We start from the raw sequence: 72,089 nt of genomic DNA, 5'->3' as shown, positions 1-72,089 counted from the left end.
ATTTTTAGGTAAATATTCGCGAGGAATAATTTCGATCTCTCGTCCGCGGTACATCGATCCTCCAGCTTCTTCCGAAAATTAATTTAATGTCGCGTAATAAACGTCCGATTTACGCTCAATAAAAACGGCATTGAGCGTATTTCCTCGACCCGCGTTTCTTATTTGAGGAGAATTTGTTTCTTCGAATTTATATCGACGACATGCACGAGACGAGAAAAGATAGACATTTTTACAAATGTGACGATGGCAATTTAAATTCTAATTCTGCTTCTGTTTGTAACAAAGTAGAATTAAAAGCAACTGATGTTTTCTTTTTTTATAGTTCACATATATATATATATATATATATATATAGAACTCGACAATTTTGGTCGACTGGTTTAATGCAGAAGCAACAGGCGCTGTTTCGTTCGTTCGTTCCCTGATACTACTCGTCAAACTCGAATACAAAACTAGATCTGATCCACTCGGGTTCTCTATTTAAATAGAAGCGAAGAATTTGTAAAGGTTTGAACGTGCAATACGACAGGCCAGAATAGGGGGGAGGGGGGAAGTCGTTCCGACATAATATATTAAATAACGCGAATTAGTTACCACGAAACTATTTTTTATCAATGTGAACGTGTAATTATTACATAAAAAAAAAAATTAATAATTTTAATTTAATTTCATCGAAGCATTGAAAGTATTTATAATAGAAAGGAACGATAGATATGTAAGAAAAATGATGTAACATTTTTCTTTTTTTCTTTTTCTTTTTTTTTTTTTTTTTTGGTGCATGGTTCTCCAATGTGTAAACGATCGTCGTCTCGTCTCGGAAACGTCTCATCGGTTTTGTACCCGTAGTAACGGGGACAAAGAAAAGATGAATTAAACATAACTCGGTACAACCGATCGGATGATCATACTTTATACATTACTAACCGCGCGACAATGCATCTGCTCAGTTTTTTTTTTTTTTTTATTTTATTTTATTTTAGCCTCGAATACGCGTCTATACTCGTATAATATTCTTCATTACGATAATTCTCGTCTATATAAGATCTAATATGTTCATGGTGGATTCAAATGTATTAACAGCTGGGAAAAGGGACTTATAGCCGAGGGATTACATCGATTAATTAAATCGAAAGAGCGAGACCGAGAAGAAGATTATAACGATATACCGTTAAGAAGAATACAGAGTTTTCTGTTTAACACAAATTCTAATTTTCTTCGAATATTAAAAAATAATAAGACGATCCGTAAAATTATAATGAAAATCCGTCTCGTAATATCATTTAAATTTAAATTTGCACGATCCTCAGATTTTTTAATTCTCGTGCGAAAATTCCGTGCAAATTTGAGAAGATTTCAACGCGGTTCGCGCGACTCGAACGCGTACGGCGTACGCCGAAGTCCTCCTCGAGCCGCGTCGCTCCTCCCGTCATCTGTGAAGAATTCTTTTCTTCGCGAGTTTCCTCGTCGTTCAATTTCAATCCTAGGCGTCGGTGTCGAAATGATCGATCGCGCGTATTCTTTGGACAGTGGCGTCGAAGCGTGACACGTGGAACAATCGCTGTAATCTCCATCGTGGCGGAGGAGGAGGTGGGGAGGAACGATTTGGAAAGCATCTCGGGATGTTGACGGATTTCGGGTGGCCGTTCGAATTCTCCAGAGAGACTTGTAGGACGAGAGAGGCGAAGTCGGCAGGTTTTGGCAGGCGGGCAGGCAGGCAGGCAGGCAGGCAGGCAGGCAGGCAGCGCAGGCAAAGAGAGGGTGGCTTGGACTTCGGTTCGGATGGCGGGTATTGATCCTAGCGAACCTAGCAGCGGGGTGGCTGGGACCCCGCCTCAAGGATGAAGGGTGTCTCCCCTTCTCTATCTCTCTCTCTCTCGTCCCCTTTCGCTCGAGCCTCGAACAGTCGGCCGGTGTTTAAAGCGGGACAAGGATAGGAAGAGGCTCACGCGAGTGGGGTAGTTGCCCCTTAAGAGAGAGGGGTGAACCACCTAGAACGCGCCCGTGTACCAAAGATACCATCCCTTAGGCCGGCGTAATAAGCGCGCGGCCGAAGTGGTTGGAAAAACGGGAGACCGAGAGCCAACCTGGAAAAACGATGGAAAAATATCTTGAGAAGCCAGGTGAGCCCATCGAAGAAGCCCTCCTTCTCCCCGCTAAATAATAACGCGCCGTGTCGCCCTCTTTTCTTTTTCTCTCCTTATCTTCCCCCCTCCTCCCCCCTCCCTCCGCTTCTCACTCTGCTTCAACGGAGAACCACCACGGAGCGACCATCGCTTCTCTTCTTCGCCACGCCACGCCAATCCGAACTGTAAAATTTTCTCGCTAACCGCACGTGCTTTTCGATATATATATATATGTATATATATATATATGTATATATATATGTGTATGTATGTATGTATATAGTATACGTATGGGAATTGGAGATGGACGATTCCTTGCTTCGTTTAGGAAGCGAGGGAATATCACATTTTTCCCACTCGTGTGTCTTTATCGATAAGTTGCACGCTGGCTTACCAGCCGATCGTCGTGACGTCACACTTTTTTCTATGGTAACGCAGATATATTTTCTTGCGTGCAAATGCTTCGACCAATGAGTCACACCGACTTCAATGGCGTACTTCCTCGGCCGAGTATTCGCCTTGTGTATTATGCCTCATCGATCGTTCGATCATCGCTCGAAAACGCGGTTAAAAATATCCTTCGCTTACGATAATGTTCTTTATAATTATTTTTTTGGGTTAATATGTTATTCTTTTGGAAATTATTCGGTAAATCGAACGAAATTTTCGATATATATATTCGAACAAGTTCGATCGAGATAATGAGAAGATTCTTCGATGTAAAAGTCCGTTTCTCTTCGTTGCTCTTTGTTACAAATATATATTATTTGCATCATTGTGCAAATAGAAGGATCCTCTCCTTCTAAACATCTTGTATTTACGAAAAAAGAGTTAAAGAATGAGAGAGAGAGAGAGAGAGAGGAGAGAGAAGTTATCGAAGGGAGGATAAAAAGATAGTAGCAAACTGGTCACCGGTACCATCTCACGGCCGCCCTCGGGCAGAAACTTTTCGATCCTCTGCTCGGTGCTCGGTGAATGCGCCGCAGTACGCATGCTCCGCTCTTCCGTACTGGCAGACTCATGTGCGAAGATGGGTTACCACTAGGCACATCAAGTTCCGATTACGGTTTCTGGCGACACAATATACATTCCCATGGTCGTGAAATTATTATGACGACAAGGCGGAACGTAATTTCGCTTTCGTTTCAATCGATCGAAACTTGGATCGAGAAAACGCATTTTTGCCTTGTTTGAAATCGAAGTATTGATTCGAATATATATATATATGTATTTTTTTTTTGAGGATTCGAGAACATTTTAAGAATAAATATTACGAACTTTACTTAATTAGTCCCCCTTTTGAAATAACAAATATTAAAATAAATTAATAATTTATAAATAATTAATTAAAGTGTAACTTGCATATGTTAACCAAGGAAAGAAAGAAAAAAAAAAGAAAAAGAACGATTACACGTAACATGGTGATAGAATTGATTTTCATACGTAAACGCGTCGAATCGAGAACGCAGCCGCGGCTAGAGAAGCAGAACGGCGACGAAGGTTACAGTGACGACGACGTTTGAACGGCGCAGCCTATCACGGAATATTTCCGTTTCTAGCAGATAACGGTTGGGACAGATTAAAAAAGAAAAGGCGGTTGAGATCGAAAAAAGGCCGGTAGTTCGGTTTGTGTGGGCAATCTATGGCCGAGGGCAGAAACCTCGTCCATCCTACGAAAAGGTATTTTTCGACCTGTATCTACGAGTTGTCTCGTGTTGAAACGGCGAAAGAGAGCCCCGCGCAGCTGCGCATCCTTCTTGGTCGTTCTCCAGGCGGCCGTGTCTGGTGGCCCCAGAGTTGGAGACGCCTCGGCTTATTTCCCTCCTGTGCCAGCTGTGCGAAGCGCCCGCACACAGCCTGCCTCTCGCTAAGACGAGACCGTCGACGTGACGAGGATGGACAAAGACGAGGATAGACGTATCGGGTTCTAACGTCGGACGGAGAGAGAGAGAGGGAACGACCGTTCTAGCCTACCGACAGAGAACGAAAAGCGAAACGTGCTCTAGTAGCCGAAACGGAGAGAAAGACGAATAGCTGTGTGTCGCGATGGAGAGGAAAGAGACGCGCGGCTGTTTCTCTCTTTCTCCCACCCTCCCTCCCTCCCTTTCTTCCTTCCTCGCTCTACCTACGTTGGATCAAGAAAGAAGAGGAGACTTGGACAACGAGGGAGAAAGAGAAAGGTTACCCTCGATCGTTTGATGGTGGGGTCAGGTTGCCACGGAGGTTCGGAGGGGAGAGTGAGACCACCGGAAATCGGTCTGTCCTTATTTGAGAGACCGCGTGAACCACACGGAGGTCTGGGCTTTCGTGCCTGCTTCCACTCTTTTCGATGGCTTCTCTCTTCGATGGCTCCACGCGGTCGAAACAAGCGAACAAACACCGACCACGCATCCAGGCAAAAACTTTTCGAGAGAAATCTTCTTCAAGATGTTGGTCCGTTGGAAATCGTTGAAAAGACCTGGTATATACCTATGGACGGATTTCCCGCGGATGCCAGTTTTTCGAGAAAATCGTTGAATCGTTGGATGGCCGGAGGGGAGAAAGAGGTGTGCGAAAGCGTGGGGGAGATACCTCCTAACCAGAGCGTTCGTCGCGCTGGTTATACGATATCGCAAAAGGGGGAAAAGATCCTCGTCGAGAAGCGATGGGAAGCTGTAGCATTGCAGAAGTACGTTTGTCTTGGAACTGGAGCATCTCTATACTACGTCGGCTTGTCGAAGACCTTCTCTGATATCGATGACGATACGGCAGATTATTTTTACTGCGTGCTAAAAATAACAAGGAATAACTTTTGATTTTTTTTCTATCATCGTAGATTCGTAACGAAATTACGTTATCTTTATTAAACTTTCATAAAGATAAAATTACGAAATCGAGAAATTCTAATAATATCGTTAGAATTAATAGCGGGAATAGTTGAAAAAGAAGCTTTGGAAGCGTAAAGGAAGGAAAATTGGATCGATGCAAACACGTGATAACAACTATAAAATATTTACACTTGCATTTTATCTAACTAAGGTAAATCTGTCTATCGTCCAGAGAACGAACCAATATATAATATGACGATTCCAAGACCATTAATCCAACGTATACGCAGAAGGGCGTTCATTATCTTTGGTACGCGTGTCTTCATTATCAAACCAAAATGGTCGATATGGCGAACCGAGTATCGTTGAAATAGATTGTTAATTCGTTTGTCTCGCTCTTGAGGATCCTCCTCGAACTAGTTCTTTATCAGCGATAATTAACGTCCGCGACGTGAAAATCTAGATTTCGCAACGTGAAATGCAACTTTGAATTTTTTTTTCTTTCGATCGATTATTAATTGATATTTATCGTTCATTTTTTTTTTCAATTTAAATAATAATTATGATACTTTGGTAAGGAAAATTTTTACTTTTAAAAAGAAAATCAGTTTTTTCGATCTCTCATCCAAGATTCGATTCGTCCATGGCATTTAATTATTATTTAATAATTAATTATTTAATTATTAGCCGCGTTCGTTCGTAAACGATACTAAAATAGGTATAACTAGGCAACTATCTAAGTAATTTCCGGAGAAACGAAGCCTTGGAAGCGTTTAAGGTGTTGCAGAGGCGAGGGATAACGTGTGCCAACATCCCCCGCTCGATGCCAGATCTCCTTCCCTATTTTTTTTCATCCCCCCTTTTTTTTTTTCTCAAGAAGGTTGACCCTCACGATCCTCGAGAAGTAATACATCTTCTCGAAACTGTTCGAGAGAAACAGTTTATTCCAACTTTATTTCCGCGTTTCCTTCTTTCCGTCGTCGCATTACTCGATCACGAAGGATCGATTCGGATGATTTGATAGGGGACACCGATCCCCGGTGTCCATCGGTTCACGGAATTTTCTTGTATCCAGACAATTAACCGGACTTATTGATCGTGCAGTGCAATACAGTTTCGGTTCGGTTGCGATCGAACGGGGTCAAGTTCTCCTTCCTTTGTGCCACATAAGATGCCATGAGAACCTGATTAGCGGCAATAAAAGAGAAATAATAGTGTATTCACGCAACGAAATTCAATCGAAATAGAATATACGCGTGGAAATGGATTACGATTCGTAACGTTTTTTCGAAAAAAAAAAAAAATGTTTCGAAACGTATTTCGAAATATTTTTTAAAGTCGGGCGATTTGGTACAAGTTTGTTCAATTTTCCATTTGTTGTTACAATTTTTATCTTTCGTTCTGATTCCATTTCTAGTCACGGAAAATTAAATTCCGTAATGCATGGAGGGCTCTTTATTCTCCGTTACTTTCATTTGCCTACGAAAAATGGTGTCTTCCGTCTTGTTCGCCAAGGCGTTAAATTTATCGGTTTTCTTTTCGAATTTGTACGAATTTACGGAATTTTCATTTTTAAATTTTTAAGTTTCTTATCGAAATTAATTTAAAAAATTAATGTAAAAAATTGTAGATATTGTTACGCATCTTTATATTATGTGCAATGTCCGTAGGAATTATTTATATTTTCGAGGAAAGTGTATTATCGCGAGTGTGACAAACGTAGAATCACGTGATAACGTATGCAAAGAAGCGATTACGCGTTCGAAAAGTCGGATGGATCGAAGATTCCATCGTTGCTGCGATCGAACTTCTTTCGTTTCGAGTATTTTTAGAGGCGCCCTCTTATACGGACGTTACGTATTACCATCAAAGCCTTTTCGCAACGGCGCGAAACACGTTATGCAATTTTCCTTCCCTGGTTTCTCCAACGAGATGTAACAATTTATCCAGTATCCAGTGCCAAAAAGAACGATATATACATCTTTCTTCAGCTCGGTCGCGACGCTTCCTCGGGATCGAATACGAAGAGACAAGATTTACGAAATATTCTCTTAACGCGTGTTCTCTTCGCTCGATGCACAATAGTCGGGATTCAACGTGCATTCTTGCAGACAAAGCGAGAAGCTGTTCACAGAGCCGAAGAGAAAAAGAGCGCGTAACCTAACGCCCCTGCGAGGACCAGGTCGAGGAAGCGCAAGTTGGTCGAGGGATGGCGAGGAGAGAGAGAGAGAGCGAGAGCGAGAGCGAGCGAGAGCGAGAGCGAGAGAGAGAGAGAGAGGAAATCGGTAGCAGTTGGCTATACCGGATAACAGAGGCAAGGAGGACCGCGTGGTTCGAGGGGTGGCGAACCCCTGAAGGACCCTAGTCGGTAGCGGTGACCTCCTCCCTCTTTTTCCCTGTCTCCCTGGTCTCTGTTCCTTTCCAACCCTGCCCCCTCCACGGCACTCGTCATCCCTGCCGCGACGGCACCGGAGCACGATCATTGGTTCACCGGTTTCACGCAGACACGAGGAGGCACACGCAGCTGCCACTGGCTGTCTCTTGTTCCACGGCCGGACCCGATCGGCCAGTCCGAAGGAGAAGCAGCGCGCGTGCAGTAGTTAGCACGTTGTCTGTCACGCGTGATATATACCTAACACGAGTTCTTTATTATACGATCGGTTATATCCACGGATCAACGGTTCTATTTCTTTCTCGACGTGCCATTATCCTCGGCGGGGAGTTACAACCAACCGTTTCCGTTCTTTCCGGTCGGTTACAAGAAGAGACGCGGTTGCCCCTTTGGTGTGTTTCCTCTCGTGGCTACCACGAGTCGTACTTACACACGCGTTCGGCGATTTTCGTATACGCTCGTCGACGATCGTCGTTGAGCCACCGTCATCCGTCGCCATCTTGACGGTCCGCCCACCAATCAACGTCACGATCACGTAGCGCTGATCGTCACGAACGGAGAAAGGTACACGAGGCGACACCTTTCGCCGGCAACGCGGACCCGTCTCTCCCACGTGTCGCGGAAAAAGACGTATGCGACACACGCGTTCCCGATCGTCGTCTTGTCGCTGTTGCCCTTTCTCTAATTTACAACCCCCACCCTCGTGTAGTGGACGGTCGATTTATACGAGGCGCGCGACCGCGTGTGCGTGTGACGTTTTGAATTTGACTCGCGAGGAAGTGGTGGCGTCTATCGGGAGGCCTACGCACACATCGTTTTTCGGTACTCCGCCGTCTCTGCTCCCTTTCCCCCTCCACGCTTCTCGCGTCTGCTTGTCTCTTTCGCTCTTTGCTCCCTGGCCCCCCTTCTACGTCGCCGGCCACAGTTCGCAGGGCGTCGCACGCAGGGCGGTACCGATGCCCTTTCGACCTCCCGCGGTCATCCAGAGTACGCAAGAGTGCTTCCGTCGCGTGACTGTCTCGTTCTCGATTCTCACGTTCTAACGACATCGTTCCCCGAGACATTTGTATGTTTGAACCTCTTCTGTTTGCAACGGTCGTCCTTTGAGAACACGTTCGTTCTCCTTTTGTCGCACTATACACGCACACACGTACTAATACACGTGTCGTTTTGCATAGAGAAAAAGATCGAGAGGATCGGATCAGGGGAAGGGGATTTCGAACAATTTGAACATTTAACATTTCCATTTTTGCCGCGCTTCCCTGTGTTGTGTGGGTCCGCGTACACCCACGTGCGTCTGTTTTGAGTATCCAAGTGTCACCGGTTCCTGGCAAAGCAACCGACTCACTCGGCAAAACGCATCTAGTCACGCGTTCTCTCACCAAAGCGAAACGAAAGGAACTCGTCGAAAACTTGCCCTTCATCGACATTCGAGGATCGAGAAAAGAAAATTTACTGGAAATAAGAAGAAGAAAAAAAATATATATATCCCAATATACATTGGGATTACAAGACTGTTTACCGACACGTATATCAATCGGTAGAAACAAAGAATCGTTACCAAACGTTACCCATTTACTTTATCCAAAGATTACCAATTCTCGTGCTTCGTGTCAATTATGAACAACATTGGTGTACAAATTGTGAAATTGTGAGAATAATAAATTCGTGATATGACAATGATAGAATTTCCACCAGTGTCATTGAAGATGTCATAGAGACTTTATCGCTTTTATTATATGTTGGTTAAGTGTGCGTGAGCCGGTGTGCGTGTACCATTCGATACGAAGGAGACAACGGATTAAGAGGTTAGGATGCCGCAGTGCGCTGTGGCTACGTGCCGCAATAGTCATCGCCGGACCCGCGGCCGTCGTATCCGCTACCATCGATTCCCCCAGATACCGGAAGTACGCTCACGATGGGTGCGCGCGTGCGGTCGCGTGCCCCTCTCGAATGGCGAGATACCGTTCAACATACAAACTGCACGTATATGCTCCCTCCACTTTACCAACGACTCTTACGAGAAGGATATGGAGCACCTTGTGCTCGGTCTTCCTGTGCGCAGTAGGCTGCGTCGTGGTGCTGTACCGACGATCGGCGTGCCGGTGAACGTGCAGCCGGTCACCAAGATGCTGGTCGAGGACGCGAAGCGCTCCCTCCTCAAGGTCACCCATGCTAAAATGTTAACCGACCAGAAAGTGATCGGCAACATCGGTTTGGCCGACAGTAAGTACCAACACCATCAGCCGGCCACGGAAAGGCGGCAGCAGCAGCAGCACCAGCAGCAGCACCAGCACCACCAACACCAACACCAACAACGTGCCAAGAGTGGCAATCAAGTGTACCAGGAGCAAAAGATGGCGGGCATCGACGTACTGCTTGCCCTCGGACTCAAACCCGCGCCACGGTGAGTCGTTTTCACTCGGTCTCGACGATTACGTTCTCGGATAAGGAATTCGAGGACAAATCTGGTACCGGAAGTGATAAGATATTCTCTCATCTGTTTACATTATTTCCGTTTTTTCAAATTCTAATCGAAATTTAAACAATTTTCTTAATTTTGATTTATCATTTTTCGATTGTTTTTGTAATGGAAATATGAGGAAATGTTCGAAATTAATAGGAAATTAATCTTATCGATAAACGTTAACGTGACAAACGTCCGTGAAAACGTACGTAATTATAATGTAAGCGCGCGCGGCAACCACGAAGACCTTCAGCGCGACCTCTTCTGGTAGAAACGACGCATTGATCCACAATCGCGGATCACTCGAAACTCTCGCCGTTTTCTCTCTGTATATGAGAGCAACAAGAAACTATACGTGTCATGGAGAAACTCGAGAATTTTAATTTTCACGATTTCTTCTCCGAACTTTAGCCACAAGGTGACGCTTCAAGACCGTGCATTATCTCAATCAAAAGAAAAAAAGAAAAAAGGATATTTACATAAGATTCAATGGCGATATAATGGCATTTCTTTTAATTAATAGGATAATAATTTTTCACAATTTTTAAATTTCATGATTTTTTAGTTTTATTTCAATTCTGAAAGATAATATTTAAGTTAATGCTGCATAATGAGTAATAAGATAGTTATATAATTTTTTACGTGCACAAAATAGCTATTACATGATTACAGTTAGGAAGGTCTCGTTAATTTTTCTGCAGTAACGTGATTCAATCGTAAGCCTATTTACTGCTAGGGAGTGCGATGCATGGAATGGCTGAAAATTACAGTTCACTTTCTATGAAATTATATTGGAAGAATTCAAAAATCTTAAGACGAAATAATTTATTTATTTATTTTTAACATAGATTGATTTATTAAAAAATTATTATTGTTATATCTTAAATTATAATTTCATAAATAATGAGATAGAGATTTTTAGAAAAATTAGAAAATTAAGAATCTATATAATCTATGTGCGAACAAAGTATAAAAATACGAATTTTATTCGGGCATAAATGGCAAAATCTGCGTAGGTAAGCGAGAGACGAGCTGGAGAACGCGTCAAAGACACGAGGACATCTCTCTACGTAATATCATGGACAATGCCATTCCGCATTGACCAATGAAATTTTACATCTTTATCTTTTCTCCGACGCACGTGCAGATAGTGCAGATAATTCTTCAACATCTGTCTTCGTTTTAAGCTCTTCTTAGATATTTTACCCCTTCCAGTTTAATCACATTTTTACGCTATGATCCTTCTCGTTTTTTTTTTTTTTTTTTTTTCTTTGTTTTTTACATTGCACTCGGTCCATTTTGATAAAAATACTTTTATTATTTACAAGTCGATAACGTGTATCTGAATTTCGTTTTACGCATATTATTTTTTTCTTTTTTTCAATATTTTTGCTTCATTAAAAAGATAAGATCATTGTATAAAATACTTTTTTTTTGATTTCAACATATTTTGACGCTTTCTTTTGTAGAGAGAGGGGGGGAGGGAGAGAGAGAGAGCTAATCTAAAAGTTGAAAAAGAAAAGAGCGATCTGAAAAAACAAAAGAATGATCGGTCTTATCGATGCTCAGAATCGTTATCTCTTTGGTTATGATCCAAAATAATGATACGTGCAGATATATTATAAACCTCGTCTACAATGTTTTGTATTATTCCTCATCTTAACTTTGTTCACACACCGAAGCACATATATATCAATTGCTCTAGAAACCTATTCTTAAAACTTATATCGCTAAGAACTATGTACTGCTCTCTCCCTTCATCGTAATATCATCATATATTTTTTTCATTGATTAATTTCAAAATCGTTAATTTCTTCGCAACTTGATAATAAATCGATTTACTACGTTCAAAATAAACGTTTTAACCAAACTCTTTGTAATATAATTCGAAATCCAATATTCACGTAAAATATTAATCTTACGAAAAAAATTTCATCGTAAAAATTTCGTGATAATCGATAAAAGCTCGTGGATTCCGATAGTCGACGTTTAAAAAGTGAAAAGCATCGTTTGGATGGATGACCCGATGAAATCGCGCTTATACCGTTAAAAAGTTTGGCCAGATGGAAACAGCGAAAAAATGATCGGCGACAACCCGACCATCTTTGGTGCACAAACAGTCGATCAGGGTCGTCTCCGCGACGGCGATTTGACCTACGAGCGACCTCGGACCGAGAATCGACCGTCCTCCTTTCGTCATTCCACTTCGTGATATATTGTCGTTTCTCGTAGAATGCCGCGTGATCTTATGTGGAAAAGGCGCAGAACCGGGCACAAGTTTCACAGGCTATCTTCGTCGATTCGCCTGTATGTCCTTGAGCGTGCAAAATTTGCCTGAAGAGAACCATTTACATCATAGTCCTCCAACGAAACACGTGACTGGTTTCGGGAATTCCAACGCCAGCGAAGCAATTTTTATTACCGTCCGTCCTATTAAATACAACTGTTCTCTCCCCTATCTCGAAATCGAGTATTATTATTATTGCGAGTATTATTGCAATTTCAAATAAAAATGTTAAAATTCCGAGTTAATAGTTTTAGGTCGTGATCGTTATCTATCCGCAAATATATATTTTCGAGACAAACGTTCATTTTATTATCTTTCAGAAGTAGCAAAACGTTATGGGACGATGTGGCTTGGTCCACGTATATATTGTATACATTTTTTTTTTAGCGTTTGAAATAAGGCTTTCTTTTTCTTGCAATGGAATTTGAAATAATAATTTTTTTGCGTGGAAATAACGATGCACACACAAGTAATCTAAACAATTGAGAGTTGATATTACAATTTTTGCCAAGTACAATAAGTTACGTAATATTTTGAAAACTCGATGATTGATGGTATTATAGGTCGCTAGATGTTTTTTTTTTTAATCTATATCTATCGCTTTATCATGCATCAACGATTATCATCTGAGACCAATAGAAGACGACGATTCAAATTTTTTGCTCGTGTCATTTATTATCGAAAACAAGAAGAAAAATACTATGAAAATTCAATGATATGCCAACTATTGGTTGCACGATGACAGAACTTTGGACTAATCTAGACCTGACTTAATCTAATTCAACCTCTGACCGATGCAGCAACGTTCGAGAAAGGCCTTCGCGGTCAGGGACGAGACGACCGGCTCGTTTCTGGCAAATGCACCTAGCCTTGTCGATCGACTATCTCCTGAAATTCGAACCGTTCCGTCGTTTTTCGTATCAGTATCTCGCGGTAACCTGTTCAATAAATCGTTTCAGTTATTAAGAAAATTCAAAGTTAAAAAAATTCATTCATTAAATCTATATTTATATGTATAAACTTATATATACATATATATATATATATATATTCATCTTCCACTAAGTTATTTTTATATAACAATTGGATTCTATTTTAAAACAATTTCAACAAGAAATTCAAAATAATTCCTTCACATATTCGTTTTCTTTTATATTCGCTTTCTCTACTGACCATTTTTCCAAAAATAACGGCTCATTAGTCGTTCATAAAGAAGAACGATGTTCTTTTAAGGGCAATAATGAGTTCCTTCTAAAGGGAAGGAGAGATTCAAGTTCGACTTGGTCCCAAGAAATGTTTCGCGTAACCTCGACGGACGCGCGTGGTTCACCAACGCGCTCGAGAACGTCCTTCGCGCTCAGGGACACCTCGAGCAGGCGAGAACGCTCCTCCGATCGTCTGCGTCCGCGAATTAGGTCGAGAGGAACGCGAGCGGGGCGGGAGAGCACGTTCTCTCGTAACCGTTCGATGTCAATAATAATAGCGCAAGTCTCACTGGTATAAAGATTTCCTTCTTTGTTTTTTTTTTTTTTTTTTTTTTTTTTTACCCTTCTAGCATTTCGTGCGCCCTTGTGCTATCTCATATTTTCTCAAATATAGAAAGTTACGGATTAATATTTATCGATTTTAAAGAATCGTTTACTCGTAAAAATTCGTTTCGCAATAAAATTTATGATGGAGTGAAGATATTTAAGATATAATTGGCAGTGTTAAATTTTCTAAAATATTTCTTTGATTCAGTGATTTAATATTTATATATCTATCATTCTTATTATAGCTTAAAAATTTTAGATTCTGTGTTCTTATATTTATAGCATTTATAGCAAACGACATGTTTGAATTTTGATTTTTTCTAACAATCGAGAAAGAAAGTAGAATTAAATTTGAATTATCTTTTTTTTATTATTTTATTTTAGCTTGATTTACTTGACCACGAATTTATAAAATGTAACAAGCAACGATCAATTCGACAGAAAGATCAAAATTATTCTTTTTCTTCTTCATTTTTTGCTCTTGTGAAAGTCGTTGCGATGTGCTCTAACGAGAAAAAAGAGTCTCCCTCATAACCATTCGGTGTCAATAATAATAGCAACTTCAACGGTGCAGAGTTTCCTTCTTCGTATTCTTCCCCCACTTACATCGACAAAGTTGACCTTTCTGGCGTGACTTTCCGTAGATTGTATGTTGCTTTTGTTGACCTATACTCTATCCTTATTGTTCCAATTTAACAAATTTTAAATATATTTATACCAATTTTAGATTAGATATTTTAAATTAACACATGAAGTTTTTATTATATTATAATAAATTATCAAATTGAAATTAATATGATATTATGATATTTTTAGTTAAAATGTTTTAACGAATATTGTGATATGATATTAGAATGCTTCCGATATGATCAAATTTTCATTTCATACATATTTCATCTATGTATACTTCCTTTCATAAGAGCAGATTACTAACTAACGAATGTACGTCATCTTTGATGATTTATTTCTTCGTGTATTACATACATATAAAATTTGTTTACCGTATACATCAACAAGTGGAATTAATAATATCGTTATAATTACAGCTAATAAAAAACGTAATTACAAGGAAGTTCTTCCATTATTTATTATTATATATAATATAATCTAGAAATTTCTTACCTAGCATTCATGGTACTAATATGTTACAGATTATTTTATTATACTATAAATAAGTGTAATGTATACTATAAATAAGTTTAAATAATCATATTTATAATTATTATTATTATTTTAATTTCATAATTATTCTTTAAATGTGCAAAAGTGTAGAAAAAAAATTCTATTTTGAGTAGAAATATCGTGTTTTAATCGTACACGCGAACAATGTTTGAATAGGACTATAACAGCAACAACAACCTCGAATAAAACAGAGGAGGTAGTAGAGGACAGTAGGAGGAGACGGAGGACGAAAGCGCGCGCTCGCTCGCGAAGAAGAAGTAGGACGCCGCTGCAAGGTTCCCTGGCAAGCGCTTAACCTAACCTAACCTAGCCCAATCTAGGCGCGGACGCACACGCGCGCGCTTCTATCTACTTGCCCCCCTCAAGTCACCGCATTAACCGCGGCAACCCCACCTAAGCTGGTCGACCTGCTGCACTCCGCTCTCTCCCTCGTACCACCTCTTTTTCTCCTTCGTTATATCTGTACGTTTCTACAACGAACTGTCTTTGTCGTTTGGACTTCTATTCGTAACCGACGGTATTCGCGTTACTCGCGCGACTTATAGTCGGTTAGACGTCCTTCGTCTAACCGTAAATGCGCGAAAACAGACTCCACGTTCGAGGAGTATGTATATACGCTAGCGGTTCTCGCACGGTCATAGAACTTTTGTCCGTGAAACGTGGTAGTAGTGGCTTTAGAAGCTGCTTCGACTCGGAGAAAGCGATGAAAAGGGTTACGCGGCTCCAGTTGCTGCTTTACCAATCGCGGTAATCGTGCTCGATTTTTGCTAGTTCCGCGTCCCGCAATATAAATTTTTTCTCTGCCGAAAGATTTTTTTCTTTCTTTTTTACGATAGACGAATGACCTTTCATGACCTTTGCCGTTTTACCACCCGTTATAAAGAAATCATCGATGTGTTGCGACAGTGAGTGGCGAGTGGCGAGTGTTCGAGTAAAGACGCGAAACACGGACAATTGGTTGCGATCGGCTCCGATCGACTACGTCCGGCTGTTTCCGGGGAAGAGGGGCCAGAGAAAGAAAGGATCGTCGTGACCGGCGAGCGGGAACGTTCGGTGAAAAGTGCAAGTGGAGTGTGAACGGTGCATGCGACGTGTGTTTATACCACTTAGTTCCTGTGTCAACGGATTTTAATAGCAAGAGCTCATTTTTTTGCGAGTATATATCGCTCGAAATCTCGTAAAGCTATTCTTTCGAGGATTACTTTTGGGATCATGTAACAGTCTGCTACTCAAGTTTTGCGATACCCGCGTTTAACGTACGTAGATTAACATTTTGTATATAAAAATTTAATTTATATGTAAGTTAGAAGATATAAATCTCTATACTAATTTTTATGATTTCATAAAGTTTGATGAAATATCAGTTGACAATTCTGAAATTTTTAGAATCTTTATGCTTTTGTGTTTTGTCTCGTGCTAGAAAAACAAATTATGAAACAATTGCAACACTATCGATTGTTTTCTTTTCTTCGAGATCCTAATTGTGAAAGTTGTTATCTCGTGACCGATATAGGAACCAGTTATATACAGCTCGTGTTTCATCTTGATTCATGACAGTGATTATCATACTGGTTTAAAGAAAATAGTTGGACGGAGTTATTTAATGAAAATTTTGATCATGTTTTAACGATGTCACCATTTTATTCCTGTGAAAAAGAGTGAAGTGATATTATATATAGTTTTTTATACTTGCTATATTCATTGTAAAATTGTGTATTTTGTTAAACTTTGAGTGCAAACAGCTTATGATTATATAGTTTCAACATCGCGTTTACGTAAAAAAGTTTCCTTAACCTCAATACTTTTGGTAAATCTGTAACATCGATAGTATTCTCTCTATAACCTCGATTACGTGATCGATATTAATCTCGTCATTATTCTTCTTTGTGCTTATTATGTATAAAAAAAAATAGACGAGAGAACGATAACTACTGATATTTTATGAGTTCATTACATTAAATTAACATTTAAATTAATGCCAACTTGTATCAATATGGTTTTTATTTCTTGTTTCATGGCGATACAACTTTTTCCAGTTTTAATGCTTGCTCATTCGTTTAGAATATTTCAATTACTGTTTACCGGCCGGTTTCACTTTCTCCTTTGCTTTCGCTATCGCTAGAACTAAACAATTCTATGCTCTATTCCTGTTTCATGAAGCCAAGGAAAGCGTGAAAAATATAACGTCTCCATGAAATACGAATCCTTCAATTAGTGCAGTATAATATAGTTTTTCTATTAATATATACAATTTATAGTTTATAGTTTTTCTATTAATATTTTAAACGAATTCTTGATAATTGTTTAGAAAACTTTAAAATATTATTCAAGATAGTGTACTTAATGTTGGTAACCATAACAGTAATGCTATGATTATAATGACACGAAGTAAGTAAAGTGTGAAAGTTTTTTGATATGAATTGATTGAATATTTAGAAGTGAGTTTTTTAAAATGTTTTCGATACGATATTTCAAATGGAAATTATATGCTTCAATTCGGAAGAATTATACTCTATTATTTCATAAGTATTTTGTGAAAAGATTTTATACTTTAAAATCTGTTTAAGTATATTTATTCATATTAATAAGATTTGATTTTTGAAATAAATTTTTTATTAAATATTTAATAATAGATCATTATTTATAGATGACATATTAAATGCATCTATGAAATTTGATATTTATGATATATTTTGAATAAGTAATTGTTAAAATGGATGTTATCTGATTATTGGCGGATTCACAAATGTTGAAAATGAAAGTCGACCAGTAACCACCTGTTACATTCTGCCTGAAGAAAAGAATGCATGAGAAAAGTTAACAGTCTAAACTTAACAGATTATACTTTAAACTTTTTAACGCATTGAAATATAATTGTGTGACATTTTATTAGCCTATATAAAATACGGAAAATGCATATTGAAAAATGATCATTAGAATAATTATTTTTTTTAAAGGAAGATTGACTTCTCTATAATTCAATGATAAATGTGATAAAATTAAATTATTAAAATTAATGATAATAATAATAATAATAATTATACAAAATTATTAAAATTATTAAAATTATAAAATTGAGTGTGTAATTATATTTGCTTAACAATTTAATTTAATTAATTTAATCTTATTTAAATAATACTTCATGATTTTATATTGTTATATAAATCTTGATTTTTTAAAAATTAATTTGTTCGTTTGAAAGATGCTTTTAAAAGATACTGATAGAACTATGATAGATTTTTATGATAAAATTTTTAATTATTTATATTTTATTTATTTTGTATAATATAAATAATAAAAGATATTCATTCTATTAATAACAAAACATCGATTAAATTAACATCGAGCAAGTCGACCAGACAAATTAGAGTTAACAGTAATTTATTTATTTCGATTGAAAACTTCAAAGATTCAAAGAAGAGTTCGAGGGCTTTTCAGAATTGGTACCGCGAAACCTATATCCGCGTCTATAAAGTGCAGTGAACGCAAGCGGGTGCAACGAACTTCGTTTTCCCCCTCTTTTATCTTCTCTTTCTACCGTCCTATCTTCCTCTCTCACGTGCAATTTCCCCCTCTGAACCTCTTCCCCTCTTACGAACGAGCACACAAGCACCGTGTTTCTCGTACTAAACCAGACACAGGCGTAGCCTCAAATTTTGGACGATTGTATTTCATTATATCTTACAATGTTTACTTTTCATTTGACGATCTATTTTATTTAGATTATTAAATTATTAATTGGAATTATTATAATTAATAATCTTTTATAAATTTTGAACAAATGGAATTATTTTCTTATCGTTTCAACATTTTCTACTTCACGATTCGAAAAAATCGATTTGTTCGATTTTTATTTTATTCATAATCGTACTCTTTTTATTATTATAATTGTATAAGATCTTTGGATTTTTTAAATAAAATTTTATTATTAATTTCACTGCATATTGATAAAAGTATTTCAAATTTAAATTGAATTATACAAATATTTGTAAAGCAAAGTAGCACGAATTGCTACTATGTATGCATATATAATCTGCAATCTTCTATTGTTATGTATGAGAAAGTTAAGAAAAAGATAGGATCGTGTAACAAGAATATATCGCTGAAAATAAATATAAGTTAGTGAAGTTTATTAATCATTATATTAAATAATAAAAACAAAAATAAGAATGTATAATTAATTATTCAGGAATACTTAAGTAAACGTAAATATTTTACTTTATATTATAGCTAAAAATTAGATATATAATTTAAAAAAAAAAATATGTAAATCTTTATATTTTTCATATCTATTTGTTCATTGTATTTGTTTCGGAATTATAATAATTTAAATTCTCGCCCAGTGTTCTAATTTTTATCAATATATTATTAAGCTACTTACATCTCAATGAACACTTATAATAATAAATAACATGTATATAATTTTCAAAGAAATTTAATTTGAAGAATTTCAAAAAAATTTTGAAATTCTTAAAGATTTAAATCAACAAAGAATAACGATACAATTTAGTAAAGGAATTTTTTTTTTTAAATCACTGATCCTTTTATGCTGTACCACCATACATTTTGTTTTGTAAATCAACTCGACTATTGTAAATCATAGAGCGTAGATACGCTCCTGTGGAGAAGCGATCTCTCTTGGAAGTAGGCAGTGGAGCGCATGGGAGGCGCGAAAGCGTTAACCCCACTGTGTGGTCACCTTCTATTCTAGTGCGCTTGTAAGCGTGCCTCTTGCTGAGGGTAAACGCAGAACGGCCATGCACGCGTTGCGAAGACCACCGTGGGTCATCTTCGTCGTGGGAGCAACCCCACTTTCGACGCACTCATCCGCGTCCAAATATCGATCGAAGGCGCAGAATTACGTTTCATTGATTTTTGTTATAGATTTCTTTTACCGGGGATTACGATTTGTTATATATATCGATATAATCAAAATAATTAATCTTGTTTGATACATTATTTTTATTTCTTAGTTTTAAATATTTTTCTCTTAATTTGAATTTCTATTTTTTTTTTTTTTGAAAAATTGATTTGAAAAAATTTTGAAAAAAATTTGAAAAATTTGAAAAAAATAGTTTTTCGTTGAATATCTTTTGAATATTGTACATTAAAGATAATATAAGATAATATAATTCGTTAATTTAAGATTATTGGGATTTTACGACAATTTGGATTTTTTTAATCGCAGTTTTGTTTTCAATGTATGTTTGATAATGTAAATGTTTTCTACTAGATGTTTTCCATTGAACATTCTTGGACTCGGTGACTATTTTCTATGCAAGATCAAAGTAAACTTTATAAAACAGACTTATCGGTTTATCAATGTCATCATTATAAAATAGATGTTTTCAATCTAATCTTTGAATAAACAATGATTAATATCTTGATTTTTCAATAAATTTCAAACTAGATACTTAAACACGTAATTTGATCACACTTAAGAAAAAGATAAAAACTTCATTTTAAATACGCTATGATTATAATAATTACCATATTATAATATTTATTTTATTAATTACAATCATTTGAATAAAAAAGACAAGTTTAAAAAAAAACATAAATGTGAATTATATATATAATAAATTAAGTTTATATGTAAGGCCAGCGACATAAAATATTCGAAGGACACATAGAAAATGCTTATTCATGGAAGAAAATATTTCTTTGCAGCTTGAACAAGATGCACGCAATGGAAGGTGCGGCTGGAAATGGGAAGAAGGTGGACTCGGCCGAGAAAACAAGGGATGATGAATCGTCAAGAGCTTCGCCGAAAGTTCCTCAGAATCAGCAAAATGGCGCGGCTCTTCCAGAAGAAACTGCCGCCGCTCCGACCACCATCGAGTGTCTTCGATCCGCGTCGATCAAGAAGGAACCTCTCTGTGATTCGGAACCGGAAGCGGCGAGCAAAAGCTTGTCCTCGGCGAAAACGGTACAACAAAAACCTGTAGAATCACGTTGCACAAAGGCCAAAACGGAAGGTAGCAGAAAACGAAAATCAACGGATGGACAATTGTCATCAAATGGAAATTCTACCTCGAAGAAATTGTGTATGGAACAGAGGGAGCAATACATTTCTTCTCTTGTCGGCTGTGAGAAAGTTACCGCAGAGGAACTTGCTGCGAGGGCTGATCAACTTCGAGCTGAAGTCCAAGTAAATATTACTTTTCTTTAGATTAATATAAGTATTAGTAAGATAAAAATACATTAGATAATTTAAATTTATAAACATTGAAGAATTGTCATTTGATATCTTTTCCTTCCTCTTTATTAGGCCCTGGACGAATTAGCACGTGCCAAAGAAATGGAATGGAACGAGATTTTGAGTATGAGAAAGTTAAAGGAAGAAGCGTACCTGAGAATTGAGAGACGGAGACAAGTTATGGGATTTATGGAGGGTAACGGGCAATTAGCAGATACATTGCCACCGGCAAGTTTAGCCCTAGGCCCTGAATGGGAAAGTAGTGGTAATACCACTCCTGTATCCAAAGAAAAATTGAGCTTCGGCTCTAAGGAAGATCTGCCAGAAGAAAGCTCTCAAGATTCACCTGCTTTTAAAAAGGAAAAAATTATAAAACAAAATACACAACAGTCAACACCACCCAAACAAGGAGGAGAAAATGGCCGAAAACAGACAGAAGCACTTAGTCCAGAAAATAGACAAATTGGCGAAGGTCGTCAAGGTGCCATTGTCGATGTTAGATCTATCATTGCTGATTATAGATTGAGGCATCCCGAAACGGTACCACGCAGGTAAGCATAAAGTTCGTTGCTTAAATATATTATTTATAATTTTTGTTATCGAAAAAAAAATTTAATATTTTAAATATTCTTAACAAAATAATTTTGAAATTTGAATCTAAATCTAACTATTTTGTAAAATTACGTTTTATTATTGTAGGGGTCGAAGAATGAGAAATTCGGTAAATGTTGGTCTTGGAGCTGGTGGAGCCATGGTCGAAACAGGACATAATGTGGATTCAAGGCCATCTAGTACAGACTCTTGTAAAAGTACTTCAAATACAGTTGATCCTAATAATTCTATGAGCTTTAAAGATGTACTTGTGCAGTTTGCCAAATTAAGTCAACAACAAGGTATGCAAAACTCATTTTAAAAAATTACTTTTAAAATTTGTAACGATTTATGTTTTTTATACTTTAAATATTTAAACATGATCGATAATTTAATTTAATATCAGATGAATTTTAATAAATTATTAAAAAAATTAGTAAAAAAAAAACAAACTGATATTTTTATACTTGTATTGTATTGGAAAAAATATTATTTTTAAAGTATATTAAAGTAATTTTAAATATTAAACGGATTTAATATTTTAAATATATTATAATAACTATTATATTTTATTACATAAACTCATTATAGGTGAACCAGTAAAAACACCTCAAAATTATCCGGATGTGACGCTTCATCCTGTTGCACCATCTCCGGCACCACAAAATACTCCACCACAACAAAGTGGTTCGTTGCTTCATGGAATTCTCACGAAATCACAATCTCCAAGACCTACTACTTTTTCACCTACTTTAGCTAGATTACTCACCGCACCTGAAAGAGAAAGGAATGCACCAACAGCCGCGTCTATACCACAGCAAAGTGCAGCAACCCAGCACCTTTTGCAGACATATCAAGGCTCTAATCCGGTTTCTATCAGTGATCTTCTATCTTCTTCCAAGGTATCTTATTTTTTTCTTATTTTTCTTATCGTCAATCAAACATTTATTTATTGATATAAAATATTAAATATAATAATATATTATTTATTTTTATATTTTTTTTAGGCTCGAACTGAAATAACAATAACACCAGTCATCAATACTCCAGTTCAATCTCATGTGGTAAGTGATATATATATTATAATATCTAATGATTGAAATTTATTGAGAAATTTTTTATGAAATAATTATTAAATAATTTATTTAAATAAAATATATATATTTTTAATTATTATTTTTATAGGATGATGTTGAAGAAGAATCAGCAGTAATTGAAGATAGAGAGACTCGCATTTCTTCAGGAGGTAGGGATGCTAGAGAAGATAGAGACAGTCCGCCACGATGCCAAGGATGTCATGAGCGCGTAGCACAATTTGTATGTGCTGGCTGTGGCCATCAGTGGTATTGTAGTCGCGAATGTCAAGTAAGATTAAAAATTTAATTTTTATCTTAAAAAATATAATGTGTAGAATATAATAATTATATAAAATAATTTTTAGGTTGCTGCGTGGGATGAACACTCAGAAGTGTGTTCTGGTTAAAGAACGAGTACATGTTTATTTAAACCTTGTACTCGTGGTATCAGGTTAAATCTTTCAACCTTTCAACTGAGAATAAATCTAGTCAAAAAAGAACAGCCAAGAATAATGCGTTTTGGATACGAAAAAAGGGAGAAATATTAAGAGAGCAGTGTATATTTTTAAGAATCTTCAAATATGTTTAATCTGTAAAAAATAAGTTTTATTTCATAAAAAACGAGAACCGCTAAGTTAAGCGCTTCTTATGAGATATGAGTATTTACGACGAAAATAAAAACATGAGACTTCAGGCACTTTGACAAAAAAAGATTAGAATTCGAGTTGAAACGATCGTTGCTTCACTGTATCACCGCGTTGCTTTTATCCGTATAAGAATTGAACGATCGTGAGTCTTCATTGAGACAAATAGAGAGTATTAACCCTGCTGAAATTAAGCATTTAATATCTTCCAAAGGACAAACTCTTTGAGGAATTCCTAATGTAATAGGAATTCATGATATAAACATTCGTAACAATTTCGTGTATCACTTTTTTTTTTTAGACTTTGATCAATGCATGACATACGTGCTAGTTGAAAATTTCAAATTTTTTCAAACAAGTAAAAGAAAACAAGCCATAAATAGCTAGTATATGCGCTTGTAATGAAGAACAAAGCACAAAACTGTGTCTCGCGATGCTGTACATAATTTTATACGTATTAGCAGGGTTGTTCAGCGTCAAATTTTAAAAGATTGATTATCCGTGTGCCATGCGTAAGATTCGTTTCATGGTCAGCTTTATGTGTGAAACAAATTTAAATTGTAGATTATTCTAGTGTTTTTATAATATTATCATTTTGTTTCATTTCTCTATTTTTTTTTTTTTTTTTTTTTTTTTTTTTTTTTTTTTTTTTTTTTTTTTTTTTTCGTTTTTTGTAATTAAGTCTTATTAAGTTTACATTAAAATATCGCATTTGATGACCAAAATGCGAAATACACACGGACGTTGCAGCCTTCGTATATGTTTTGTCGTTCATTTAAGCACGTACAATGCGTATCAAATACCATATTTTATACCACGTTTGTTACCAACGTATAAATTTAGATTTAACAAAATATTAGTCTTAGTAGTAGGTTTAAGATTACTTCTTTTTTCCTCCTCCCCTTCTTTCGCAACTTGTTCGTTGGTAACGTATTTGACACGATTTGAGTTCATTTCTTTTTTTTTTTCTTTTTTTTTTAAATTAGCATGTTACCTTAAACGACAATTGTCCCAGACATAATCTGTAGTCCAAAGTTCCTACAGGTACACGCAACATTATATATATTTTTCCCAATTATGAAGCAAACCAAAATAAAGTTTTTAATCGTATTTTCATGAATTTTTACTGTTTCTATAACCAATTGCATGTTAAATATTTACTATATAATACTATATAATATTGTTATTTCTCTTAAATAAAATAGTAATATTGATTTCAATATTTTTTTATCATACTTGTAACTTTCACGATTTTAATTTTGTATAACTTAATATTTTCTTTTTCATATCATTTTTTATATTTTTATTTTTTAATATTAAAAATTTTGTAGTGTCATTTTAATTTTTATAATATATTTTATGTAATTCATTCATTTATATATAAATGTTTCATACGAACTGAATAATATTCATACAATATGATATAATAAATTATATAAACAAGTACAATTGAAGTGTATAAATTATTAATATAAAATATTAACTTACATTTGATATGCATATTGTATTGCATTCGATAATTGTTACTACAAGTTACTAAAAAACTAATGAATAATAATGGCGGCACTGCTATAACTTATAGTTATCAAGAAGATATTCTTGCGCGGTAAATCAAATTTTTGTATAAGAAATTTTTGATTGATAAAATGACATTTCCACAAGCTCATCAAGTTGAATTGATAGCATTAGCTGAATTAGCAGGAATTTCAACAATTCCGGGCGTTTATCGGTAATAATTTTTAAAATATATAAATATAACCTATACCATTATATGTGAAAGCTTCATTGAGATAACCTTACATATTATATACATGTTCTAATATTTCATAATAAATTCGATAATTATTTATTTAAACATGATAAAAGTATATTTTTACGTTACAAGTTTATATAAAAAAATTAATATCAAAATTTATATAATTTTAAAAAATTATTCTTTTAGTATCATATTGGAACTCTTAGCACTTCAAATATCACCAGAGGATATATATATTCTTTTGAAACAAATATGTTCACAATCAACAGAAAATCAAGCTAGTGATAATCCTGAAGAAGTATAACATGTTAACTGTGAATTAATATATATATTTGTATGTTGTTTTTTTTTATTATTTAAATCAATAAATTAAAATTTAAATTATAAATGAATTGATTTATAGAAAATTATAAGATGAATTAAAAATTATAATTTAATTTTTCTAAAAATATTATAAATATTTGCTTTGATCATGAAAAATTATATATTTAAATTCTTTAAACTATATTTAATATAAGTAATTTTATTATGATGATTCTGAAATACATCACTGATACATCAACTATATATTAGCTATAAAATATAAAAATACTATATTAAATATTAATAAAATAAAATAAATGTATATTATTTATCTAAATTATATTTAAAAATTTTAAAACATTTTTTATTTTTTATTTAAAATAATCTATCCATTATGTTCCTATTATCCATAGCATTTTTATATTAATATATTTTTAATTTTAATATATGTTACATATATTATTTAAACATATAATATGTAATATATATATTTATATATTATATTTATAAAAATATATAAACATAAAAAATGTTTAATTTTATTATTAGAATATAATAATTTTTAATTTTTAATAATCATCTCTAATTTTTCATGAAATGATGTAAAGATTAAATGAAATCATATCAAAGTTTGTTTTTTAAATAAAATCATATATTTTTTAATATATAAATAATTATAGCATGTTATTCTTTATAAGAAAATAATTTTATAGATATGTAATTATTACTAAAAACTAATAATTTTTTGACATACTTAAATATTTTTTTATAAAAAATAATAGAAAGATATATCATATTCATGAATTAAAAAACATGTTTTTATTTAAAAAATAATGTTTATTTTTATAAATTCTTTATACATCCATTTATGAAGAAATTATATCAGAATATATTTTTTTTGAAACCATTCAACTTTTATTTAAAATATTTTTTAATATTATAAAAATCTAATGAGATATTTCAAATCATAATCTTTATATATTTCTAAATTTCTAATATAAAAAAAATATTAATAAAAAAAAAAAATATTTTTTATTAAGTAAAAAATAAATATTACGAAAGTTAAGGTAGAATACTTATAGAATTAAAAAAATTATAAAAAGATGAATTATAAAAATTCAAAATTTAAAAAATAACAGTCGTAATAAAATATATCAGTGTCGCAAATGAATTACAAAAAATAGTAGGAAAAAGAATAAAAATTGATCATCAATATGATTTCTTTGATGCCAAAAACATTTGTTTTTAAAAATTATTTTTTAAACAGGTTGATCTTTAATTCTTACTCTATCTTATCTTTAAGATATTTTTGATATGTAAGAGATAGCACTGATAGTCAATTCATTTTTTTTATTTATATTATGGTTTATCTGTAGCACTTTAGAGATGGCGCTGATTTCTGAATTTTTATCCTATTTCTGTTCTTTCATTTGATTTTCTTACTTCTCTTTTCTCACATCCGAATATCTAAACAAAGTACTTGTTAAAATTTATATATTTAAGAGACATTTTCTGATTAATTTTATTGTCTTCTTTGTTTAACTTATTTATAAATTTTTGAATCGTTAAAAATCTTTAATTCACTATTAATTATTTTTAATAAATATGTATTATTAAAACATTACTTCCTGTGATAACGTATTTTATTATTTATTTGTAAAAAATTTATATATTTAATACAATATGACAAGTTCAAAGGTATGTCTTCATAAAATTTATAATTTATTTTTAATATACAATTTAAATAGATAAAAATATATAAATAAATTAATTTTCTTAAAATTATGTTATATGTCATCAATATAATAATTTATATATTTTTGTTTATTTTGCAGAAAAATAATAGTTGGTTATTGCCATCATTTGATTGTGAATCTATTAAAAAAACACCAACCAAATGTATCATTTCAGAAGAATTAGAAACTAATGTTTCTCAAGTATCAAGTGATTATAATATAATTCTGAAAAAAAAAAATACTAAAAATTTGTCTGCATTGTTAGAAGCTTGTGAACCACAACGTTCTACTGAATTAGTAGTTAGTAGACAAAAGAGACAAGAAATTTTAGATTGGTTACAATATAAAGTAAAAAAGGGCAAACCAGCTATTTTAGTTTTATCTGGTCCATCTGGTTGTGGGAAAACAGCAGCAATAAAGATTCTTGCAAAAGAAAATGATTTTAATCTAACAGAATGGATTACTCCTATTGATCAAGTTATGGATGAAAATAGTAATTTCTTTTTTTTAAATTGAATTTAGCAAATTGAATATGTTTGTAGATTAATAATATTCAATTGTAAAATAATGAAGTAACTATTAACTGATATTCAGATAGAATAATGAAACAAGGAGACAAATTTGAAGAGTTTTTAATTAGAGCTACTCGATATAATTCAATTCTGAATAATTGTTCTAGTCGTTTACTTCTTGTAAAAGATTTTCCAAATGTTTTTTATGATGATAAAGAAAGTTTTTTTTCTCTTTTAGGGTAAGAAAAATTTTTTTTTACTTTTCTGATAATCTTTATTAAAATAATAAATATGTATATATATATATATATATTAATTTTTAGAAAATATTTTGAGATTGGAAAAGAACCTATTGTTTTTGTATGCACAGAAGCAGGAAATTCAAAATTGTTGCAAATATTATTTTCTACCAATATAAGGGAAAAGTTTGGCATTGATATGATTAAGTAAGTTATAAGATCTAATTATATATGCATAATTTTTTGTTTTTTATTGAATATTTAACATAGAAATATCATTTATTTTAGTATAAATTCTGTTACACAAGCTGCAATGAAAAATGCATTAAAAAGAACAGCTAATATTTTAAATTCAATTGCTGGACATATGTTACATATCACACAACATAAAGTTGATGAAATATTATCAAATAATATAGGAGATATTAGAAATGCATTATTAAATCTCATTTTTATTTCATTAAAAGGTACAGATAATAAATTAGAATAATGTATTTAATTGTCAAATGATGCTTTATTATTTTTCATTAGTACCTGAAGAACAAGAAAATAAGTGTAATATACGAGAAGAAACTTTAGGACTTCTCCATGGTGTTGGACGAGTAATTAATCCAAAAAGTATGTAAAAATATATTTTTATTTATTCAAAAATTAATTTTACATGAATTTTATAGGAATTCAAACTGAAAACAATTGGAAATTTGTACATGATCCGGATGAAATAATAACTTTCTTTCAATCACAAGCAACAGTATTTTTAAATTTTTTACAAGAAAATTATTTAAATACTATGGGAGACATAGAAAAAGTGAATATTTGCACAAATATTTTAAGTTTAGCAAATATTTTAAATTCTGAATGGCGAGTATGTTTATTTTGATTATATATTAAATTACTTATATATTATGTACATAATATGTATATTATGTATAATATGTATAATATTTATATATCAAATTTTATATATTTTTAATTAATTAATATATTATTATTGTAAAAATATTTCTATAAAAATATCAAATTATAAATATTTAAATTTTAAAGATATTGAAATTTTCAGGATTCTAATTTAACTAAAATTGCTTTATCTTTTTGCGTCCGAGGCATAATGGTAACCAATGAAAAGCCAATTTCTGGTTGGAATCCTGTACGAAAACCACCAAATGATCAAATTAATGTGTTAGTACATAAATAAAATATCGCAATAATAATTATAATCATAATATAATAATGTAATATTATTTATACAGACAAAGATGTGTAGCAGCTGCCGAAATTCGATGGTATGAATCTATAATCAATAAAAAATCGAAAAGTACAATGGAACTTCTTGTTACTCCTCCCGACATCGAGGAAATTATTATTGAATAATATTCATGGAATTTAAGAAGATAATAAAAAATTTTTTTGTATATATTTACTTATTCTTTATTTTTTATTAGAATTATTAAATGTAAAATATAATATCAGTAAAAAGTAGAATAACATAAATTCGATTAGAATTTTTTACAATTTTTGAAATGTTTGTATATATTGTTTAATAACATTATTATTATCTTGCTTAATATCATCATATACATATATATATATATATATATACATATATGCATAACAATCGTTAATAACGCAAAAAGAACGAATATTATTATGAATTACATTAATATACTAAAGAAAATTTTATATAATTTATATGTCTTAAACCAAATGTTTTATTACAAATAATATTTCTTTTATAATAACATTCTTGGCAGTTAGACAAGAAAATAATTTAATATTATATTTTTATGCAAAAGATTGTTCGTTACAGCGAGTATTTCATTTAAAAAAAACATCTAACTTACAATCTAACTTTTCATAAATAATTATTAAATGATTATATTTAGCTAGCATTATATTTGTACATCGATACAAAGTTTGTACATTTAATATGCCATAAAGAATTATTTATAAAATTTCTTTTCGGCTAGAATAGTTATAGAAAAAAATGCAATAATAAGCAGTCTTATGCTTCAAATACCTTATAATAGCATTTGTTTTAAATTTAATTATTTAACATGCAGTCTCATCTTTTGATATAAAATAATATAAAAAAATGCATACTAGTTTGAGAAATTCTGTAATAAATATTTAACTCTTATATATATATATATATCCAGCCAATTATTTTAACATTCGATATGTTAAATATTAAATATCATATCAAAGATAACAAGTTTGTTAAGAGTTAATTATTTATGAAAGTATTAATATGCTATTTTAAAAATTAATATCAATTATATTAGAAAATGTATGCAAAATATATGATAGACTTTTTTCATGAAAAAATATAATATTTCTAATTTAATTTATCAATATAAATAAAAATAATTAATAAATGTTATTTTAAAACGAGACCATATAATATTTATATAACTTAATTTCCTAATGAATAATGTAATTTTTGCATGGAAACTACGCATTTAAAAGATTTACTTCTTCAATTGTAGAGATAAGATTGTCAAGACCAAATAAAAAACCTTCTTCGTGATTCCCTTGTTCCCATGGTTTTCTATGTGTCAGCCGATGTCCATTCGGTAATTCTCGTGTTTTAGCGAAATCGATCAACCAAACGCCAACTTTATCATTATCGTAAATCATGAAAATACTACTACCAATTATCTGAAAAATAAATAACATTATATATTATATTTTTTCAATTATATTTGCTTTCTCTTATAAATGAGATTTATATCCTTTTTAAATATTTTTTATATTTTTTATTAATATAAAATTCTTTTGAGCAATTGCTTTTAAACGATATTATATTGCTTAAATGAAAAGTAGTATATACCTCGTGAGTTTTGAAATATTCAGATATTTCAATCTTTGAACGTAAATTCTTCAGGCGTGCAAGTAATTTTTCACGCGTAATCTTACATGTTCCAAGAAATAGCTTCATAGTGTCGAGCACTTCTTGATGTGACTTTACTTTTTTTAGATCAGTGATGGGTGGGCCACCAGGTAATTTCATAGCTTCGATTCTAAATCCGTGGCTACAGGTTGAGCTCTGTTGCTCACGGAACTGCATGTATCGCAATTTAGTCACGGCACGTTGCTCATGTTCCTGCATGGTCGGCGCATTCGGATCAACAGCGATCATCTTCTGATATAGATCCGGTCTAGCTGTTGTCTTCGACACTTCGGATTCCAGGAATGTTCTCGTGCCCATTTTAATGTCCATTACATGCGGATCATTGAAACCGAACAATAAATCCTGTAGCTCGATGAAAGTATCACCTTTATATTCCACTTCTCTATAGTATCTAAATATAAAAATAAAAAAATTTCAAATTGAAAAGATAAATATAATTCTTCGAAATTTTTTAAAATTAAAAAAATATTTAAAATTAAAAATGTTTAAATAATTACGAAATACTAAAAAAATATTTATTTAAAAATAAATTATTTATTTACCTTGGTATACAATCTCGCAATTCTTTATCTTTGCTAAGAGCTTCGTAAACCATTCTTTCCGTATTTTCTGCTCCTCCTGTTTTTCTTTTCCAAACTGTTCCAGGTCCAGCGGGAGCAAAGCCATCCGGATGCCCAGATAATTGAAACCAAGATTTTAATCTATTTTTTAATAATACGTCACTGGCCGGTGCTGTTAAATCCAAAGCATTCTGCAAGAAAAAGAAATAGGAAATAAACTTTGATTTCTTCATTTCATATATAATTGTGAATTTCAAAATAATCAAAATTGAAGTTAATTAAAGTTGAAGATATCAAAATCACATATTTAAAAAATAAAAATAGAAATGTTTGAATTACAATTATAAAAATTAATAAAATCTATAAATATATATTTCTTCTTTTTAATATTTTCTTTTTTTCTTTTCAAATATACAATGTCCAAAAATTCGAGTTTAATTCTATTTTTATAAATTAAAAAATTTTATGATTTCATCTTCATTATTATTCGCATAAACTATACAATTAATTATCTATTAAAAAAATAAAATATATTTTTTTTAATATCGATATCATTCATTTTTAATATTTATTATAAAAATTATAATTTAAAATATATTTATAATCATATAATTTAAATTTCTATTCAAACTTTATAAAAAATTTATAAAATAAAACTTTTTATATTAATAATAAATAATAATATTGCAGAAATCAAGAGAAGAAAAGATCTATACCAATGCTAAAAATTTCAACGATAGATCCTCTTCTGGCATAGTGGTATCGGAAAGGACCAGTGGGAATTGTTCCATTTTTTGTATCGTGGTTGGGTCATTAGATAATTTGGTAAGGGCCCCGGTAGAGCTAGAGCCGACACTATTAGACCGATTCGAACCCATAGATGTGCCCCTTCGCCATTGACGGAAGGCGCTATAGGTACTGCTTGATGAAGCATCTTTTTGCTTTCGATGCTCTTTATGGTTCGAGTTATGATTCAGTCTTGTTTGCTCCTTACTCGAGGCCTGTAACCAAAAAAATCTACTAAGAATTTAATCCAATCGATGTGATCCTTAATTAATATTGCTACGTGATAAAGAAATAAAAGAAATCGATTCATCGTTTATTTTTTTAACAATTTGAATTGATGAAGAGAAAAATAAATATTTCATTTGTAAAACATATGTAACAATTATATAATGTTTTTTTTTTACCATTTCCAAATAGAATAAAAATTTTAAAATGAAAAAAAAATAAAAGTAAATATTTATTTATGAATTATATTAAATATCAAATAATAAATATAATTGATAGTTATATAAAATTATTTAAAAGTTATTTTATTAAGTTTATTTGTATTATTTGTATTTGTATTAAATGTTAATAAGAATAAACAAAAATATATGCATTCTTTTTAATGAAAATTAAACAAAAAAAGTTTTTTAAAGATAAATGATATTAGCCGATTATTTTTCCTTTATACATTTCCTTTATATAAAATAAGATTAAGAAAGTAAATTATTTATGCAACGAAAAATATATCAAATTATTTTGCAATTTGCAAATAAGGAAGATGTTTTATAAACGTAATGCTTGCGCATGCACGTGGTCTACGGTATGCAACAAATCGAAATCCGTCGGCAAGAGTAATTTAATTAAGTTTAGTGAATCGCGAGCGGCTCGTGCTAATTGGTGCATTGTGGTCGTGATCCTTAATCCGATTATAATGAGTCACGTGTGTTTCTTGAACAAAGTATCAAGTCAATTACAATTGGCAACAGTTGAATGGTTGTCGCCCAATGGAACGTTCGTATAATTGTGCATAAATTGAGACGATGAACACGAAAGGTGTACAATGTGCGCAGATTGTAAATTTGAAGCAAATATATAGTTAAATAGAATGAATTTTTTATTTTGGGAACGATACAATTTCTTAAAATTTTTCGAATAATTTGTATTCGATGATGCGTTATTAAAAAATTAGAAATTTATCAGAATCATTTATTTTTTTGCCAAGCAAGATATCTTGACGAAGTTATTTTAGGTTATGCTATGACAGCTGAACTTTTGATCTTTATTCATTACCACAGAGATCAATTATCGAACTAAACAATATCGTATAACGATTAAATAATAAGAATTACAAGAATCCATTCAAGATGTTGATAATTTTTCTTTAATTAAAAAAAACATTAATGATTTCATATCAGATTTTTAATTCGGATTTAGAAAAACACATTGTTAATACCAAGAAGAGTATAGTTCGAGCCGGTAATTTATCGTGATATTCGATTTCGTGATACGCCATTCATTTTAATTTAACCGACAAGGTTCGAACGTGAGGACTCGCGAAATCATGCTTCGCAATTTCTCGGCACGTGATTTCACATCGCATTAGCAATATATGTTGATGATACATCAAATTAATCATTTATTTTATATCGATACAATATGAATTTATATTTTAGCTGTTATTGCATATAAACTTCTTAGTTTCATAAATGTGCAAGTTTTTTTTTTTTTTATTAATTGAGTAAAGAAAAAAAATCTTGATCATTTTACTACAATATAGACTATTGTATCGTATTGTACTATACATAGAAATCAGAGAAGATCAAATTTTATTTGTGTTACAAGAATTATTATCAAATTGTATCAAAAAATATAAAAAGTATATGATAGATTATTTATATAAATGTAATGTATTTTAAAATATTTTTTTTATAAATTTGTAATATTTAATAACATCCTACATTTCGAAGAAAATATCTTGCAACAATATAAGGAAAAAAAATAATACGTAAAATAGTTGTGCAACGACCAATATTTACTATTGAAAAATAGCATAAAAAACATTTCAATTATTTTAATGTAAATAGATATACGAATTCCATATATGTGATGGTTTTTTTTTGTGATGTGCATTATTATATCTTATAATTTTATTTTCTCGAATAAAAGTGTTTTTAAGAAAAATTTTTTTACAAAAATGTTTTCTTGTGGAACACTATTTCAAGATATTTTATATTCTTTTTAACGTTCGATCGATAATATGTATGTATATTTATAAATAACTATGATATACCATTCTTAATTTTTTTTTTTTTCTTTTTTTTTTTGCGTTCTTTTTCGGAATCCTTTTTCCGATATTTTTCAAATTAAAAAAAATTATTTTTTCTATTCTGCCGAATAATTTAATACCGAATGTCGAAACGGAACATTTCAACAGTTTTTTCATTACACTTTTTCGCATTTCAATCAATTTTCATTCTTACAAAACCCACGAGTTTCGATAAACGTATATATATAAATATCACCGGGTACAAAAAGATCGTACGATCGTTCGATCGTGGTGTCCTCAGAGAGAGCCGATAGAAGAGTTCACGATACGTTTACGGGCACAGGTGACTATTTATATTCGATGTACGATCGCGATCGATCCAATGCTGATAATCACGGCACGCTTCGGATAAAATATGTGAGGAATGTATAACGAGCTGTCTTCGATGCAAATGTCGGCACATAACAGGTAAAACACCTCTGGAGGAACGTTTTTTTTTTTTTTAATCAAAGGGAAAGATCGAAAGTTGCGCGTTACAGAGAGATCAATTGATTATCCTCAAAATTCCACCGTTTTACCATTCGTTTCTTTTTTTCTTTTTTTTTTTCATTTTAAATCATTGCGATTAATTTATACATTCGCGTTGAAATGGAAGAAACGAATGGTCGTCGTAAAAAGAACAAATTGTATTCGAAATTGAAATATACGGGTATGCTAATTTTAAATGATAATTTACCAATGATAATTTTAATTTAACGAGTCGGAGGAACGGGTAATTGGGTCAATAATTTATTCTAAATTTTTAAAAAGGTTCTACGCGAACTATCGATTATTGGTGTTATTAGAGCAATAATTAGATGGAATATTTTTAAACATTGATATCAATAATTATTTAAAAAATTTTCAAATATTATCAGAAAAAAATCATTTTAATCCTAAAAAAAAATTATTTTATTCCTAAAATTATCTTATTATCTTTGATACTTCGATTTCAATTAATATAAATTTCGTTCCTTATAATTTTTTTTGTTTTTTTTTTAAACATCGATATCAACAATATTCGAATTATTTAAAAATTTTTCAAATATTATCAGATATAAAAAAAAATCATTTTAACCCTAAAATTTCCTTATTATCTTTGATACTTCGATTTCAATTAATATAAATTTCGTTCCTTATAATTTTTTTTTTTTAAACATCGATATCAATAATATTCGAATTATTTAAAAAATTTTCAAATATTATCAGATATAAAAAAAAATCATTTTAATCCTAAAATTTCCTTATTATCTTTGATACTTCGATTTCAATTAATATAAATTTCGTTCCTTATAATTTTTTTTTTTAAATATCGATAATATTCGAATTATTTAAAAAATTTTCAAATATTATCAGATATAAAAAAAAATCATTTTAACCCTAAAATTTCCTTATTATCTTTGATACTTCGATTCCAATATATAAATATTCGAATTATTTAAAAAATTTTCAAATATTATCAGATATAAAAAAAAATTATTTTAACCCTAAAATTTTTTGATATCATCTTTGATACTTCGATTTCAATTAATATAAATTTCGTTCCTTATAATTTTTTTTTTTTTGTTCGAGATGAAAAAAAGTGATCGAAAAGGAACGAATTTCTCTCTATTTTGACAAATGTGTCGAACAATAAATTACGCGCCTACGTCTTAGCCTTCGGAAGCATAGTCGCAAAAACGAGGAAAAAGAAGCTTGTAACTTGTTTTGTAAGTAGAGTCGTGTTTTACGGAGCATTGACGTCACTGGTGTATTCAGATTGCATTGTTGCAGATAAGTTTCAATCTAGCACCGTTCCAATTTTAACGTTTAGCGACGAGAATCATGGGATAAAAGCAGATTCACTCCGAATTATACCTGATTATACAAATTTTCAAGAGAAATAATGTACGCTCGTAATTGGCAGTTCATCTTTGATAAATCTTCTAATCGTCTCTGAATATTTATAAAGTTCGAATATTATTAAATTTTTTTCAAACAAATCATTCCTTTTTATCCTCGAAGACGATCGATTTTTTTTTTATAACATTAATACTTAAATACTTAAATACTTAAAAAAAAAAAAATACTTGATACTTCTGCAAATAATTTAAAAAAAAAATCAACTTAACGATACAACATTTCGTCAAATATAAATTTAACAAATTCAATAATGCAGAGTAGTTTGATTAAACTTTGTAAGCAATTCATATTAAATGCCGTCAAATATAGACTTTTACACGTGTAACAAGAATTAAGTGTGCGAACAAGATTTCCTCATTTTTTTAATACGTTATCGACAATATAAATAGACGTCCTTTTTCAACAAGTCAAATTAATTATTATAACAGGTTCGACGAACGAATTGTCAAACGTGATGCAAAAAAAAAAAAAAAAAAGAAAAAAAAAAAGTTGCGTACGAAAAAAAAATTTGTCCTCGATAAAACGACGAAATTTTGACCCAAACTAAATTCCAGTCAGCAACGACAATGACCTCGAGAGTACGAGTGCGTCAATGCGCGAACGAAAACGATTTGATAAAAAGTGCGACCGTGGCTCCATTTTGCAAAAAATAAGGCGAATTGTTGTTACATAATGGAAGGTAGTTCTTTATTTCTTTCTTCTTCTTCTTCTTCTTCTTTTTTTTTTTTTTTTTTTTATATTACGATTGTACAAAGATTAATGTTCCTTTTTTCACAAGTGAAATCGATTGATATTTAATTATTTCGTTATTTTTTTTCTTCAAGCCTCGTTCGTACAACAAGATTTTCCCAATGATGTAATTGACTATTTATTACACTTGAAATTGAAATTCTTCCGTGACGCATTTATAATGTTTTTTCTTGAAATGTTCTTTCTTTAAATATTTATAATCTTCTCTTCCCCTCCCCTCCCCCCCCCCCTTCCTTTTTTATCGACTTAATCGAGAGAGCGAGATAACAGTTATAGATTTTTTTTTAGCGTAACAAAAATTTAAAATAATATTCATAGTGTTTCGAAATATCAAGTATTATTCAAGTATCTTTATTAAAAAAAATAGTTTATTAAAAAAAATCGAACGAATGAAGAGATAATTATTTCCGTTTTTTAAAAAAAGAGAGAAAAGAAAACAGAAATGCAAGATAAAAAAAAAGGGACTAAACGAAAAAAAAAAAAAGAAAAGAACAAAAAATTATGTCGTGAGAATAAGAAATGTAAAGAAAAGCCAGAAAGTCAGTTTCTCCATTAAAATGACACGGAAATTAAATACCAGAACGACGTCAATGACATAATGCACATGTAAATATATATATATATGTATATATATATATGTATGTATATGTATATATATATGTATATATGTATATATATATACACTTGTGCATATAGTTTAAACAAATGAGGGCTCTAAAATGTCGATCAATGATCCCCCACAAACCTGACCCTACAGGAAAAAAACAATTTATAAATTAAGCATGATTTTATATATATGTTCTATCGTGTCGATAGAAAGCTATTCGATCACGTGTTTATACCTTTCAATCGTACCAGTTGTACACACGCGAACCGTTAACTTGTTTATTTTTTTTTTAACTTCCCATTTATAACATTATATTTCAAAATTCATTTCTACGTGATCTTTCCGTGTTATTTAAAAAAAAAAAAAAAAACTTTAAAATCGTAAATAAAAATTGTACGATCTTCCTCATTGCGTTTATATCTTTCATTAATTTTAAATATATATTATTACATAATCGATTCGAGAGCAATAATTGTTTATCGATAAAATCATTATCTATCTGAGATTAATCTCGTCGAATAAATTGATTTTCTTATTTTTTTTTTCCTCTCTCGAAAGATCCCAACGTTCAACTCGAAGAGATTAATTAAGCGGTTAATACGATGTTTTGTTGGATAATTAATAAAGGAAAAAGATATATACACAAACGAGTCGATTATAAGGAGAAGAAAAAAATTAAATATTAACCAATTAATAATTTAATTTGTTGAAACTTTGACCCGTTATTAAAAGTATACGTATAATAAATCACCCATAAAAATCACATCTTGATAGCATTAATTAATAGTATTTAATTTCTTAACTTATTTCCTATTTTTCTTCCTCCATCATTCACAGTTTCACAGTTTTGCAATTCATTAAAAGATTCTACACGAATTTCAAAATGAATCATCATTATTATTTACGGTTGTTTATAAATACAAAATAATGTTAAATTCACAAAGGTCGTGCTAAAAATATAACGACACGATCTACGTGTGCCTATATATATATATATATATGTATCTAATTAATGACTCGATTAACATAAATAATTTCAGGAAAAAAAATCAAGTAGCAAGATCTCTCGTATCGATCATCCTCATAATATCATGCGCGCACTGAGAGACTTTTAATTTTTTTTCATCTCGATCATTGCTCCTTCTCTTTTTGTTTACTCATTTTAAAAATCGAGTGAAAGAAAACGTTTCTCGACTTGATCACTCGTTGCCATTCCATTTTCTTTCTTTCGCTAGATGGAGCACCAAGTTTTTAAATAATACGTCTAGAGACATCTATACGCATCGCTTAAAATGCTTGCAAAGGACGATACCTGATTATTAACCTTTTGCTCTCCAACGGTGACTCTCTATATATTATATAGTATATACCACTCTATAGTCACCACTCTATATAGTATATATATATATATATATATATATATTATAATAATATTAACGGTACTTGCTCTCCAACGCTGACTTTCCGGCACCATTTGGATTGATGCGGTAAATATTATTATAATATATTATAGTAATTATATATATAATATATAATTATATATATATAATTATTTATATAATATTATATATACTATAATATTAATATATATATATATTATATATAATATTATATATAGTATTATTATAATATATATATTATATATATACACTCGAGTTAACGCCGTAACTCCAGCGGTGACTCTCCGGCACCACTGGGATTGTTGCGGCGACTTGAACGGCGACAATATTTATTTACGTTTGATTTTTTTAGAATATCGCTTCCTAAATATAGCTTCCTAAGCTCTTTACGTATAATCTTATGAGATGTAATCTTATCTTATGAGACCACCGAATGCGCATGTCTGGAGTTGCTGGTTCGACCGAGCGAAACAGGCCTGGAGTGCAAAGGGTTAAATATTTTAATCAATGTAATTAGCACGTCGCGAATAAAACGCGAATAAAAATTGGCAAAGCAAATTTTTCTTTAATTTCGTTCTCGATATTTCTAACTTTAATCAATTCCATTCCATCGACCGTGCATGCGTCAAAAAACTGTGTCACAGTATGCCTCCAGCTACTTCTCAATCTTTGTGTCGGGACGCCTCTTTAAAGAGATCGATTGATCGATTTAATAAAAAAAAAAGAAATATTTATGCTACGAAAACTAAGGAAATATTATTTTCTCATAAAATATTATAACTTCGTGATCACGTTTGAGGTAATTTATATCTATGGAATAATAACAAACGAAAATTTAACAACCCATTAAATAGACAGATATCGAATGGATTCGGTTATTCTTGGCAAACTTGTTCTGATTTGATTATTATACATCTATTATGTGGTTATAGTATCCATTACAAAATCCGAAAATTCTTATCGAGAGAAACATCAGAATGGATTTTTATATTACAATTTTATTAGGAATAAACTGTTAATTAGTTGTTAGGAATAACACGCAAAAATAGCTAAAGCGAAGCCGTGTCTCGTATTTCATATAGTTATTAGAATTACTACATTCTCTTTGATTGACGTCGTCTATTACGTAGCAAAAGTATGCACCTTGATTTCTTAGTGGCGTATTCACGTTCGTATCACGCGAAACTTATCGATTTAACAGCGTAAAGGATAAGAAAAGATGCCAGAATTCGACTTAATAATAATAAATAAAGATAATAAAATCTCTTTTTGACAGTCTCTCGACATTTACTTTTCATTGAACTTCAGATTAAAGGGATTAAAGAGAAATTAGAATTTAATCTTGATATATATAATGAAATTTATATATCTTCGAATTTGAAGTATCATATTCTTATCTATCTTTTGTCGTAACGAAATTCACGAAAAATTGGCAAAAAAAAAAAAAATCTTATCGATCAACTGGAAATCTCATCGATTAAAAATTGCATCCGTGGAAAAAAACCACGGAACGAAAATACTTGAAAAATACAATCAGTCGTGAAACATTACAACTGCTTTGTGCAATTTATTATTTTTCAAGAAAGAGAAAGATTGCTTGCATTTTTCCTGTTTTTAAAAAATTTTTCCTTTATCGATTCTAAATTGGCTTATATCAAGGATAGAATAACAATTCTCAATTTGTTACGAGGGATAACATCTTCCTTTGGAACGTTCTATATTGAGATAATCGAGTAAACTGTATATAAAATGATCTGACTGTATACATAAATTTTGATCGATCGATTATATCGATGAGTGTTTGTGATCGAAAATTTAATTAAATTTTCTTGGATTTTAGAAGCTGTTCAGTATCAAATATCGTGCTAAATTCGATCACATGTTGTTACGCTATTAAAACTTGTTCTTATTTTTTTTTTTTTTTTTTTTTTTTTTTTTTNTTTTTTTTTTTTTTTTTATTATTACATTTAAATCATTCTGCAGATATGCACTTTGTTCTATTTCCTGTGACACTAGGTTACACGAAGCGTATCTTTCACGTCATAGGAATTATTTTATACCATATTCACGTGTATACGAGGCACGAATACGTTTTAACGTCGGCTACTAAGCTAATGCGACTACTAGAAAATCGGGTTTATAATTTTAAATAAAGTTAATGAATTTTGAAGAATTTTTGTTGTTTGTAACGATTGAAAAAAATTCTTTGAATCGTATCCTTTTATGAATATTTAAAAATAAATTAAAAATAAATTAAAGAAAAATATTTAAAAATATAAAATATATAAAAATAATAAAAATTTGGATCGAGTGGATAGAAATTATTTTTTTTCTTTTTAATTTAAATTTCTCTCCTATCTGTTCAAATTTATTACTTATTATTATCGTTACAATTAGAGATATGCCATATATACAATGGAACGAGCATGCGTTGTATTTCTTTTTTGCTATTTCGTAAAATCATTCGAGTACGTGACTTTTCAAGTTGGTATAAAACTTTTATGTAGAAATCAAATAGTATTTATCAAATAATTTACATTTATACGTTTTCACACAGATAATTTGATAATTATTTGAAGTACTTTATATTCAACGAGTAATTAATTGCTCTCCACCGCATATTTTCATATTTTATAAACATCATTTTATACATGCGTTATCGGAACGAGGTATGTATTTGGTCCATGAAATGGATCACGTAGCATACCTTCTCGAAATTGCATAGTGTATACAATGTCTCTACTGTATGTTCAAATATTCCATTATTCTCTTTCAATTTATAACAAGCAATTATAATTTTCAATTTAACAATGAATAGAAATTTCAGATTAGAATTTTAATAGTCACGAATATTTATCATTATTTCATTTTCAAACTTATTACAAAAATAATCAGATTAAAATAAAAAAAAATATTGCATTAAATTTTCGATTATGTCATGATTCAAAATTTAATATGAAAATATTAAGCATGGATCTATATATCCCAGCTATGCAATAAGTAAACAAGAGCAAGTTTAATTGAAATTTGTCGATGATTTATTTCAACAGGACAGGCGAAACGAGTAACAAGTAACATTTCATTGAATTACATTATTCCCACATTTGAGCTGATAATTTATGAATTCGATACTTTTATCCTTTCTTTTTCGACTTAATACATCGTCAAATAAGTTGCACGAACTCGATGATTTAACATGTTCCCTGTTCCAGATATAAAGGGATCCTTGAATTTGTCATCGAGCACCGCCTTGAATTTATTCATCATCTGCTTTCGTCGAAGGTCGAAGGTCGAGTCTGTGTTCAAAAGTGTTTCGAAAGTCAAATTCGATCTTTTTTTGATTAAAATATTTCTCCGAGTCGAGTCGAGATATATCAAATTCAATCGATATTATTTACATTAAATACGTACATTTAAAGGTTATAAAGCGATATTTCGAAGCGATATTTCGAATAATAATCGAACGACGATATTTTAAAGTCGAGTATATAACTAACGGGTGAAGATAGATTTTAATAAAAGTAGATTTTTTTAAACGCTTCACCTAACCTAAAACGTCGAACGTTTTAAATTAGTTATGGGATTTTAATTTGGAGTTGTGCGAAAGAGTAGCAGACTAAAAATACAAGACCGGTTCACAGCCTAATTTTATTCTTAGCAAAAGTATAATTTATTTGCCCAGACATACGTTTAACAGGTGCATTAGAGGGAATAAATATTTCTCGAGTAAACGTTATAACGTATTTAATTCAAAATAATTTTTGGTCAAAATTATTTAATTTTACGTTTTAAATAAAATATAAAATGAATTAACTTAAACGTTGTAAATTGTATCTACAATACACAGACAATTGATGTACGAAACAAATACCGTGAAAGGAAAAATAACGGCAAATCGAAAAATGGAACGATGTTACCGTTAACGGCGTCCTCCGTATGCATACGTATTAAATATATATCAAGAAACAATGATTTCCACAATGATTAACATCGTTGAAACTACATCCTATAATAGAGCTCAATGATCTTTATTTGGAACAAATTTTTTCAATTATTGATGCTTTTAATTCATGACTGCTTTATTTTTTTCTTCTTGATTTTTAAAAATGGCTCTAATCGATAAATATACAAATGATTAAAAAAACATAAATGAATACTGAACTTGACTATTATCATTTGTAAATTATGCATGCATAAGTGTCTCTTGTGTCATACAACACGTGTAGAGTAGTAAATGATATGTTAAAGAAATGAATAACATTTTGCAAATTTAAAACTAGAATACACGTTAAATAATATTTCTCAATTTAATGTTCTATAATAAAATGAGAGAAAAAATATTTAAGAAAAGTAATAGTAATATAATACATTAAAAATGAGATATTTTTTTTTGCAATTGATTATTTTTAATAAAATCTATCTTTAATTAAATTCTATCTATTTTATGTCTATTCGCTTTATTTGTACATTTTTTTTATTGTTGCACCGTTTAAATAATTTTAGAACCATTTTAAATATTTAAAGATTATTACAAAGCTCTGCATATAATCAAATTCAACAATACAATAAATACGAAATATTTACAACAAAATTATTTTATTATCTGTTAAAGATAATGTTATAAATAGTCGAAGGACCGTATATCTATATAAATATTCTACTGCAGTTTACGCATCATCGAAGTTTCTCGTATTTCGAGTGAATTTCTATTTCTAACGTGTTCGCATCTTGAATTAATAGATTAAAATAATCAACAAGAATATAATTTTTGACACACGTACCTTGTTGAAGTGAGCTTGCAGAAGCCGCTCATACTGATCAGCAGCACGGAGACAGAGTCTCGTGGTGAATGCTTCCATTCGTGCTGGTAAAGGCGCGTGGCAAACACTGCTTGACATTATTCCTCTCTTCGAGCTGGCACTCCTCCGGAACACGTACGCACAATGTATACAAATAAAATCGTCACTCGCTATGAACGGAGGGACGCACTTAAATCTCGATGTTCATTTAAAAGTAAGCTAACCTCAATCGACGCTCACGAGTTCATCTTAGGCGTGGCTTCCGATACTCATTTTATCATAATCTTTAACGATGATTTCCAAACTAATTCTCTCCCACTTGAATAAATTTCTTATTATTATTCTTTTCTTTTATTACTCGAATATTCAGAGACGCCGTTTTCGAATATTCTTTCACATCAACATAAACTGATGCTATTTCACGTGGTATTTTCGATTGGAAGCTATCTTTGAAAGTATAAATTCGATTTTTTGAATTTTATGTTACTTTCATCCAGATCGCATGTCTTATCAATAGAAATAACGAAGCACTGAATATTCGGACAATATTATTCAATTAGATCAATTTGTATCTGTAGAAAAACTTCACAGTGAAAACTTCGATAGCTTCGAAACGCGATTGAAGAAGCGTGTGAAACCGTCGATATTGCGCATGCGCTATAGAGACTAACTACCCCACAAAGGAAATTATAAGACGTTGATTCTGATTGGTAGGATTGAGTTTTTGTCAACGAATTAATAATCGTTTTTTCGTTTCCGCGTGAATATGAAAATGCAAGAAATAAAACAACGATTACCTGCCACTTCTCGCTTTCTCAATGCATACTGAGCAGCGGAGAGAGTTACATGTAGTTTTATCGTCTGAACGCTCCCCCTCCATGTCGTGTCGACGTCCGATTCTCGTTCGTGCAGTTGTTACATGTATAGTATACTCTGAAACCAGAATGGATAGGGCCATTATTCGGGTCATAACCCCTTTTTACAGGATTATTCGAAAATTATCATATAATGTACTTTAGAATGTTTCATTAAAATCTGAATAATTAAAATTTTTAGAAGTAGAAATTTACATTAATTCTTTTTATTATCTATGATTTTTAAATGGAAAAATGAATTCCTGATAGAAGTTATTCGATTTGGCATTAAGAAATAAAATTTATAATAATAAAAGTATTTATTATTTAAATCAATGAAATTATTGAATTTATTCAATAATAATTATTCAATCAATAATATTTATTCATCAAAGAATTATTTTTTCTCAATGGGAAAATTAATTTTTAATCTGTTTGAGCGATAACAATAATATTCTTATCTTTCGTGTTAAATTGCACCGTAATTATCATTCATATTAATTTTTTCCTCCTCGTTAATCGTTTCACGAATAAAATTTTTGTCAACTGTCAGAATGATTGAATAAATATTTTAAAATTCAAAATTAACATAAAATATATGAAAAATTTGCATTAAAAAAAAATTACTTTTGTTAGCCATAACACATCCTTGAATTAAAATTTTATTAAAAATTTAATAAAATTAATTACATATTACTTAGCAATTTAAAAATGTAAGTAAGTATGATTTATATTGACAAATATCAAATAATTCATTTTAAAATAAAATTAAAATAAAAATTTTTTTTTTAGATAAGAAGTTGGATAAGAAGTGGTTAAGAAGTTTAAACTTTGTATTATTTATAAAAGTTCAATGGTGCCACTTACAGTGACAAGGTTGTAAATAAATCAAGAGATAACGGCACTTATTGCGTTGTGCTAAGTAATCATCATCTTTTTGTCCATATCAATTTCCTGAAACGGTATTTCATTAGAAATATTAATTTAACTAGAAATATATATCATTGTCCATTCCACAATGAAACAAACAATGATTTATCTTTCACAATGTATTATAACAAGATTACTATATATACAGAAAAGATAACCATTAAAGATAACTATATACAAGGAATAAGAAACGGTACTTTACACAGAATTTCTTGTAATCTTTAGATTTAATATCTTAGTTATGCATGTTTCTCTTTAGTTTATTCAAGGTCTAGGATCGAAGGAAAGGATTTATGAATCATTCAACAGTTTGCAACGAATGTTTTGCGACGTGTTGCCATTATTAAAAAATTTTTAAAACACACATTGCTCTACTTTTTAATTTTCGATCATTCTTAACTCGATTCATCTTTGCCTCAAGATATCAAAGGAAACAAATCATTCATATTATCACAAGTTTCCTCGCAGCATGATAAAAATTCATCTTATCTACCATATGAATTTCAATATGTTTTTTACATGCATACGTATATTAATTATTTTAAATGTAATCGTAAAATTTACTTTAAAGTTCATTGGTGCCAAAAATAAAGATTAATTTAAACGCGTCTGTTGTAGATAAAGTTTCATTTTGGTTAGTTTTTTTATAATCATTATGGTTATGATCTGTCACTCGGGGCGCTTCTCGACAATTTAATTTTACACCGTTCTACTCTACTCCGCTCGGCTTAAAGAGACGTTTCTGCTGACGTAAAAATCTTGCCGAGGTGAAAGTCGGTGGCGTGCGACAGTTATTCAGATTCATCGTGGGACTTCGAAAACGGAAAGAACGTAGAAAGAAATTCCTGGTATGCCTCTTCGTTAATAGAGAATATAACCCACATAAATCTCGACCTGTTTCTCTCTCTGTTACATTTCTGAAACAATTTTAATTTTTTCATCGATTAAATTTTAAAAATGATTTCCTTCCTTTCTTATAATTGAAAAATTGAAAAAAAGAAATGTATTTAAATTAAAATTAGAAATTTTTTCATTGATTAAATTTCAAAAATGTAATAAGATATTTCATCTAAGATAAAATGTTTATTTCTTCTGAAGGAGCGTGGAGTTTCCTTGAGGTAAAATCCGAAGAAAGATTGCATCAATTCCGCATCATCCACGTTTATACAGCTGTTACTACTCTCGTTAATCACTCGTTGCTTTTGTGTGTATTGCTACCCTATAAACAAAAAAGGACCTATATCGAGGTTTTACTTTAAGAAATGTTATAAATTATTTAATAATAATAGTAATAATAATATCATTCGATCGTTTAATTTTCTTACTTTGTTTCATACAGATGTTTTGAAGATACGAAGAAAAATTCCATTGCTGTGAAATAAGACGAAATACGAAGAAACGAAGAGATGAAAAACTGAATTTCTGAAACATTTTTGTAATCGCGAAAAAGACAAATCACGTGAAAATCACGCGAAGAAAGTACAAAGTGTTATACAACCTGGTCGATTTGGTAATAATAATGTGATAAAAAAGGATTGACGTCATAATTTAGTAGTTACGTCACTCTTGACGATACCCTTTTCAAAATTTGAATCGGTTATCTCGAACGATATAAAGAACATGAAGGAAGAAAAAGTGAGAACTTCACTAAAAGAAATCATTTTAGAATAAACGTGATAGCACGGAGCATGAGATACGTTCTTCACTTCACTTCTCGTATATTTATATTCCAGGTGTGTTTATTTAATTTCCTAGAAGAATAAAAAAAGCAAAAAGATATTTACAAATCGCTATAATTCACCAAGAAATTTATTCATTGTTTTATTATTTGTTCTATGCTAAAATTATACCAATGTCGTATGTTAATTAACCGTCATAAAACGATATTTCAGGATGTAATAGACAAATAAATATTTGCCTATTATCACGCACTTCTCCATTGTTTGTTAATATTTCAAATTAATAAAAATAGCCGGCAGTTTTCTCACAAGAAGAGAGGAAAAAAAAATAGTTAATTCCCTATTCTATTATGAGTATACTAAATTGCATAAGAGAGTTTTAACATTATCTATTTTAATTTTTCAACACAGACGACATTTCTACCGTTATTATTCATACGAATAATGTGCATGAACTTGTTTTCAAGAACGCATAATCGAGACCGTATGCCCGGATGTTGTCGTATGACGTAGATATCCCGTTTAAAAAACTCAATGAAAAGAAATAAGCTTTCCAACGTATACAGATATGTTGTGTATTCGAAATTTCACAAACTACTTTCTCCTATTTTATTTCGTATAGATGTTTTGAAGATACGAAGAAAAATTCCATTGCTATGAAATAACACGAAATACGAAGAAATAGAGAGATAAAAAACTGAATTTCTGCGTGAAAATCACGTGAAGAAAGTACGTGTTACACCTAACCTAAATTTCTCCTAAATTTATAACTGTGACTTCTCCTAAATTTATTAATAATTTGATTAATAATTAAAATATTAATAATTATTATTAAAATCATTTATTAATAAATTTATTAATATAAATTATTAACTGTGACACGATGAACGTTTTATATATATATATATATATTTTTATTTTGATTCGTTGATTTCAATTTTTATATTTCAATGCTATGAGTCTAAACTTAATTCACTTTATTCACAAACATTCGCTGTTGAGAATTGTTTTGTATCTATTTGCAATATAATCTCATGAATGTTGAAGCACGACCGATAATCAAACAGGAAAAGGACTTTTGCAATGCGCACCGATGAGTAGACGCGATGAATGCGATTAGTCACGCCATGTTTGTCGTTGCCCAGTAATTTACGTACAGTCCAGAAGGAAGAGGACGATGCCGTTTCGCTCTTCGATCATCCTTTGATCAAACTCATTTCAAGAATTAACTTAATTAATATCATTAAGTTCGTTAAGAGGGGTTTAATAAGAGAATCGATTTTATCGATTTAGGATTATATATTTTCACTTGATAATTTCGTAATAAACTTTGTATTTATAATATGAATTCTTAAGAGATGTTTCGTTATCATTTTCTCTCAAATATCTTTTCGTTAATGGAAAATTACCTGCGGATAATCAATAATACTGCTTCGACGAGCAACTCATTGTTACGAATTATTTTTCAAATAAAATATTAGAAAACGATCGAATCTATTGTGTAATATTTTATAAAAATTAAATTTGGAATTTCTCGTTAACGTTATCATTTTCTTTCAAACATATCTTTTCGTTAATGGAAAATTACCTGCGGATAATCAATAATACTGCTTCGACAATGAGTGCAGTAACGAATGTTACGAATTATTGTTCAAATAAAAAATATTAGAAAACGATCGAGCCTATTGTATAATAATATTTTATATATAATATTTTTAAATTAAATTTAAAATTTTTTATTTTATATATAATAATATAAATTAAATTTGGAATTTCTCGTTAACGATTTTTCGTTCGTTCAATAATGTGAAAAAATATTACAGAGAAGAAATCTTCGAGAGAATTGTTTATTTAGATTATTTTTTACCCGATTAAAGAAGCTTTATCGAGCAAATTCTTTCAGTTTTTTGTTGATTTGACGTCGCCATTTATTATTTCCGTTTTCAATCCCACGTTTGATCGCGACTCTCAATTACGATTTCCAAAAGGTAGATGATCGTGATTCGATTCCCCCCCCCCCTTTTTTTATGCTTTGCATATTCGTGGCGTGAGCATGATTCATTGTATTGCGTAAAAAAGAGCGAGACATTACCTTCGTTTCCCGATGACGCTGTCTCTTGATTCCTTTTTTTTTTTTTTTGACAAAGCATCTTGCACCAAGAATATTATTCATTCGAGTTCCCGTGGCGGCACTCTTCCGTGGGAACGATCCACAGACGGAGGAAGAAAAGCTGTCATAAATTATAAATCGATGGTCTCTTTTTTTTTTTTTTGTTCGTCGATTAATTCCTTCTTCCGTTCCTTTGTTTGAATTTCGCGCGATAATAATGTTATCATCATTTCAACGAATCAATTGTATCCCTAAATAATTTTGAATTCTTCTTGATCCTCAATATGAAAAAAAAACTTGCGGTTTCTTTATATTTCTACGGATAAAATGATTTAAAAATTATTCTTTATGGTTAAACGTTAATAATAATAAACAAAGAAATTTGATTAATTTTTACTTTTATTTTTCGAATTTATACGAAATACAAAAATTCTTCGATCTCGTTATTACTCATTATTACTATAAAAAATATTTTAATTGCGTTAAATGTGTGAAAAGTAAACTTTAAATGTATAGTAATATCTCTAAATAAAAAGGAAAAAAAAAAAATGTTATATTTTTATATAGAAAAAAAAATAAGTAATAAATTACGAATGCGGAATTACTATAAACTCGCGAAAAGAAAAAACTCCTTACTCCTCTTATTTACATATATTTCACTAAAAAAAAAAAAAAAAAAAAAAAAAAAAAAAAAAAAAAAAAAAAAAAAACTAATTTGCAATTTCATGTATTTCTAATTGATAAAAGTAATGTATGCATATGCGTTTTCGTCACGTGATTGCATTTGCGGTTTAGAAACGGATGCCATTATGCATAATCCTTTATTGCCAATAAAGTACAATACGATCAATAGATAATAAATGGTTCTTAGAGCTTCTCAAATAAAGAATAAATGTATATTTAATGAATTTCTGTTTGTAAATCAATATATACGTTATTTATTTTTTTTTTTCAACTTTTAAGAATGCGAATGTTTTATTATTTAAAACATTTTTTTCTTTCCCCGCATTCCCCTCCCCCCTCCTCTCCCTCTTCCCGCCCCGCTCCTTTTTTTTTCATCATCATAAAAAATTTATTCGACATTATTTGATACGTACGAAAATTTTGCCCGCCCCTTGTCATATAAATTTTCAAAAATTTACAAGTCACATCGCGTTTAAAATTAACAGTTTACGTCACGCGTATTATGTAATTGTACTTAAAAGCGCGGATCCAAATACACGCATAAATTACAATACACGAATGTGAGATTAGTAAGTAAATAAGTATAAAAAAAAAAAAAATTTTTTTTAATACAATCGTGGTGAAATGCCGAAGAGTGAAAATGAAAAGGAGAAATATAGAAAAAGATCGTTGTAAAAAAAAATAAATTACACTAAAATTATTGAAAGACTGATTTACTTATCGATAAAAAAAAAAAATAAGTAAATTTGCATAAAGTGTGGATAAATTAAAAAAAATTTATCACCCATTATTGTTTCAAGTTAGATGCAACAAGTGCAATAATTAACTTATTAACTGTGTTATCCTATTTTTTTAAAAGCTTTTTTTTTTTTACCTAAATTGTGTCGTAAAAGCGATAATAAGTATAATATAACTCGCCACTTGAACTTGAAAAAATTCACGACGAGTATATTCGTTATATACGCAGATGCAACGGATTGAAAAACGAGTTACAGATGAAATGGATAAAACGATAATAGATCGTCGATAGATCGATATTTTTGCTTTAAATAAATAAAAAAAAAAAAAAAAAAAAAAAAAAAAACGATCACGTACAAATTTCGAAATGAGATCGATAAAAATTTTCGACGAGAAAATAGATCGATCGTAGAAAAGAGAAAAAGAAAAAAAAATCACTAAATAATAAGTAATATTGATAATTGATGACATATTGGTAATTAAAAAAAATATAAACATATCTTATTTACGTGTCACGCCACGTTTACGATGGACGTCATGTACATTTTCAGATAAGAAAGAAGGAAGGAAAATCAGGAAAGATAATAAATTTACGAGCATTGTGATTCTCTAACAGGTCATCTCTCTGCGATCTCTTCTATAAGAAATTATTTTATTATAAGAAGAAATTGATATGTTAAATTTAAAAAAAAAAAATTATGATAAATATATATATTTTAATATTTCATCTTTGTCATTATCGTGCAATTAATTTTTTTCCATTAATCCTTATCATATTATATGTACAAAAAATTATATCAATAAATTATATCGTGTCTCATGACGTAATTGCAATTTTATTTCTTTTTCTTTCCCGTTAAAATTAGAATATATGGAAGGCAAACGTTTGCCATGCATCGTATCATTCCCATTATCACGACCGCGATTTTTTTCTTTCTCTTTCTCTCTTTCTCTCCTTTTTTTTTTTCTTTTTTTTCCTGCCATTCGTAAATTAAATTCGTAATATCGTAAGCTCATTCATGTTGCCATTGCACTGCGACCCGATTATACTCCGCGCGATCGTATCGTTACACAATTATAAATTATTATTCCACTTTTTATAACTATTTAATTCATGATTCATAATTCACTCTATTGATTATCTAATGAGAAGGACGGATGCGTCGATTATTTCTTATGGAAGAAAAACTCATTAGCATCTTGTTAACCTTAAAGATGCTTTCTTATTCGTTCTTTATTTATTATTCTATTAATAGAGCGAAAGGAAGAACTATTTGAAATTCAATTCTCGATCTCTGTCAATCGAGTTTAATAAGAACAAATGTGACAATATCAGTCAAAATCATAACAAGCATTGCATTTCACGTGAAACTTCGTGCTAAAGGGAATGGGATCCATAAATAAGTCCAATTGTGGACTCAACATCTATTATGTAAAGTCGTGCTCGTTTTATTTGCGCTAAGATTTTAGTAGATTGAGCAACCTTGAGATACTTCCACTCTTATTAACCCTTTGATACGCAGCCTGTTACATACACGCTATTAGTAAATCCACTTGTCGAATAAAATTTCGTGACTCATGTTCTTCCACCACGTGAACGTTACATGGATTTTTCACAGCGCATGCGCGACTTCGGTTATTTCGGTGATGTGTCAAAAGAAAAGAAAAGAAAAGAAAAGAAAAGAAAAACAACAACAACCTTGCGATCGAGCTGAGGAATTTTAATCTACAATTCTTTGTAGGTTTCTTCTTTCTAAGCTAATATTATTTAGATTTAATCGTCTTTGGAAAGGAATCGTTTGACGTAACGACGAAATAATGTTATTCATTGTGGTGAACAGAACCGATACAAAAATACGAATCAACCTTTGCAATTATAGTAATGTCGATTGACGTCTTGTTGATACATTTTATGTGAGCTTAAAGTTAATGAAATATGTGTGATATGTATTATTAAATTATCGTCATACTTATATAATTTGAATTACAAATATTATTAGAAATTATAATGTGTATATTTCTAGAAAACTTTTTCCTCGATTCGAAATAACAGGAAATAATAATGTACATTAATCTGATAATGAAATCTAAGGAAAGTCATAACGGTAAATGTAGCAATGTGTTATTCAAAATATTAAATGTTCATATCGATGGAAGAGATAACTTTGATCAATCAACTTTGCGGTTGAAAATATTTGTGGTTGAAAATTTTGTGATATTCGTTTCATAAATATGTGTCATTGAAGCGTATTTTCAAACGTTAAAGTTATTATCAAAGTTATTATCAGTTTATTTGTTAAATTGGTAGAAGTCTTAATAGAGATGTGAAGTATCACCAATCAACGTACTTCTCTGCTAATTCTTAATAATTTCAATTCTTACTGACTTTACGTAAATATATAAATATATAAATTGGTTATATCGTTGATTAAAATTATTTAAATATTTCGTAGATAATTAATTTCTTAAGTTTAAAAGAATTATAAGATGGAAATTAAATTTAACAAAATCATTTTCAAAATCTGAAAATGAAACGTGAAAGAAAGAGTGAAATGCAATTTTTAAATAAAAATAATGAGAAAAATAAATAAACACATATATTAATATGCATAGTAGATATATACAAATTCCATAAAGATATATTATGCAATTTAAAAGAATCTAAAAAGAAGAATTTTTTTTTAATTTTACATTTAACAATAACTAATAATAATTTTTTAAATGATAATTTATTAAATTTTTTGTTTTAACGCAAAAGAAAATAAATGTGTGAAAAAGAAAATAAATGTTCTCCCTTGAATGTCTATATTCAAAACGAAATATTTGCTATCTGTTGACGCAAGCAATATAAGTTTGCAAAGAAAGTAACGTGTTCGCATTCAGCACATTACTGCAAATATTTAGTCACTTGCAACTGTAGTATTTAGTAATTTCTTTTTGTATTGTAAAAATTATTAGCAAAAGATATTAATATTTAATAAAAGAATATTTCATTGAAAATTTGATGCTTGATAAAATTTCAAAAAATTTATAGAACTATTAGTTTTATATAAATAACATAAATAACTTATTCATATAAGGAAATTATACAATTCAATGTTAATATATTAAAATAATAATATATTTCAATGTTAATTGTCAGAACTTTTTAGTTTATGTTTTAAAATGTGAATGATATATTATTTTCATTAAACCATTGCGAATATATAATTAATTAATGAATAATTTTCAACAATTATTATGTCAATCCATATATACATATATACACATACTTTTTAGAATAAAATGATACATATTGATATATATAATTTAATTTTTCAATTTCTTTATAAAAAAATTTTCTTAGAAAGCTAATATCAATAAGCGAAAAATACACAAAATTGGATGAAATCACACAAAAAATTAAAAAATACAAAAACAATAAATATTTTATATTTTATGTAAAGAAATTATTATTCATACATTGAATTGTAATAATAAATTAATTCCGATCGAGAATTTTTTTTTTTTTCTAAAGAGTGACCAATAGTAAAATTGAACTAGATCACGTTTATTTTTAAAATATTGCATCTATTCGATGTAATCTTGATTTTCTCGAGGTTAAGACACATAACCGGATTTCATTAAACGAATTTTTACATTTAAAAAGAAAAAAGTCACTTTTTGTTCGAAATTGTTTGCTTTTTCATAATGTGTAAATGTTATTTATCTCAATAATTTACGCTTTCAACATTTTAGCATTGAGAGAATCGATCGCTCAAAAATATTAATCAAATAAAGGAAAAATACTATAAATCGTCGATGTATCGAAAAAAGAAAAGACTCGATATTAATCGATATAAACCGTCTCGAGTAAATCAATGACATGGCATCGATTTTCTCGATTGTCAATGAAGATCGCGGTCGATGACACGGAACAAAACAAGATGATCGCATCGAGAATCGATATTAACGATACTGCATAGAGAAGCGATTCCGTGACCTTCGTTTTCGCATAGAAGAAAAATGAGAGAAACAGAAAGAACTCGATAAATTCAAATCGTTGGAGATACAAGTATCCTCGATTTTATCGCTGGTTGGTGAACGAATTTCGTGCGTCATTACTGTGTGTATATGTTACCATGATATTTCTTTTTCGAGCGTGGCCGAAATAATAAGAAAGCAATAATGTTAAAAAGATTACAAGGCAAATATGATTATAGTTCTGCGTAATTTCTTCTGTATTTTTTTTTTCGATTTTGTTTATTATTTATGTTAAGAGCTTTTTATAACCTCTTCACATCGCAATTCCTTTCAATTTTTCTTAGAATAATTTTTCTATCATACTGGATTAAATTTCTTTTCTTCTTATAGATCCCAGCTCTTCTTTCCAGTTTTAGCGTGTCATAAGAAGCTTTCTTACCTCATCTCCGGTGTTGGCGAATGCTGGTCCCACGGGTCTCTTGCTGGGGCCCATGGGATATGCGGAACAGCGGGGTGCGGAGATATGCGAACGCGGAGGTCACCATTGACGCAAATCCATTTGACGGTCACGTGACCGGCCGCACCAACCTGAACACAATGCGCGCGGACGCCACGACAGCACCACCTTTCATCAAATCCTCTCCTCCGCTCCTGTTTGCAACCGTAAATACACAGTGAGAACAATTATATAAAACTCGATCCACCTACGAAAATAATATGCAATTAAAGAGTTAAGGATCAATCGTTTATCGAATGCCAATCAAAATACATACCTGCGTGATATTTCCTTTTTCTATTGTTGAATTTCTCTGAATTATCATCCATTTCAAAGATATATTTTCGACAGCGAACATCTGTCTTAATATAAATATAAAATTCGATAAAAATTTTTTAATTATCAATATGAATTTTTTATTACAATATATTTATCTCTATTTTAAGTACCATATGATAGATTTATTCATTTAATGTCTTTGATAGAAGATATTACATGAACGGAATAGTTATAAATTAATAAAACCGAAGTTAATAAAACATTTTAGATATAACTATATATGAATTTGTGGAATTAATCTTACAGTAATTTCCAGAAGAAAATTATTGGATAATTAATATGCATTTTCAATAAATTCAAAAATTTTTTCATAATATTATTAATATTTTATTAATATTAGAGATTAATTTTTCAACATTTAAACTTAGAATTTTATCGTTAATAATCATGAAATTGATGCAATATTAATTTTCAAATAATAAACAAAAATTATATTTCTCAACTGTTATTTCACAACTTATCAGCATTCTATTCAGTCAGATTATACTTCAATATAATAGATGAGGATCGTTATTCTATGTGCTTAAACTGTTACAACATCCGCAAAGAATTTTTTAAGAAGGTGTATTATTAATTTCTTAAATTTATTTTTTTTAAAATATTCTTGTTCTGAAATTTTGTGAAATGTTGCGTCGATTTTTCATATTTATATTTTTTAATATAAAGAACGAAAGAACTGAAATATGTTTTTTTATATATAAAAATTTTAAATTGAAATCTAAATCATAAGAGATATTTATAAAAAAAAAAATGACAAGATTTTTATTCAATTCTTTAAGAAAAGGACAAAAATCGGGTTACCATCTTCAGGTAACTTGTGCCATCTCTTTTTTTTGCTTTTTTCTTTCCTTACGATAGATGACGCACGTATATAAAAAATTAGAATTTATGTGTATTAGATCAACATTACACTTATTTGTTCAAAATATTACTCAACTGTTGAAGTTTTGTAATTAATTGAATGTATAAGATTAAAATTCTTCCAACAGAATCTTGAGAAATAGTAAAAAAAATTATTACATTCTTTTTTTTTTTTTTTNAATTTTTTTTTTTTTTTTTTTTTTTGAAAAAAACTTTTTTCGTATTATTAATTTTTTTCAAAATGATAATATTTTTATATAAGTATTAAATATATCATATTATTATACATCAAAATATTATTTTAAAAAAGATTATCTTTAATTTTTCCTTTTTGAATCTATTAGTTACTTATGATAGAAATTAAAATTGAAACGAATATTTTTGATAGAAACTATGGAAACCATTAAAAAAAAAAAAAATATTGATCCGCAAAAATCATGGCAAATGCTAAACGGGTTTGATATTTTTATACCTTAATATATACGTTCGTGAATTCTGTATATTTTTTTTTTTAGTAAGATATTTTTATTAAAATTTACCAACTCAATAATCACATTTTATCATTCATTGAATTTATTATTTATAAATTTAAAAATTTATAAATTTATAAATTTACTTAATTATTATTTCAATTTAAAAATTTCGATATTAATTTAATTGATATGTGTTTGGTATATATTGTTCATTTATATATTACTTAGATCCACATTTTATTCAATTAATTACATAATACAAGATGCAATCATCATATGAATGAAATCGTATTATCTTCGATTATTGAACGCGAACGAATGCAACTTGAGAAATAGATATTATTAGCGCAATGAAATAATTTAATTTACATAAAGTCATATTAATAGTTTAATACACATTCATTTTATAAACAAACATAAATGTACATATCAATAAATTAAATAACATTTATTATCAAATGTTATAAAATATTTATGTTATAATAATACATCAATAATACATCAAAAAATATATCTATAAAAATGACACTATATATTTATAAAAATAAAAATTGTATAAATCGATATTACATATATTTTTTATATAAAAAATATTACAAATTTCATTAATAATATTATTCACATAATTTAACATTTTTATTTCTATATACAATTATTCGCATTTAAATATTTTATTTGATTGCTCATTTTAATCATTTTTAATGTCTATTGGATTAAGAATTTTTAATACATATTGTAATATTTTAATTAAATCTTCTTCATTTTTGTTATGATCTACATTTAATAACGTAAATTTACCTAAAGCTTCTTGTATACTTTGAGAAAAACCAGCACTTCGTATAATTAATTTTCCTTTCTGATTGTTAGATATTAAAGACCATAACATAGAACCTGCTATTTTAATTTCATCTAAAGAACCATTTTTAAATATATCATGTAGAACATTAATGAAATCCACTGAAATATTTTTATTATGTTAAAAGTAATTTAAATAATAATATATAATGCGATACTAAGATAAATTATATATTAATTTACCTGAACTAAGTAATCGCGGTCGATTAGTCATGTTAAATGCAAGATTACGTAATATGGAAATTGCAAGAATTCTATTAGATGATGAAGAGTATTTTGACAATTGCAATAAAACATCCAACCCATCAACAGCCTGAAAAAAGAATGAATTATTCATAATTATGTGAAATAATGAATAACAATTAATTTACATATCAAGGAAATTAAAATATTTTTATGATATTGAGATATGAAAATTTAAATTATAAATTATAAATTTAATTTTACCTTTGGGACACATAACTGACCCTCTTCGTAATAAGTAAAATCAATTAAGAATTCTAAACAATATAACTCAACAAGTGGCCATGGTTTTGCTCGTTTTGTCGTAATTGGATGTATTTTCGTAAAAAACTGTAGGAGATTACTCTAAGAGATTTAAATTAATAAATAAATGTTATTTTTTTTTTAAAGTAATATATATAAAATATCAAATTACCTTTGAAATTGATACTCTACATTCATGAACATGTATTGCATTTCGTAAAACATGAAAGCCAAAGTGTAACTTATGATTATCAAAGGATTGACCTGCTTTATCTATTTCTTTACAAACTAATTGTACAATAACATGTATAAGAGCGAGAGTATTTGGAGTTTTTCTAAGACCTGTTCCTGGTAAAATAGTTGTTAATGTCAAAGATTGCGCTGCTAAAAAATTAAAGTCATTTAATGATTATTCATTTAATATTTAATATAAATATTTAAATTTTAATACCTGTAGAACATTTTGTAGTGTAGGTTGCTAGTAATTTTAAAGCAGTAGTCGTAACTGTTTTATTTAATGCAATCCAAGCCCACAATTTATGTAACACATCTGCTAGTCCAGATTTCATCAAAACTTCTTTAACTTCTATACTACCATACATAAAATTCATTAGTAATATTAAAATAGCATTCACGTCGTATAGTAATGGATGAATCTAAAATGAATATAAAAAGATAAGGAAAATTTTTTATTATAATTATAAAAATGATACTGGAAATTCTATGTCAATATATGAATAATATTTGCATGTTTTTCTTAAAATTATAATATTAGAGAACTCTTAACTGATTATTGGATGATATATATATATATAAATTTGATATAAATATATATATGTGTATAAATTACCTTTTTTTCACGATCTGTTTGATTTTTGAAAAGTTCAAAAGGTTGTATATTTAATCTGACATATAATTCTTTTAATATCATTAAAACTGTTTCAGATAAATTTTCTCTTAATGCAACTTTTTTGGCTATATTTGATACACACAATAAATTAGTGAGCGCGCTTGTAATCAAATCTTTATCATCATTTAATTTTTTATTTTTTTTAGATTTATTATAATTATGAGCTATAAATAATTGTAATAAAATATTACAAAGCTCTTCACTCATAATAATTTCCTTTTTTTCAACTTCACAATCTGATATTTTTTCGGAAATTAAAGGGATATCTTTATTTCCATTTGATTTTGATGAATATATATTGACGTTTTGTAAAGAAAGTTTATTAACATCAGATATAATTTCTCTTAAATCATTTCTGTTGCCAGTTAATGATTTAATTGAAGAAGTATCTATTACCAATTGTAATGAAATATTACTTTTTCCTAAAGAATCTTTTTGAATTTCCTGAGAAAGTAGAAATGCGAGACAACTTATAGCACTGATACGAAGTTCTGGACTAGAATCTTTCATTGCAATACAAATAGATGAAAGTATAATTTCTGGACCACACAATTCTAAAGCAGTTTGAATTGATTCAAAATGTTGATTTTCCGTTAACGAAAGTATGGCTATAAAATTGAAAATCTCAGTCCAGAGCTTATTTCGTAAAGATATCAACTCGGATATATTATTACCTGCACATTATTACGTCATAATAATTTAATTTATATTGAATTTTTTTTAAGAAAGTTTATGAATTTAGATTTTTTACTTACAATATAAATCATAGTTTAAAAAACAAAACAACTTGTAAAGTGAATCAAGAGAAAAATTAGCTACAAGAGTATATTCATTACTATGTGTAATACAGTTCGTTAAAACTGTACAAATATTAATATACATTTCTAATACATCACAGGAATGTGTTAAATTCTTTTTATTTTCCACATCTTTAGGAATTTCATTGATGCATCTGAAAGATTATAAATATAAATCCTAAAAAAGTATTAATTTTAAAATAACAAATATTATACATGCTCTAGATTATACATATTTAATTACCCAATTAAATATTTGTCAATAGAATGCTCATAAATTTGATGAACAACTTCTTGTTTTCCTATAAATATTAAATTATTTAATAGTCTACATACAGCTGTTATCAATGATGGTGTTGCTACTAATTGTAAATAATTATCTATATCAGTAGTTGATCCTCTGGCAGAAACTATAAAATATAAATATAAAATTGATATTTATATTTGTAATTTTTCATTTGTTTATAAAATAGTTATAATAATTAGAAAATATACATACAAGGTTGTAATTCATCTTGACAATTATATAAATGTGAAATTGTACGCGATACCATTGACGTACAACTTGATTGCATGCTATGAATAGATGGGACTTTCCCAGTTTCTTGTTCTTGATTATTCATATGGTCACAGTCCAAAGAAGTAAACATATAAATACTAGAACATAGCACACTTATTTCGTAATAAGTGTTATTTTGTTCTATATATATTAAAATAGAGCTTGCTTTCAGAGAATCCATCTAAATAAAGCATTATATAATAATAAAATAAAATAAAAATTTATATTTAACTTAAAAATAATCTTATATTATTTATAATGGACTTATAATAATATTATAATAAATTTATAATAGACAAAATTTAATATTTACTTACATATTGAAAAATTATAGAATTGCAATTTTTCACTAAACTACTGAATGCACAACAAGCTTGTTCTCTAACAATGCATGATTCTTCTCTACTAGCAATACATTGAAGTAATGTCTGACATAATTCGCTTGGTGCTAATGCTACAGAATTTAATAATTGAGAAGCAGTATGTAAATTATTCATAAGTCCAGCTAATAATTGTAAAGCAGATGCTCGAATTAAAGGATCTCGATTTTGCCATAACATGGGCAACCAATTTAACGTACGATCTTCTTCATACCAAAATTGCGCAAAAATCTGAAAATATTTATACATATTAGATTTTTTATGATTCTATTTATAAAGATTATACTTACATTTTTATTAAAGTTTATTTGCATTTGATATAACAAATGATTAAGACATATAATAGAATTTCTAGTTATGGATAAACCCATAAAACTAACTGTTCCAGCTCCATGAAAGGATATAATTAGTTCGATCAATGAGTTTCCTAATGATATTAATAAATTTTTATAATCTATCCAATTGCACTTTCCAATTAAATATGTTAAACACGTTAATAACCAATCAAGGTAAGCTGTAATTAATGAAATCATAATTTATTTTATACAGGTTTAAATATTATGCAATATCGTATAGAAAAGAAATTCACCTAAATTATAATAATGCTGTTGATCTCCTAAACATAAAGTAGAAATAATTAATTCAATAAAATGTAACCAAATGTTCTGATTTTCCATAGTAGATTTCTCAGTTTCTTCTACAGCTGAACATATACGAGCTAATTTCAATATAGATTGATGTATATTTTGATTATCTAATTCTGAGTTTTTTAATAATTCGCCCAATGATTTAGTTATATTTTTCATTATTTTGTAAGTCCATGTATACTTTCCTAATTTATGTGAAAACATAAAATTATTTTTATTATATTTTAAATAATACGTAAATTTTATTGATTATTTAAATTTTACCATTTTTTGTAATATTGATATAAACTTGTAGAAAATTTAAAACTTCAACAAATAAATCACAGTCTTCTTTACTTGCAGGTTGTGAATATAAAAATCGTTCAAATGTTCGTTCCCAAGGTAATAAGCTTATGTCTTTTATTTCTTCATATTGTTGCATTTTATAAAATTTTATATACCTAAAAAAATAATTAGCAACTTAAAAATAATTGTTTTCATTGAAATAGAATTATAAACAATTATTATAAAAATGTTGTAAACAATAATCACATTGTAAGATAATCAAGTGCACATGAAACTGAGTCATGAGTAGTTGAATTTTGTATATTATACAATTGTTGTTGACAGCAGTAATAAGAAGAACTAAGACGTAAAACTAAAAATTCGTTTTCTTGAATTTTCAATTTTTCTGATACATCAGAATCATAAAGATTGTTTAAATTTTTCCAAAGTACATTTATACCATTATGCCATTCCCATATCCAATATTGTTTTATAAATGTTAATGATAATGGATTATTGTCATGAAGAACTGGATAACAAAAAAAAAAAATAAATTTAATAAATTTTCTAATAATAAATTATACAATAACGTTTTTAATATTAACATAAATATATATAATTATTAAATTTAAAATTTGAAATTTATAATTTACCAGACATATCTGATCGTCTATGTCTACTTATTTTCGAATGTGATTTACAAATGAATGGTAATTTCATCTTAGATATAACAATATAAGGTAAAGCAACATTTAATTGATTATAATTTTCTGCATATTTTTCATTCAATCTTATGATGTAATCATTATAAAGTAATATACATAATAATTGTGAACCATCAATTTTAACACATTCATTATTTGGAAATAGGAAAAGACCTAAAAAATATTTTTTGATCATAAGCAATTTTAATGTTTTCATTTACTTAAATGAAAATTATTTTATATATTTCAATATTTTTGTTATACTTACTTCTAATTATATTCGAAAAAACGTTAATACGAGTAGATAAATCTTGACGTATAGAAGATTCAGAAGATGCTAATAATTTTAGTATAGTAATTATAGGAATGACAGAATCTGGATAATTATTATATTCTTTTTCAACCTAAAAATTAATATTTTTTATAAAGAATTAAAAATATTATTTATATAAAATGCAAAAATAAAATTATAAAATAAATTTTACCAAAGCACTATTAAATATTTTTAAGATTAGCGATAATCCATTTTCAGTAATAAACAATTTGTGTAAAGAAGAATCTGTAAGCATGACACTAATTTGTACTAATGCTGATTTTCTTATTTTTGGATCAACATCTGAATCATTTAACATTTCAAGTACTGATAATAAATTACTTCTCTGTAAAATTAAATATATATTACATTATACTATATATAAAATTTTTAAGTTTAAATGTTTATATATAAAAATATATAACCTGATAATTGCCTTCAGATTTTTTAAAAGACATTTGATGATCAAATATGCAAAGCGAATTAAATGGTAAATCGTGTAAAGATGATAATCGTGGTAATTTTTGAACTGAATTTTTTTCTTTTTCAAGAAGCCAAATCAATCTACAAACAGCTTCTTCTCTAATAGCTTCTTCTGATGAAAATAGGAATCTTAAATTACCTTTTAAAACCTTTTAAATGAACATATATATTTAATTATAATATTTTAAAACTTATATATATAAAAAATATATTTTTTCAACAATATACATAATACCTCAATAAATGGTAATTGTATGTTAGTAGAAACATCAGGATCAAAGATTTTTGTTACACATTGACCTAAAGTTGTAGAAGAATGAGCATAACACTGTAAAATAGGCAACACTGGTACTATTACTTCTAATGATTTTAACCATCCATTTTCTCCCATTTGTAATCTTCCTTTTAGAATATAAATTAATATTTCTTCGGACATTTCTCTGATCTAATAAAAATATAAATAATTTTTTATAAGTTAAATGTATTATTAAAGATAAACATATTTATAAAATTTTATTTTACCCTTTTATCATCATGTATTATACCATAAGATACAATTTCAGTTAACACAGATGATTCGAATAAAAACATTAAATTTTCCCAGGATAACATTTCACTTCTATATTCTATTCCTAGAATTTTTTTAGTTAAAGTATGACATTCGAGATACGTAACATATTGTATATCTGCATCTGCATTTGCTAATAAATTTAATATTAATTTTGTAGCTAACTTATGATCTTCATCATTTAGAGAATACCTTGAATATTAAATAAATTATATTTTAATAATTAAATTATATTGATGTAATAAATAATAGTCTTAAATTAATATAATTTATAAAAGATATATACTTATTTATATTTTGTAAAAATTCAATAGTTTTTTTAACAATGCTGAAATTTTTGTGATAAGATAAACTTAATTTTGAAGAGTATAACATTTTTAAGACTTCTGAATGAGATGAATTAGATTTGTTTTTTAATAAATCTATGATTGCTTGCATTGATTTCATTATTATTCTTAATTCATCAAATATTTTAATATACATTATTTCATCAGAATCTTGAAATTGCTATATAAAGAATAACGAATGATATTTTTTAATTTAATTTTTATATACTATTACAATTATTGGAATTATATTATATATATAAATCTAAAAATTACTTACACGGCCATATTCTTGTAATATAGAGTGTAGTTTTGGATATAAAAAATAAATAGCAGCATCTATTATAGCTATGCATATTGATGTTTTAAGAGATTTAGGAAAAATAATATCTGCTATTTCCAAAGGAACAATATGACTTAAAAGTTTCATTGTAATAGTAATAAGATGCAAATATGTTATCCTGAAATCATCCATTGTGCTATAATTTCCAAAATATTCTATAACATCTCCTAAGATGCCAAATAATACTTTCATATCTTCAATTACTTTTAAGGCAATATCATCATTACAAAGCCAAACATTTGGCATGATGCTAATAATAAGTAATTCTACTAATTCATACATCAAGTCTATTATGTACTTGATGTCTCTTAATAAAAATTTGGAATCAATAGAAATACTTAATTGAGATATAACATGTTTTAAAGTTTCAATGCAAAAAATTGGAATAAGCATTTGTTGCAATTGTAAAACAGAATCATCAATATTATCAGATACACTTTGACTTCTTTCACTTGTATCCTAGATAAAATATAGAAGATTAAAAATTATAAATATATATTTTAATATATATTTTAAATAAATACTTACAGTAGATTGATATGCTTGATAATTAACTTCTGGAAATCCCCCATCAGGACTATCTCTTATTTCAGAAGAAGAATAAGCATTATTGCTTAATTTTTCTGTTAATAACTAAAAAATATATATATTATCAATATATCATGTTATCTTTAAATAATATAATTACTTAATTTAATTATACTTATTTACTTTTTGTTTTTTATTTGCAATGCATGGTTCACAGTAATAATAAATTCTTAGTCTTAAAGAACGTGTTAATTTATGAAGCGTTTTTAATACCATTGGTACAATATTTTTAAAATTAGTATTTTTTGCATTTGTACTAGATTTTAACAGATTATGTAATATCTGAAATTTTATTCCACATTATTGAATATTAATAAATATTAATCAAATAAAAAATTGAAATATTTATATACATAAACAATAGTTGGTCTTTGAAGAAAAACTTCTGCTGGAAAGTCCTGCATCATTACATTTGTTATAAATTGACAAGTATGTAATATAAGATTTGTATCTAAATTATTATTTAGAGCATCTTCAACTGCCGCTAAAACACCTCTATCTGAAGCAACTAAAGGTTGCCATGGCATGATTAACCATTTAATACCACCTTCTGTAGCTTTGGATACTGGAGTTCCATCTCCACATTCTAATGTTAAATCAAATGGTACTGTACTATAAAATAAATATAATATATTTTTATTTATATATATTTGTTCAATTACAATTGAATTATTATATTATGGAAAAAATATATTTAAAATATTTACTTATTTAGAACAGGAGTAATACTTTGAGACAAATGATCTTCTTTCGTTTGTATTTTGTTAATTTCATTATATTCATAATCTTTTATGCGTGTTCTATGTCGGTCATAATCGATAAATCCCATTTTTGGAGAGCTAGGATCCTTGAAAAAAATTTGATATATTTCTTTAAAATATTTTTTCTGAATTTACAAATATTATTAATAAAGTTTTATACAAACCTTTATAGTTTCTGATTTTAATGATATTGTTTGCAATTTATCTGAATTAAGAACTGCTTCTTCAATTTCATTTAATTTTTCATACCATTCTGAATCTAATTTTCTTCTTAATTCATGTAGCTCATTTTGAAATCTTACTTTACCAAATGCATTTAAATGATTTTTATCACTTATCTTAAAAACATATAACAAATATATATTTTAAGAATAAAATTTTAATTTTGATATAATAATTCAGATTTCATTGCTATTGATTCTTATAATTTAAAAAGAATTAAGAAGAATTATATTTTTAGAAAAAATTAAATATATATTTATTATAAATAAGTACCTTTAGTAAACGAAGTAATAAATCTAAAACTTTTTGAGTTTGCGAAAAAGTTTCAAATGAAAACCAATTAAATAATTTTGTTATTAATTCTTTCCTTACAGCATCACAATCACAACCAAAACCAAGATCGTATTTTGAAATAATATTATCTAATGCTCTCAATCGTATTTCTTCAATATTGTGACCTGAAAAATTAAAAGAATTTTTTTTTTTTTAAATCATATCTTTATTTTTTAGATTATAAATAAAATATTTGAAAAATTTATATTTACTTAATTTTTTAACGTGTATTGCTGTTATTCCACTCATGTTTGACGTTAGATTAACATATATTAAAATTCATGTTTTAGGTTAATTTTTCTCACTGTTTTGAATATTCCACCGCCAAATATTATGAGCATTATGGGTAAATTTAATCTTTGGTTATATTTTTATATTATAAGTGAATGAATTTAACTATAATTTTATAATATAAATTATTGAATAATTTATAAATAATTTGTTTTTCATATCCTATATTATTTTGCTTAGAATAAAATTATATTTATATGCAACATATATTAATGAAAATGTAACTTTAATTTATTCGCGTATTCGCGCCATCTATCGATGAAACTGTGAAAATAAGCTGAAGTGTATTGTAAACGCATATGCTCATCTATGTATTTCATTATTTAAATTTCCCGCGCACGCGCAAATCAACGACATATTCGTTCAATCGAATTTGATGCAGTATCAACGCGATATAACATTACTTCACTAGAGAAGAAGCAAGTCTATGTTTCATGATTTTCTTCGAGGGCGTTTTCATCTAGAATTTCTCATTGAGATATTGATTTTGAAACTATTTTTTTAGGAATTTACTGAATTTTCATGTAGGGAAGAAAATAAATTTATTTAATTAGAGATATCCATTTTTTCTTCAATTTCTTATTTTTTTTTGATGTTTAAAAAAAATTTATAATTTACATATTCTCATTCTTTTAGATAAATGAAGAACAATATAAATATATTTAACGTGAATAATTACAATAAATGCATATAATGCATATTTCAAATTTGCATTTTCCATTTTTGTTTTCGATTAAATTTTATTGAATTTATTATCTCTTAATTTTCCAAATTTAAGAGATAAATAATTTAAGGTAAGGTATTTATAAGGTAATAATAAAAAATATATTCTTAATATCGTCAATTTGAGATCAAACACAATTTTTTTATTCTTTTTTATTTTTCAATTACTAAACATTTTTCATTTGACGAAATTTATGTTTACTATATAACAAGTATTTAAAAAAAAAAAAAAAGAAATAATTCTTTAATATGAAATTTTTAAAAATTAAATTTTTAAAATGTATGAATAAAAATTATATAAAATATTTTTTATAACGACATTCATTCAACAATTTTTCTATCTCTAGTTTATAATAAATAATTATTGATTATTACATTTGTTTCCATAATTACAAGCAATAAACGGCTAAAAATAAGAATTATCTTAAATATAACTGAAATAGTAAAATCGTATCAGAACATACTTAACAAGAATAATGGAAACTGGATCGTCCCAGATTAACGACATTAAGAAGACAACGATGTTTCGAAAGGACTGTTTAATCACCTCACGAAATTTCAAGGATAATAATTCGAAGCACATGCCTTCCGCTAATGGGGTCGGTGTGTAGGTATTACAATCGCATTAATCTCACAACACTGATTTAGATAATTATGTACACGTTATTTAACTGCATATAAACGTACAAAAGGGATTTAAAACTAATCATCGAATTGTTGGTAATCGTCTTGGGAGCGTTTCATTCTCACTTTTTTTTTTCACTTTTTAAACTTTCCTTTTTTACGCTCATGTTCATGCAGTTCTCTTATAAGTTGTTTGATTTAGCGCGGAACTTACATAAAGTAGTTTTTCACGCCAAAAAAACAAAATACGTATACATTCCTGATAAAAAGTCTATGGAAGTGTCTGATACATAAAAACGCGATAAAAAGCAAGATCATGGATCATTTCTTTTCCTTTTAAGTTAATTATTTATTATTATTCTTTGATTAATTATTCGAGATAAATATTAAAATACGAGTTTGATATTTAAAATAAAATTTTGGTCGTTATAAAGATGTATTTTTTTTTCTTTTACATCATATATAGATATATTTTTATCATGATCTCATTTTATCATTTTTCTGTTTTATTTAATTGCATCGTGAATTTCACATATATTTTTGCAATTTAACTTATAATCTATATACTACAAATTTACAAAAAAAAAAAGGAAAAAGAAACGAATTTTCATTTTATTTTATTAAAATTTCTGTAAAATTTTGATAAATAACATTTCAAGTATATAGAATATAAGTCAGATTTGTTATTTTTAGAATACTCGAATTTTATAAACATTTATTTTTAATCATAAATCATTTACAGGACAAATCTTTAACGATATAGATATAAAAATTATGAACATAAAAATTATGAAATTGTTGATTTGGTTAATCGTTATTTACATCGTTAATATATAATAAACAACGACCGATTCCTTTGGTTCTTACGCTTGCGATATAATGATTAGAAAAATTTTACGCATACATTACTACGATTAAGGACACCTGTAGCCGTGATATCGGCCATCCATTGGTTCCTTCGCTATTCGATAAATGAATAAATGAATAAAATATCAAGACGTTTAAGCGATCGATAAAATGAATACAAACGTTATTGCTTTCAAGATTGTTCTTCATTTACACATCAAGCAAAGAAACGTGCAATTACGCAACATTAATATAACATTATTGACATTTCCACATTTAAACGCAATTACATGAAAATTATATTTAATCGTCTATCTTTCGAGCTTTACCTTGTGTTTTCCTTCGTAAAATGTTTCGACATCAAATAATATACGAATTAAGAAATATACAAAAATATTTAAAATTATAATTCTAACGAATAACTCTTTAAATATTATAAATTTAAAGGTGTCGAGAAAATGATCGAAAGTATTTCAAAGGAAAAAAAAAAAATAGTTCCATGGTATTACTCGATGGTAGAACTCGTATAAACGTCAAAACACGTGGTCGAAACGAGTCGAAGTGTGAAATTGTATTTTTTTAGTGATGCACGTCTGCATCAAATCGTCGTGAATCGATCCCATCATTTCATGATGATACACCAGCGATGTATACTCGTATATATCGATGTCTAACCAACTGATTAAGGTTTTCTCGAAATTTCTTCAAGCGATACATGTACGCTTTGAATTAAACATGGATCTTCTCTGCACCGCGTCTCCATTGCTCGTTTCTCAAAATTAATAATGAAGTTGGTCATTTTTGCGATTCGATAAGTTGCGATCTTCGCGATAGAACGTCGTGAAGTTGGTCAAATTCGTTGATGCTATATCTATATATATAAGTTCGATGTATCGTACTTGAAAGAGTTACTTGCCTTTACAATACGAAGAAAGAAAAGATACAATATATATCGAAAATATTCGCGATATATCCTCTTTGGACTTGGCATTGATGTTTCGACACGAGTGAATCCGTGTTTCACTCGAGTGGTTTCGATTGACGGTAAAGCAAGCGCGATTGACGATAAACTGAACGTATTACTCGGATAATTAATTAAGCTAATGGAATAAAACGGTTGCTAAATAATTGGCGTAATGAAATCGTGGTATTAAAAAATGCAAAACGCGATCGTATTTTAATTTCGATTTGTTGCGGTTGAACGACCAAATAGGAAGAAACGACATCAATCGTCCAAGGAGGAAGAGGTTAATTTCAAACAGTTTAGAATTTTTTTTTTTTTTTAGATCACTTAAGAGGATAAGAATCGCGGTTTGGCCACAAGATTTATTACAAAGATTTCAGTACCGTGCTCCTATCGTAAACGACATAACAATAAAAATAAACAATACTGAAATAATGTAACGTGTGCCGTATATTTTTTATCTCTTATTTTTATTTTAATTCTAAATTCTTCATTTCATTTTTTTTTCTTTTATCCGTCTCGAGGTATGTTTGATCGATACGTTTTTTTATAAATGCAATGGAGATGCGGTAATTGCGTTGTTACACGATTCGTTAATCGTTTAAACTACGTGTGTGTACGTAACTATCAGTCGACTATAATCTTCAGGCAGAGATATTCTACTTGTAAGGTAACTTGTTATTACTTTTGCTCGATATTTTTTGTTCTAAGTAATTAATTTACGCATCACGTGTGACAAATGCATCGAACAATTACAATTATTACAAAAATAAAAAGATAGAAAATTTTTAGGAATTAATCTGGATTCGTAATATATTAATAATTTTTATTTGTACAATTTTCGAATTCACGTTTTTAATAACATTAACTATTTTGCTTTCGGATATTTTTCCATGAACGATAACTCGATCATTATTGTACAGAAATTTAATGCATTGATAATATAGATGATTTTGATAATTCATATCATTTTGCATTGAACATTAATACATTAATTAATTCAAAACCTGTTTTGTTTGTACCAAGAGATCATAAATGGAAATTTATAATCTCGATGGAGATTTTTTTCTTTTAGAAGAATCTTTTAGAAAGATTCTATTTATTATTTGGGTAAATGGGTAATTAAAAAAAGAATATAACGAAATAAAAATAAAATTATATTTCAACTCTTGCACAGGATAAAAAATTAATTATAAAGTAAATTAATTAAGATTTGATTTAAAGGTACGAAGTTAAAAGATTAAGCTAATTTTTTTTAAAAGCTAATTCGCATTAATGATAAAACTTGATCGTCACCTCTCATTTGTAATTAACGATGATCCGTCACAGGGATGCGATAATTCGTGATGCAAACACGAGATGCAAGATGAGCGTTATTTTGTCCAATTTAAATCGTAATATTTTAGAAACGAGGAATTGTAGATACGTCGTTTAACGCTTCAACTGCTTTTCGATTTTTACCAATTCGATTCCCTCGATCTTTTGTTTCTCGAATTTTGTCTTGAAAAGTTTCACGATACATCGATACATCGTGTAAACGGGTATTTCTCGTCTATTTTTTTTTTTTATTCATTGACGCTACAAAGTATAGTGCACAGTGTTCGATAATCTTCTTAACCCTTCGCGGGCTGACTAGTTTAAAGTTGAAACCACTGAATCGATCATACACTTAAAACGATCGTTTATTAATCCTACGTTTAGTAAACATCGAAAATTTTCTACTTCTTGTTAAAACGACGATAAATTTTACGCGTTCCAAAGGACGAATCTCTAAAAAATGCGTAATTTATTTATTTATTTATTTTTTTTGCTTCTTTTCATTTTTTAGCATTCTAAAGATCGTAAAGTTGAATGTTTCTTTTTTTCTTTTTTTCAATTTTTTTTTCGAAGCTTTTTCGTTTTTTTTTCCCCTTAAACGCAAGCTTGACTCTCTTTGGGCGAAAATGACGAAAGGTTAAGAAGCATGTTCGAACCCGGTGAAAGAGTTATCATGGACACGAACCAGGATTGACGATCATATATGCAGTTAAACAATCGAGCTTTACCGGCTCGTCACCGCGACCTAATAATGATTTTTTTTTTTTTTTTTTTTCCTCTCTCAAGTAACAACACAATAATTAGGGA

General features: G+C 29.2%; 4 protein-coding genes and 1 long non-coding RNA gene across 9 annotated transcripts in view; 3 read left to right on the top strand and 2 right to left on the bottom strand.

Annotated features, from left to right (window-relative positions):
- Positions 1–24,410, top strand: part of LOC122720870 — a 32,442-nt gene extending 8,032 nt beyond the window's left edge. For 2 of the 3 annotated variants that reach the window (XM_043947927.1, XM_043947919.1), the window contains exons 3-9: positions 20,461–20,941; positions 21,062–21,540; positions 21,689–21,882; positions 22,172–22,482; positions 22,588–22,644; positions 22,766–22,945; positions 23,022–24,410. In XM_043947927.1, coding sequence (XP_043803862.1) covers positions 20,461–20,941; positions 21,062–21,540; positions 21,689–21,882; positions 22,172–22,482; positions 22,588–22,644; positions 22,766–22,945; positions 23,022–23,063 — 1,744 coding nt within the window. In that variant the 3' untranslated portion in view covers positions 23,064–24,410. Of the gene's footprint in view, positions 1–9,136; positions 9,730–20,460; positions 20,942–21,061; positions 21,541–21,688; positions 21,883–22,171; positions 22,483–22,587; positions 22,645–22,765; positions 22,946–23,021 lie in introns of those variants that run through there. The other variant, XM_043947935.1, reaches the window with a different exon arrangement.
- Positions 24,411–27,002: 2,592 nt separating this feature from the next.
- On the top strand, positions 27,003–29,262 carry LOC122720499 (cell cycle checkpoint protein RAD17). 2 transcript variants are annotated; one of them, XR_006347771.1, is made up of 9 exons: positions 27,003–27,057; positions 27,195–27,588; positions 27,690–27,846; positions 27,931–28,053; positions 28,135–28,313; positions 28,378–28,464; positions 28,521–28,707; positions 28,907–29,025; positions 29,097–29,262. XR_006347771.1 is itself a non-coding variant. In XM_043947265.1 (9 exons), exons 1-9 carry the CDS (start codon positions 27,043–27,045, stop codon positions 29,215–29,217), a joined length of 1,386 nt encoding a protein of 461 aa, XP_043803200.1. In that variant the 5' UTR covers positions 27,003–27,042; the 3' UTR covers positions 29,218–29,262. The 2 variants fall into 2 exon arrangements, 1 of the variants encoding a protein (XP_043803200.1); XM_043947265.1 differs by having other exon boundaries at positions 28,521–28,711.
- Positions 29,263–30,192: 930 nt separating this feature from the next.
- LOC122720685 (inositol-trisphosphate 3-kinase homolog) lies at positions 30,193–55,594 on the bottom strand. Of its 2 annotated transcripts, XM_043947525.1 has the most exons (7): positions 46,200–46,319; positions 45,573–45,659; positions 43,834–44,784; positions 32,034–32,318; positions 31,300–31,508; positions 30,677–31,148; positions 30,193–30,504 (listed from the first exon to the last, which is right to left on the bottom strand). In XM_043947525.1, the coding sequence occupies exons 3-7, from the start codon at positions 43,948–43,950 to the stop codon at positions 30,298–30,300; spliced, it is 1,290 nt and encodes a 429-aa protein (XP_043803460.1). In that variant the 5' UTR covers positions 43,951–44,784; positions 45,573–45,659; positions 46,200–46,319; the 3' UTR covers positions 30,193–30,297. The 2 variants fall into 2 exon arrangements, with proteins under 2 accessions (XP_043803460.1, XP_043803467.1); XM_043947532.1 differs by lacking the exons at positions 45,573–45,659; positions 46,200–46,319 and adding an exon at positions 55,249–55,594.
- LOC122720696 lies at positions 45,484–48,200 on the top strand. The gene is made up of 4 exons (XR_006347799.1): positions 45,484–45,627; positions 46,254–46,483; positions 46,734–46,882; positions 46,975–48,200. It is a non-coding gene; the product is annotated as an uncharacterized LOC122720696 (long non-coding RNA).
- Positions 55,595–57,639: 2,045 nt separating the features above from the next.
- LOC122719353 (rotatin) lies at positions 57,640–66,858 on the bottom strand. Its single transcript, XM_043945118.1, is given in 30 exon segments — positions 57,640–57,935; positions 58,017–58,146; positions 58,281–58,421; positions 58,492–58,703; positions 58,771–58,975; positions 59,170–59,903; positions 59,985–60,181; positions 60,271–60,436; positions 60,526–60,766; positions 60,903–61,196; positions 61,256–61,479; positions 61,555–61,797; positions 61,877–62,052; positions 62,144–62,405; positions 62,530–62,754; positions 62,849–62,984; positions 63,066–63,239; positions 63,319–63,525; positions 63,612–63,821; positions 63,899–64,136; positions 64,231–64,451; positions 64,551–65,072; positions 65,142–65,246; positions 65,325–65,483; positions 65,555–65,813; positions 65,909–66,048; positions 66,127–66,300; positions 66,458–66,642; positions 66,730–66,795; positions 66,798–66,858. Coding segments are annotated over 30 exon segments (6,576 nt in total). The 3' UTR covers positions 57,640–57,666.
- Between the last annotated feature and the right edge of the window lie 5,231 nt (positions 66,859–72,089).

The sequence above is a fragment of the Apis laboriosa genome, unplaced genomic scaffold, assembly GCF_014066325.1.
Source record: "Apis laboriosa isolate Shangri-la unplaced genomic scaffold, ASM1406632v1 scaffold105_cov147, whole genome shotgun sequence".
Classification (NCBI taxonomy): Eukaryota; Metazoa; Arthropoda; class Insecta; order Hymenoptera; family Apidae; genus Apis; species Apis laboriosa.
Note: the sequence above shows the minus strand (reverse complement) of the source record. Positions and strands in the feature narration are given on the sequence as shown.

What these genes read in the sequence shown, in the direction of transcription:
- LOC122720499 (XM_043947265.1), top strand. An exon ending in TTTGGCATTGATATGATTAA is followed by an intron (nt 28,054 to 28,134) that starts GTAAGTTATAAG and finishes CATTTATTTTAG; the next exon opens with TATAAATTCTGTTACACAAG. An exon ending in ACGAGTAATTAATCCAAAAA is followed by an intron (nt 28,465 to 28,520) that starts GTATGTAAAAAT and finishes TGAATTTTATAG; the next exon opens with GAATTCAAACTGAAAACAAT.
- LOC122720685 (XM_043947532.1), bottom strand. Translation starts at nt 43,950, where the DNA reads ATGTCAAGCAGTGTTTGCCACGCGCCTTTACCAGCACGAATGGAAGCA. An exon ending in TGCAAGCTCACTTCAACAAG is followed by an intron (nt 32,319 to 43,833) that starts GTACGTGTGTCA and finishes TTTTGGTTACAG; the next exon opens with GCCTCGAGTAAGGAGCAAAC. An exon ending in AATATTTCAAAACTCACGAG is followed by an intron (nt 30,505 to 30,676) that starts GTATATACTACT and finishes TTTATTTTTCAG; the next exon opens with ATAATTGGTAGTAGTATTTT.